Genomic DNA, 72,089 nt, shown 5'->3' on the forward strand with positions numbered 1-72,089 from the left:
GTGATCCGCCTGCTTCAGCCTCCCAAAGTGCTGGGATTACAGGGGTAAATCACCGCGCCTGGCCTGATGGACATTTTAGTTGTTTCCAGTTTGACTATTACAGAGAATGCTGCTCTGAGCAGCTGTGTTCAGGTCTTTGTGTGGACACGTGCTTTCATTTTTACTGGGTGAATATCTAGGAGTGGACTGGCTGGGTTATATGGTAGGTGTATGTTTTACTCTTTAATAAACTGCCCAACTGTTTCCTAAGGCACCTGTACCATTTTATATTCACACAAGCAGTGTGTGAGCGTTCCGCTTCCTCCACATCAGACTTGAGGCCTAAATTTTGAATTGCTCTTCCTTAGCTGGTCCACTCAGAGGGCTCAGCGCTGGTTTATGACATGGCCAGGAGAGGCAGGGCAGGCAGCTGCTTCCCTCTGGAGCCCTCTCTCATACTCTTAAATGTTGTCATATGAGAATCTTTAGGTTTCTTTTTCTTTTTGTTTTTCCTTACCTGCAGTCCAAAGTCACATGAGAATTGTTTTATGCCTGTGTTAAATGTGCTTTCCAGAAAAATTTAGAATGACAATATATGTATGCTCTGACTTGTCTTTCTTACGTTGCTTTTCCTAATTATTTACTTGCAGACATCCTGGAGAGGGTTTCTGGGCTGTAATGTATTAAAATAAATCTAGGTTCTAAAGTCAGACCGACCCGGATTTGAATTTAGGCTTCACGGCTTAGCTGTGTGGCAAGTCACGTGAGCTGAGCCTCAGTTTTGTCATCTGTTTAAAAACTTTTCTTTGTTTGTTTTAGAGGATGGGGCCTGCTGTGTTGCCCAGGCTGCAGTGCAGTACAGGAGCAATCACAGAGCACTGCAGCCTCCTACTCCTGGCCTCAGGTGATCCTCCTGCCTCCGCCTCCTGAGTAGCATACCACCACCACTCCTGGCCCCTCCTCTGTTTTTAAAAAGTATGTGTGGAGAGGTTGATATTACCTAGCTTGCATGGTTGTTATAAAGCTTAAATATAATGCATTGAAAACATCTTCATTCATTGAATATCTGGGATAATGTATTAATCTTCCAGGGTTATACTTGTAATTACAAGTTGCATTTTCTATTTAACAGTGGTTGACCTACTACCCTCTAAGTGACTAGGAGAGGAAGTGACATTTTCATGGGTGCCACCGTTAGAGGGAGGCCACAGAAAATATAGTGAAATGCAGTGGCTTTGCCAGGACTTACGGTAACCTTGCAATGTTTAACAATGTCTCAGGCTAGGTGCAGTGACTCGTGCCTGTAATCTCAGCACTTTGGGAGGCTGAGGTGGGTGGATCACGAGGTCAGGAGTTCAAGACCAGCCTGGCCAACATGGTGAAAGCCCCGTCTCTACTAAAAATACAAACATTAGCTGGGCATGGTGGCAACTGTCTCTAATCTCAGCTGCTCTGGAGGCTGAGGCAGGAGAATGCTTTGAACCCAGGAGGCAGTAAGCCAAGATCATGCCGTTGTACTCCAGCCTGGGCGACAGCAAGGCTCGATCTCAGAAACAAAAGCAATGTCTCCGTCCTGCTTTGGCCATTTGCACTGTGGTGGGGATGTATTTCGTATGCATATTTATGTACTTCCACCAAGGCAATTGCTGCCTGAATGTAATTCCTCGATGTGGCCTGTTTGGGAATCCCCAGCCTCCTTAGGGACCGCTTAGTCTGTTTTTAGGGAGAACAGGAACACACTTTGGCTCCAAGAGGCACATTTCCCAGGCTTCTGGGATTCTGGCCGGTGTGTGCTGTCTGCCTTTTGCAGCACTTGGGCCCACGGGTGGCAAGGATGCTGCCTCTTGGCCTGCAGAATCCTTTGTCCAGCTGTGTGTTGAAAGTGCATGGAGCCTTCCCTCACATGGAGAAGTGGGGGCGTATTCTTTGATGGCTGGGCCAGACAGCTCACTGATGTTGCTGGAGTTTGAAAGGTTGTCGCAAAACGGACAGTCAGGAGATTGACGTTAGCATGGGCAGGTAGGCTGGCGCTGGAACTGTGAGGGGAGTATGAAGGGTGGGTGTTGGTAGACAGGGGATTTGCTGTGCCAGGTGGGGGTGTCTTGAGGCCTTTTCTGTTCTGCCCGACCGCTGGGTTTCAAAACCCCTGCAGCGTTCCTCCTTAGAGCCGGCTGGCTTTCTTGGCATCATTTGGTTTAGTTGCTAGGAAGCGGAATAGGGCAAATGCAACTTCCTTTTGACTTACTCACTTTGAACCATCTGCTGATTCCTTCTCGTGGCCTTCAAACTTGGCGAGGAGCATCGAGAAGAGGGTCGAGCAGAGCATCTGTGCTTATCCTTTCTGGAAACGGAATGCTTTCTAATAACTCATTAACCCTCTCAGTCCAAATTCATTCAGTTCATCTTGGACAGCTCCTAGTCTCTTTCAGCTAGTGGTTTGGAGTAAGCATTTTATTCTTCGGTTTTGCCCCTTATTTTTGTCTTAGATTTAGAGCTATGTTAACCATATAGCTCTTAAATGAGGAAGATGGTGGCTACGTATGTCAAAATATATTTGGCAAGCAAATATTGATAAAAACGGTCTTACTTGAGGTTGTTTAACACTTGGAATGGATGCACATGGATTGTGTAGGAATTTTCTATCATAAGCTCCATTGTGAAGTCAGTGTCAGATACATTAAAGGTGGCAGATGATCCACAAAAATTTATAGTGCTGTTGAGGGAGCATCTATCAAAGAGACATTTTAAACAAAACCAGTGATGCTTGTTTTTTATAATTGCCAACTACTACCGGCATTTACCTATTTACTTTCAGGTCGAGTTTCGTTCAGCTGGGCAAATCAGGTGCATTGTGTGGAAGCTCTTTTCTGCTGGTGAGTTTCCTGCCTCTCCCTGTGCCAGTGCCGAGCGTTCAGTTGTCAACTCTGCGAAAGTAGTTGAACAAACAAGCTAGGCAGAAATAGAAATAGGCATTACAAAATAGAGTTAGAGCTTCTGGAAAAAAAACCTTGAGAAAGGCCATTGTTTGAGATTTTAAAATCCAGTTTAACTGAGGATTTAATCACCCCTGAGTGTACCAGAACTGTGGAAACTAATGTAGGAACTATGGGAAATAATCTCTTCTGAAGTGTAATTTTGTCTTTTTTTTTTTTTTTTTTTCCCAGTAAGCCATATAAACCTTTGCTGCCAACTTCTTATTCACCCCAAGAGGGCTACTTAAAGGAAGATGAAGACATGCTAAGGTAAAATTTTATTGTTGTGGCGCAATTTGCTAAAAGCATTAGTAGTAATTCAAATGCTTTCTTTCTGTGCAGACTTAGATGTTTGTTAAAATTGATGTCATTAATATTTGCTTTTGGGACATCCCTCAGTTCAAGTTGATCAGATTAAGCCATGCTGCTTTAACTTTTACCTTTCCATAGTCGCTTAGACTTTAGTGGCTAAAATATACCTACAGACTGAAGGACTTAGTCCCCCAGGCCTTTTTGTTCTTCCATTGTCTTGGACTGGGTCATGTGCTTTGTGGGTGATCCATAGCAGACCCTTGAATCCCTTCCTCCACACCCTCACACCTCACCCTCTTGATTTTGCTACCCTCAAACCATCGGTATATGCTCAAAAATGCAAATGTATTCTGTTGTGATACAAATCAGAACTCCAGAGGCAAATATAAGTGACTTAAAACTGTATTTTTTTTTTTAACCCCAGGAATGGGATAGATACATAAGAGCAGGTAATAATAAAAAGTGGGTTATCCATAGCAGACCCTTGAACAAAAAGGGTCTGAACAAAAATGAAAAAGGGAAGATCAAAAGCTAGGCGTCTGAGACCAGTCTGGGCAACATAGTGAGACCCTGTCTCTACAAAAAATAAAAAGATAAAATAAAAATCCCTTTTCAGAACTCTCCCACTCTCCCATTTTTTTCCCTTGTTTTTTTAAACTGAAATGGTTGGCCCTGGCATATTGTCCTGAACTTGTTTCTTTCACTTAACCGTGTATCATGAAGGAGTCTTCATCCTCATTATTTGTAACCACTGCGTAGCATTCTCAGTATGTAAATCACTTTTTTTTTTCTTTTTAAAATTGAGACGGAGTCTCAGTCTATTGCCCAGGCTGGAATGTGTGGTACGATCTTGGCTCACTGCAACCTCCTCCTCCCAGGTTCAAGCTATTCTCCTGCCTCAGACTCTTGAGTAGCTGGGATTACAGGCATGCATCACCACCCCTGGCTAATTTTTGTATTTTAGTAGAGACAGGGTTTCCCCATGTTGGCCAAGCTGGTCTCGAACTCCTGACCTCAAGTGATCTGCCTGCCTTGGCCTCCCAAAGTTCTGGGATTATAGGCATGAGTCACCACGTCCAGCCTCGAGTATGTAAATCACTTTTGAAGGCGACTTTATTTCATTTACTCTGGCTTTTGTATTCAGCAATGAAGTTCCTCTAAGTAACTAAATGGGTAAATCAACATGGCAGTTCAAGATTCTTGCCTTGAATCTTTCTCTGTAGTTTTGGTAAAAGCAGTTTTCCTTGAACTGTATTTGAATTGATTTTTATATATATGAACCTTGACAGGGCCTCTCTCTCGCTTGCATTAAAGATGAGATTTGTGTCAGATTAGATTAATAATTCAGAATTGAAAAATGCTTTTCTCAACTGCGGAAGCGCTTGGAAGTGTAGAATTTAGGAATGACTGTTCGTGGAGGTTAGTTTTTCTCAGTAACATTTCCTAAAGGTGAGACCTGGAATACCTGCACTGTCGGGTGGTCTTCTGAAGGAGATTTTCTTAGCCTTGACCTGAAAGAAACCTAAAGGCAGAGATGGATCACAATGGCCAACACTGACTCAGGGTCCACACTGCATCAGGCACCATTCTGAGGATATCGCCTGTATTAGTTCATTCAATCTCATAACAGCACTAAGAGGTAGGGTCTATTAATAATCTGCATGTTACAGGTGAGGAAAGAGTCACGATGATGTCAAATAACTTAATCAAGGCTACCCAGCTTGTAAGTGACGGAGCTGAGATTCAAACCCCGACAGTTGCATTGTCAACATTAGGCTGCCTTCTCTGGATGACCAGGTACTGGCTTCCCAGGCTCCTCCCAGTCACCTCTAATTATTTGGTGGTGGTGGTGTTTACCTACCACTTCATTAAAAGAAAGTGTCTATGGCCAGGTATGGTAGCTCATGCCTGTAATCCTACCACTTTGGAAGACTGAAGTGTGTGGATCACTTAAAGCCAGGAGTTTGAGACCAGCCTGAGCAACGTAGTGAGACCCTATCTCTACAAAAAATAAAAAGATTAGCTAGGTATGGTGGCGGGCACCCATACTCCCAGCTACTCTGGAGGCAAAGGTGGGAGGATTGCTTGAGCCCAGGAGTTCTGGGCTACAGTGAGCCAGGATCACGCTACTGATGGTGCCCAGGCTGTGGGCAACAGAGCAAGAGCCTGTCTCTAAAAACAACGACGACAACAAAAGAAAGTGTAGAAAGTGTGAGGGAAAGCCAGCAAGAACAAAAGGCAGCAAGGGTTAGGAAAAGCAGGTGGCGTACAGAACGGCTTCTAGAATCAATGGCTGGTGTTGATCAAAGACAAATAGACAAACGAAGCCTGCTCTGGAGAGGGAAGCATTGTGTGCAGCTCAGGGTTCTCAGGGCGGTAGGGGGAGGCATGGACTCAGGCGAGAGCTTTGCTTGGAAACGTCTGTTGGGAGGCTGGCTGTGGACAGCAACCCGAATAAACATTGGAAAGGGGAGAAGCACAGGGACGAAGGCTCGCAGGCAGCTTGCTGAGTAGTCGTGGTTTGCGGAGTGCACTCGCCGTGCAGCCTGATGCCTTTTGTGAGAAAACAGCTAATTGCTGCCCGCTAGCGTGGTTCAGTCCCTGTCAGGACATTCCTTGTGGACAGAAACATTGGTGACTGGATCCTGGGGAGCCACAGTAAAAACGCCTGATTTAGGGTACAGCGTGCATCTACTTCTCCCTTTCTTCTGTTAAATCACAGCAAAAGGGACTATTTAGACGGCTGATAGATGATCCAGCATCTGTGCACTATTTTGCATGCCTTTAGCAAGGAAAAAGGGCTTGCTCACAGGCGCTGTGGAGCGTTTATAAGTAAAGGGGGCAGATCTTGTTCATTCATTCTTTACCCTTATCCATATCCAATGAAGACCTTCCAAGAGGAGCACCCCCAGTTTTAAAGATGAACGCTTCTGATAAAATTATCTCAAACCCTTTGGACTAAACACCTTAAAGTGTGAATATATAGCTCTAGCTATCTTTCTATCTGATCTATAACAAGGATCAATGGCTCCATATAGCCCTTTTCATCCCCGTGGGCAAGAGGAAACAAATGGAAAGGGCAGAAAATCCTAGAAATTTATAAAACACTAAAATGAGAGCAGAGCAGACTATGGAGCGACCTGCAAATAGACACAGGCTTTAGTGACTATAGATTGCACTGGTGATCTAGTATTTGCTTTTTGGCTTTTGGGGGTACATTTAGAGGGGAAAATACATCTGCACAATATTTGAAAAAATATTTTCATGCATCTAACAGCATTGAAGGATTATGGGGGAAATGCGGCAGATTCTTCAAAAGAGAATGAAGACAACCAGGGGTGATAACCCTAGTGCTCTCCCTTCAGTAAGAATCCTGTTGGCCAGGTGCCATGGCTCATACCTGTAATTCCAGCACTTTGGGAGGCTGAGGCAGGTGGATGAGGACTGAGGCAGGTCAGGAGTTCGAAACCAGCCTGACCAATGTGGTGAAACCCTGTCTCTACTAAAAATACAAAAATTAGTTGGGTGTGGTGGTGGGTGCCTGTAATCCAGCTACTTGGGAGGCTGAGACAGGAGAACTGCTTGAACCTGGGAGGCAGAGGTTGCAGTGAGCCGAGATCGCGCCATTGCACCCCAGCCTGGAAGACAGAGTGAGACTCCGTCTCAAAACAAAAACAAAAACAGACAAACTAACAAAATGAATCTTGTCACACTTCTAGTGAGTTCCTTGTCTGTTCTTGGTAGCAGTGTTGTCTTTCATTTACCCTTTTGGAAGGAGACCCTGAGAACCTTCAGCAATTGCTTTTTGGCTGTGCAAAAACACAAATGCATCGATGTTTTTCAGATGATGCCCTCCAGCCCTTTTATCAAGTGATTCAGAAAAAGTGGGAGTGAGAGAGGCCTTTGGATCGTGTTATCGTTTGTATCGACAAACAACCGAGGTGGCGTTATTTCTTTGTAGCGTGTCAAGTGAGATTGTGTACAAACCGCATAATTTAGTGTCCAGCCTTGAGCACACGAGTCACTGAGAGCTGGGCCTCCCGCAGTGCTCTGTCGCTGCTTTAGGAACTGTGAGAATGATGCTCTTGGCGTCACTGGTGGTAGTGTCACTGGTGGTAGTGTCACTGGTGGTAGTGTCACTGGTGGTAGCGTCACTGGTGGTAGTGTCACTGGTGGTAGTGTCACTGGTGGTAGTGTCACTGGTGGTGCTGGAGTGACCTGAGGGTGGGGATGTTTCTGAAGATTACTGTCTTGTGCATCTTTTCTGTATTGCTTGAGGGTTTTTTTTTTCAATGAACATCTATCAATTTTTCAATCAGAAAAAAAAAACCAAAGCTATTTTGGGGGATGGGGAGTAGGTACCATGTGCCAGGCACTATTCTGGGCTCTGGGGATACTTCGGTGAACACAACAGGCAAAACCACTGCCCCTGGGCACTGGCAGCTGCTGAGCTTTCAAAGAAGGGTTCCTCTCTTTTTTGAACTGTTTCTCCAACTCCTTTCTGCCTTTATCTGTGCGGTTTTATCTTTAGTCTGGGCTGCCTGTTCCCTCCTCTCCACCTGCTGAACTCAGGTGGACAACTGAAGCGCAGTGGAAGGCTAGTCCTATGGGAGTCCTGCCTCACTACCCCTGCCCTCTAAGTGTGTTCGGCTTGTCCCCTGGGCCTATGTAGCGTCCTGGTGTCAGGCAGCATTGGCTGGCACTTGCTCTGCTGTGTTAGACATGTTGGTTTGCTTCTGTCCCCTATCTGGAGGACAGACAGACTTAATATGTGATGATAACTATGTCTCTAGGTGATGTCAGGTTTCACTGTGCTTGGCAAACAGCCTGGTCTGTAGACAAATGGCTGGGTGGGGGGATGCACACTTACTCCGAGCTAGCAGCTCAACAAGGGATGCTGACCCAGGCGTGATGAGCACGGACAGTCCCAGCACAGGAGACCAGGCACACACGGGACACAGCTCTGCACTGGGCTTTCTCACCTTTTTAATATGAAAGTCTGCAATCTTAAATTAAGATGACTCGAATGTTTATCGTGATATCCCCTTTGCAGAAATTGACTTTATTTATAGATAGCATCTTTTCTTTAACAGTTTTTGAAAGCGAAAATACAGCTCCATCTCATTCAGAGGGTATTTGGGTTGGACCTTGGGAGACAGTGTACTAGAAGAAATGAGGTCAGTCACAGCATGCGGGTGGAAAGGACAATTCCTTTTACATTCAAAAATGATGGAATTTCTTTTTAATAATTGAAAGACAACCAGACATGCCCAGGATTAATTTGATCATATAGTAATTTAAACCAATTTTGAACCCAGAGGCAGTAAAGACCCAGCGTGCACAGTAGCTTTGTTTCCTGCAAAACTGCAATACTTTGCTACAATACTGTTCATCACCCAGGGTCACTGCATTAATGTTTGACCAGATTCACTTTCTCAAGACTTGTGGCAACCATCACATCTGACTTGTAGCATCTTACGCTTTAAAAAAATTTTGAGACAGAATCTCACTCTGTTACTCAGGCTGGAGTGTGGCGGTGTAATCTCGGCTCACTGCAACCTCTGCCTATGGGGTTCAAGTGATTCTCCTGCCTCAGCTTTCTGAGAAGCTGGGATTACAGGCGTGCCACCACACCCAGCTACTTTGTGTGTGTGTGTGTGTTTAGTAGAGATGGGTTTTCACCATGTTGGCCAGGCTGGTCTTGAACTCGTGACCTCAAGTGATCCACCTGCCTCAGCCTCCCAAAGTGCTGGGATTACAGGCATGAGCTACCGCTCCTGGTCCTTCTTTTACTTATTTTTATTTTTTAAATTTAGAGATTGGGGGGGTCTCACTATGTTGCCCAGGCCAGTCTCGAACTGATGGCCTCCTGCAATCCTCCTGCCTTGGCCTCCCAAAGTGTCGGGATTACAGGTGTGAGCCACCAAGTCTGCCATGGGATTCTTTTAGAATTGTGACTGACACCAGCTGCCATCGGACTTACACAGCCCTGATATTCTTGCCACCTTCCCATCGACAGAGCCGGGCCAACTGGTGTTGATTTGAAGGCCACCTTTTGTAGTGGAGGCGTGGAGGTTGTGTTTCTTCTCCCCCTCCATCTGGAGTGGTATTAGGAAAGGACTCCTCACATGTCACCCAGCCTAGTGATCTGGGTTCTAGCAGTTAGCCATAGATTAGGGGACTGGATGGAAGCAGCTTTGGAACTCTTTGGCCGCCATGTAGACTGCAGCCAGCTGGCAAGCCTTGAGCTGGGGTATGTTGCTGGCTTTGCTGTCACTCTGATGTCAGGAAGGTGTGTGGTGATAAATTAGTTGGCTAATCCATCCCTTTATACTCCAAAACAGTAATTAATTTTCAAATCATGCCATCCAAATGTGACTTATTTTTGTCATCATTTTGAATCATGGGCTGTCATGTCACTCCATAGATATGAACCATGTCGTGTTTTTCTTGCTTTCCTTTCGAATTTATTTTCTGGAACCATCCATCCTTTTCTAAATTATCAGAAAAGCATTTTTCCTATTATCATATTAATTTGTAATTCACAAAACATACATTTAATATGCACCTGTTATATGTAGAGCTCTGTGCTTGCACAGGAAGGAACATAATTAAGTAATAATTCTTATTCATAGGACATGTGGTCTCTTAAGATAAATCATGTACATAAATAACAATAGAAGTCCTGACATGCTAAGAGAGTTTTTCCACTCTAAGAAGACGGTACAATTGAGGAAGAGTGAATTTTCATTGTATGGGGTTCAAGGAGATAAATCAAGGGGGTTTCAGGGAGTAACATCATTTGAATTGAGCCTTTGAGGGAAGGGCTGGTACGTCTCCAACAAACAGACAGGCAGAGAGGACACAGCTGGAAGAAAAGGATGGAGAGAGTCCAAGGATCACAAGAAATTACATTTGGGAAGAGAATAGGATGTTTGGAGCCCAGTAGGTTACAAAGTGTGTGAAGATAGGTTGAAGCCATGTCTTGCCAGGACTGTGAGTGCTAGGGTAAGACATTTAGGATGCCGAGCAGTTACTGTGGCGTTTTTTAAAGTAATACTTTCAACAAGATTACTCAGAGTCTGAAGTGTAGGACGGATTGGAGTGGGAAAAGAAATTGTGGTAGAGGCCTTTACAAGTTTCTAAGCAAGCGTTGGGCAAGAATGGAGGCATGAACTCGGTGGAGAGGCCTAGTATAGGTTCCCTGGGACTAGGGGACTGGGGCTGAGGAAATGAGAGATGAGATGACTTCAGATATTGATCCAGTATTAGTTACAGGATGGGTAATGTTGGCTGAAGTGGCTTCCGTGTCATTCCTTCACTTTTATGTATGGATATGTGTATGGATGAATAAATGAGGTAGGGTCTCACTGTAGCTCACCACAGCCTTGAACTCCTGGCCTAAAGTGATCCTCCTGCCTCAGCCTCCTGACTTTTAGGACTATAGGCATGTGCCACCATACCTGGCTAAATTTTTAAATTTTTTTTTTTTGTAGAGACAGGGTTTCAGTATGTTACCCAGGCTGGTCTCAAACTGCTGGCCTCGAGCGATCTTCCCATCTCGGCCTCCCAAAGTGTTGAGAGGACAGCATGAGCTCATTCTTTTACTCTTTAGCAAGGAATCATCTTGATGGTAATGACCAGAAGTATGGGTCTGTGCTGGGAACTAATTGTGGATGAGCCTTCTCTCATTTTTCTGAATATAATTTTCTCATCTGTTCTTTAAAACAATCTTTAATTTTCTTTTGTGATCTTTCAATTGAAATGACTTCATCAAATAGCACTTGAATGTTTCCATTTTGAAGAAGGACATTTTAAAAATGTTTTCATTTTGAGAAAGAACATTCATGGTGCTTACCCAGTGTATCATGCCAAACAAAAACACATCTCCTGCTTTCTTTGTACAATCATGGACATAGTCAACCCCATGGAGGCACTACATCTTCAAAAAAGTAAGTTTCCTGTTCGCCAGAGTTGCTTCCAGTTCTCTTAACTGATTCCATCAGACAGACTGCATAGCCTTAAGTGTTTCAGTGTGTCTAAGAGTGAAAACAAGTCGTGGGACTTGCGTGAGTTTTTTTTTTTTTTTTTTTTGAGGCAGGGTCTTGCTGTGTCACCCAAGTTGGAGTACAGTGGTGTGATCATAGCTCACCATAGCTTCAACCACCTGGGCTCAATGATCCTCCTGCCTCAGTCTCCAGAGTAGTTGGGACCACAGGCACATACCATCATGCTCGGCTAATTTTTTTTTTAAATTATTTGTAGAGATGGAGGGCTTTTTACTATGTTGCCTAGGCTGGTCTCGAACTCCTGGGCTCAAGTGATTCTCCTGTATTGGCCTCCCAAAGTGCTAGGATTACAGGCGTGAGTCACAGTGCTGAGCCAATGCATGATTAAAAAAAAATGTATAGCATCTTATACCTCACTTACCTAAATACAGTAAAAATATAGGATCTTATCCCTTACTTAAATTTGTGGGTCAAACTATCTATATAACAGCTGCTTGGTGACATTGATTCTTTTCTTTTGTTGACTGACAGTAACCTGCCTTTTTCTTGTGTGTGTGTGTTTAAGGGAATATGCAGCAGTTATAGGTCATCGTTTGTGGGATCATTGCCTCGTGGTAGAAACAATCCACCTTACCTCTGATTGGGTCTTACTTGTGCACTCCAAAGAGTGAAAGATGATGGTTTCCCATTATGTATTCTTGTCGAACAGTCTAACAGAAAACTTTTTTCTTGCACCATGATTGTGCTTCACGAGTCTATCACATCACTTAAGACATATCCTGCTTAAAAAATGTAATGTTTTTTCTTTGTACAACGGTACACTTTGAAGGTTCATGCTGGTCAATAACTAAACTGAATTTAATTGGGGAAAAAAATCACAAAGTACTCTCCTGTATATTACTAATAATTGAAACTTACATCTTCATTGCCTCTTACTTAAGAATCCAAAACATCTCAGCCAATATATTATGTAATTAATTCAGTTCTCTTATCTGGATTTTTCTTTTCTTTTCTTTTCTTTTTTTTTTTTTGAGATGGAGTCTCACTCTGTCGCCCAGGTTGAAGTGCAGTGGTGGGATCTAGGCTCACTGCAACCTCCACCTCTCGGGTTCAAGTGATTCTCCTGCTTCAGCCTCTCAAGTAGCTGGGATTACAGGCACACACCACCACACCTCGCTACTTTTTGGATTTTTAGTAGAGACGAGGTTTCACCATGTTGGCCAGGCTGGTCTCAAACTCCTGAGCTCATGTGATCTGCCTGCCTTGGCCTTCCACAGTGCTGGGATTACAGACTTACACAGAAATTTTGACCAAATTCCACCCCCAGCTTTTCTACCCTTAGCAATTCCCTGCATTCTCTTAGACTTCCTTTTTAATCAGCTTTGCCTTGTCTACAAGATCTCATCCACTCCGTTATTGTTAGGCTCAAAAGAATGCACAAAAATGACCACTCTTCTCCTCCCTAGAATATACAGACTTAGGCGGATGTCTGTATATTCAAGATCACCCTTCGTCTCCTTCTTCCTGGTCACACCTACTGCTTCCATCTCTCTCAGCCCCATCTCCTGCCCTGGACAGTAGATGGACACTGGGAATGGTATTCCTCCCAGCTGCAGGCACTTAAACTGTTGTTCCTCTCCCTTTAAAGAGGGGAGGGGGCTGCCTTGCAGAGAGCCTCCTTTACAGCTCACCTGCAGTCCCATCCCAACAAGCATGGGTTTTCCATTCCTTTCTTCTTTGCAGAAGCTCCCAGTACTGTTCTAGTCAGTTCAGACATATTGAGTGCTTCCTATATGCTAGGCACTGTGAGTGATGTCAGGCCAGTGCTGCTTCTTTTCTCTGCAGGTAAGCAGCCGTCAGGCAGGCTTCTCCAACAGGCCCTGGATCATCCGTCCCGGCTCATGTCTCCTTAGCAGTGTTGGATTTTCATTGCTAGGTTGGGCGAACCTTCCCTTGAGTGTAGAGAGCACCAGTAAGCTAGATTTATATCATGCCTGTAGCTTCCAGAGCCTGCAGAGAAGGGAATGCAGGGTTAGTGTTCTAAATCAAGCCATAATATTGGGTCTGAAGAGTGAAAAGTGAAGGACATTTGTCCCCCATCATCTTAGGGATACCAGGACAACTCTATTCCCACCTTTCTATGTACTGTGCTTCTGTATCTCCACCTGGCCAGCTCTTGCTCCATACTACTCTCAAGAGTGTGAAATCATGGTTTTTCTGAGCTAATAATGGCTAATTTATAAATCTAACCCACATTTATGTCATACATAAGTTCTGGAAATGTAAAAGAACACAGACTTTCACAAAGTGCAGATCCCAGTCTCCTGGGGTGAGGAACAGTTTAATTTGAGCCGGTTGTGAACAGGACTAATTATGTTTAGTTACTTAAGTGTTTACATTCATGCAAGATCATTTAGGAAATTATCACTAAAGTAAGTAGGTTGAATAATTTGTTGACTACTAAAATACTTTAACAAAAACTACGCTACTTCAAAAAAGCATATAATTTACTTTTAACGTATTACAAATTCAGAAAATAGTTTCTTTTTCGTGTCCAGAATAGTTTTGTTAGGGACACATTTCATTTGTCATCCATTAATTTAATTATTGAACTCAAATCATAAATAAAAAGAGTACTGTTTTCTCCAGAAAGCTGCATCTATTTTAGAAAATTACTCTTAGCTGGGTTCTCTTTCACAATGCTTTGTAAAAGGCCAACAGTTCAGTTCATACTTTGCATGCAGCCATTATTCAGAAGCATGTGCCAAGACAAATACTTAAAACAGTCAAACAATGAAACCTCAGAGCCTAAAGGCAAATACGTTTTCCTGTTTCTTCCTGAATGTAACCTTAATAGACACAGTTGAAGATTTAGCCAATGCTGTAATCTCCACTGCAGCTCTGTATGCCTTTTGGGTCCTAAATTTGTTCAGAACTTGATGATCTATGGCAAGCCAGGGTAGGGGGCTACCATCTAAGATTAAACTTTTATGAAGTCTTATTCTCAGCAGATAAACCTGGGAGGGATTACAAGACATCTGTGTGTTGACTACAATCATTAAGTTATGGGAAAGCCACTCTTGGTGTCTCAAGTTTATTTTATATGTAGTATTTAGAGCCTGGAGCATTCCCAACCTGACCTGGAAAGGCCTTTTCATGGCTTAAGATCCCACAGGGCTGAGCTGAAGACAACAGAACTACGCAGAGGAAGTGGGTTACCCTGCACACTGCAGTGAGGGTGCTTGAAGCCCAGCATTAGCACGTCCATCTGTCTGTCTGTCTGTCTGTCTGTTTTATTAATGCATTGCCTGTACAAAGTTAGAAGAAAAATGAGCGGTACAAAGTTCACAATGAAAAACATCGGTCAAGCCGGGCACAGTTGCTCACACATGCTATCCCAGCACCTTGGGAGGCCGAGGTGGGTGGATCACCTGAGGTCAGGAGTTTGAGACTGGCCTAACTAACATGGTGAAATGCCGTCTCTACTAAGAATACAAAATTAGCCATGTGTGGTGGCGCATGCCTGTAATCCCAGCTACTCAGGAGGCTGAGGCAGGAGATTCGCTTGAACCCGGGAGGCGGAGGTTGCAGTGAGCCGAGATCTCACCATTGCACTGCAGTCTGGGCAACAAGAGTGAAACTTCATTTAAAAAAAAAAAAAAAGAAAAAAAGAAGAAGAAAAATAGCGGTGCCTTGTCACACTCTCTCTAGTCCCCACTCCACTCTGGAAAGGCTGTCAGTCCCAGCCCCTGGCTCTTTCTTCTGTGAATCACACGCGTCTCAATTGTGCACCCTGATGCTGGAACCAAATAAAACACCTTCCCTTTTCGAGTTTTTTTTTTTTTTTTTTCCGTCTTTGAGTAGCCAGCAGCGTTCACCGTTTTTTCAGGCCAGGTTTGTTTAGACATAAGAATTCCCACTGACATGCAGCACCTCCATCCCCCCGACCCCACCCCGCCAGCCTAGCCTGGAGGCGTCCACTTGTAAAATGAGGGTTTGTATGGAAGTGGGGAGCCACGCTGCCAGTTGTTATGGTTTTGAAACAGAATGGAATGTTTGATTTTGAAACTCAACAGAGTCCCTGCTGCTGCGGGTCCCAGTCACTCTCATCCATAGACAGTCACAGTTCCACCAAAAAAGCAGAGACAGTTGAAACAACTTGTGGCTAGATTAACTGTGTTTTCGGATTTTTTTTTTTCTCCTTTTTTTGTAAATGTGTTTTTAAAAAATCAGGGTGCCCGTGTGGTAAAACAGGCTCTTCTTGTCCCTGGTACATCGTCCTGAGCCCCTCGAGGATGCACTGGGGCTGGTGGCTGAAGCACTTAGGAGGTTTCTCGCGAACTGGGGGCAGCAGGAATGTGCTGCAGTTTCTCAGAGGGCTGGAGAGCAGGCAGATGACATTCCAGGACGGGAGTGCCGCTGCAGCCACTCTGGCTTCCGTGCACTCGGCCCCTTCTCCTCCTGTTAAATTTGGGGATACATTTGTACAGGGATGAGTTGAGCCTGATCACTGACTGCCTGAAGACCAGAAAAGGACAACTGGGAGGTATTTTGGGCTGTCCCTTTTCCCTCCCATTTCAGATCCCAGAAAGTCCTTTTTCTGCACACCCATGTGTGAAGGAAAACCAAAAAAATTTTCCTTTATGAGAGAGTGTGCCTCTGTAATGTGTATATCATACAGAGGCATTGGATTTGAGTGTGTTTCAGATAGGAATAGACTGTTTCAGTATTTCACTTTTATGGACTAAAATGCTTCTTCCGAAGCTAAATTTTCTTTTGAACCAGATTTTAAATATATAAATAGAATGACCTCTATAGATAGATGGGTATGTAAGAAATAGTTCCAGTTCCCTATCAGTTTGTTTTCCCGATTCTATATTTCAGTTTTTGTTTTTATTTTTATTTTTTTAATAGTTAATTGTTGTTGTTTTGAGATGGAGTCTTGCTCTGTCACCCAGGCTGGAGTGTAGTGGCATGATCTCGGCTCACTAAAATCTCCGCCTCCTAGGTTCAAGCGATTCTTCTGCCTCAGCCTCCCGAGTAGCTGGGATGATTACAGGCACGTGCCACTGTAGCCAACCAATTGTTGTATTTTCAGTAGAGACAGGGTTTTGCCATGTTGGCCAGGCTGGTGTCAAACTCCTGACCTCAAGTGATTCACCCCACCAGCCTTGGCCTCCCAAAGTGCTGGGATTACAGACATGAGACACTGTACCTGGCCTAGATTTCAGTTTTTAATTGAGACATGTGTAAGGTTACTTTTAAGTGCAGGGTAAATGTGAAGAAGCAACTCCTAATCTTGGAAGGTTTTATTTTATTTTTTGAGACGGGGTCTTGCTGTGTTACCCAGGCTGGTCTTGAACTCCTGGGCTAAAGTGATCCTCCTGCTTCAGCCTCCGGAATAGCTGCGACTACAGGCATCAGCCACCACTTCTGTGTAATCTTAAAGACTTTAAAGAGCATTCCAATTACAAGCTAAACCCTTGAAGTAGTGACTTTTTCATTTGCTTGTTTTGAGTTAAGTGGGTGAGAAGAAAATAATAATCACTTGTCCCTTTTAGGAAAAAAGCAGCAGGCTGTGTTATAGGACCATGTTAAAGCTGTAAAGAAATTGTTCGTCTTACAAAACACAGAATGTGATTGATTTTGGCGCAATTTTATTGTACCTACTTTCTCGGGGCAGGTGGAACCCATGAATTTAAAACACAGCAGTCATGTTTCTTTTTGATTATAGAAATCTCAAAGTCAGTAAACGTGAAGATCTTTCTTGAGTAGCCTGAGTTGTTCTTTGTGTGGCTTGCTGGCTAGGACTGCAGGCTTCTGCTAACCATTTGTTTTCTTCCTTTTTCCAGGCTTGGAGATGCTGGATCCTTTAGCCAGCAGTGAGCATTCCTCATTTCAAGGCAGGAACTGCCCCCACTGTGGGCAAGCCGCCTCCACTTCTTCCAACTCCTGGCAGGAAGTCCTTCCTGGGTGCCCCTCCCCCAGTTCCTGTCAAGTCCCCTTTGTGAGGTGATAGGCCTGGGGGACACCTCCTTCCACTGCCAGCTCAGTGCTTCCCCCTAGGGACACAGCAGATGAGTAGCTCTTCTGCTTCTCAGAGAGCTCCCTGGAGACAGCGGGCAGTTTAGAGTGATAGCAGCGTGCGCTGTTATTTATATATATGTATATATATATTTTTAATGGGGTCTCACTCTGTCACCCAGGCTGGCTGGAGTGTGGTGGCACAGTCTCGGCTTTCTGCCGCCTCTGCCTCCCGGGTTCAAGCGATTTTCCTGCCTCAGCCTCCGGAGTAGTTGGGGTTACAGGCATGCACCACCACGCCTGGCTAATTTTTGTATTTTTTGGTAGAGACAGGATTTTGGCATGTTGGCCAGGCTGGACTCAAACTCCTGAGCTCAAGTGATCTGCCTGCCTTGGCCTCCCAAAGTGCTGGGATTACAGGCGTGAGCCACCGTGGCTGCCTGAGAGTGTGTTTTCAATCTGCCATGTTAAAAAGCAAGTTGCAAGTGAAGTCTTTATGGGAAGGTAGCTTTCACCTGGACCCTAAATAAAATTTAGATCTGGGGATATCTTTATAAATAAGAGTCAAATACTGCTTTGACCTTTTATGGGAGCAGGGAATATTTGAGCCAAAAATCTTTCTTATGAGCACAACATTTCAACCTTGGCTGCTGTTGGGGATTCAAATGGAGGGAATATGCCAGCTTGCTTTGGAAGCTGTACATGTGCACGCCTTTGATTGTCAAGGTCAGCCCGTATTGATGATCCTCAGCCCTGTGAGTGAACATTTCTGTGCCCCACCCCCTTTTGACCTGTTGCCTTTGGAGATGAGTGAGAATCCAGTTCTGCCTCCCTACCCCGCCATGCCCTCCTATTTGGGTTTCCTTGCTCTCGTGCCTTTGCTTTTTCCCTTCCTTCCACTGGGCCCCGCCTCACTCCCTGGCCCTCTGGACTCAGCCTCCCAACTCCCGATGGGCTCCAGCCTCCCTGAGACTGGGTGTGTCTCCTGCTTCAGGCCCCTTCTTGGCTCACCCACAGGCCCATTGTGAATATCTGGGCTTTTCCTGTGAGGAGTGAGTGGAGAATGGGGAGAAGGGCTCAAGAAGAAATCTTTCTGCTCTCATTTGCCTCCCATCCTTGCCATTAGTTCAGGAACAAAGCTCTTTCTGACCTTCACAGCGGGCCTGGTTCAGGGCCTTTATGGTAAGCACTTTGAGGAAATGTCTTGTGTAGCAGGGTGAGGGCTGTGCCGGACAGCCTGCCTGTCCAAGAGGGACAAGACTGGGTGCTGAGTGGCATGCCAGGCCAGTGTTCTGGATGGGTGGAGGGAGGCCAGCTTCTGAGGAGCAGAGGATTTCAGCCGTTATGGCGCATCTGGGAACTTTACTGCTTTGAATGTTTAAGAATATGTGTTCCAGGCCGGGCGCGGTGGCTCATGCCTGTAATCCCAGAACTTTAGTAGGCTGAGGTAGGTGGATCATCTGAGGTCAGGAGTTTAAGATCAGCCTGGCCAACATAGTGAAACCCCATCTCTACTAAAAATACAAAAAATTAGCCGGGCATGGTGGTGGCTGCCTGTAATCCCAGCTACTCGGGAGGCTGAAGGCAGCAGAATCGCTTGAACCCAGGAGGCAGAGGTTGCAGTGAGCTGAGATTGCGCCACTGTGCTCCAGCCTGGACAACAAGAGTGAAACTCTGTCTCACACACACACACACACACACACACTATATGTATTCCAGGTGTCCAAAAAAAAAAAAAAAAAAAACGCACAAAAAAATGAAAACCTTCAAAACAGAACATTTAGAACAAAACCCCCTTGTACAAAGGAGAATGGAAGACCAGGACGTCGTGACAGGCTCGGACTAGACCAAAAGTTTGCAAACTCTTTTGTTGTTTGTTGTTAAAGAGACAGAGTCTTGCTCTGTTGCCTAGGCTAGAGTTCAGCCATGCAGTCATAGCTTACTGCAGTGTCAATGGCCATCATGCATGGCTAATTTTTAAATTTTTGTTTTGCAGAGATAGGGGTATCAGCCTGTTGCTCAGACTGGTGTCAAACTCCTGGGCTTATGTGATCCTCCCACCTCGGCCTTCCAAAGTACCGAGATTACAGGCGTGAGCCTCTGTGCCTGGCCACAAACTTCTTTTTATAAAGGGCCAGAGAGTAAATATTTTAGGCTCTGTGGGCCAAGAACCAAAATCAAGGATATTATGTATATACTTATGTAACTGTTTAGAATGTAACCATTTAAAAATAGGAAAACTGGTGGGGGGCAGTGGCTCACACCTGTGATCCCAGCACTTTGGGAGGCCAAGGTGGGGGAATCATTTGAGGTCAGGAGTTTGAGACCAGCCTGGCCAAATGGTGAAACCCCGTCTCTACTAAAAATACAAAAATTAGTTGTGCTGGCGGGCGCCTCTAATCCCAGCTACTCAGGAGGCTGAGGCAGGAGAATCGCTTGAACCCGGAGGGGCAGAATTTGCAGTGAGCCGAGATCGTGCCACTGCACTCCAACCTGGGCGACAGAGCAAGATTCTTTGTTTCAAAAAAGAAAAAAAAAAAAAAAGGTAGGGATAGGGTGGAACCATTCTTAGCTTGAAGGCCTCACCAGGCAGCAGGGCTGATCTGGTCCCAAATTCTGGTTTGCTGACCCCAGTGGCTTTCTCTGGGTCTAAAGAAGACTTGGTGGAGCTTGCAGGGCTAAGACAGAGCCTGGCAGGAGGGGCAGGTTACTCCCTGCTTAGCTCCTCTCTAAAGATGAGGAAAGATCCTTTTGGGGAGGGCAGCCAAAACTGGATTTATCATGTGTACCCCTGTCTATATTTTTGTTTTTGTTCTCTGCAGGACTGGTCAACCCCAAAGGTCTGTTTCCCTCTCCCCTGCTTGTGGCAGGCCTCTTCAAGAGGCATAACCCTTTGGGGTGCCCTGAAGGATACCCTAGCCTTTCCCAAGTCTGCCAAGCACCCAGTACTTGAGGAGAAGCCAGGCCTTTTAGCACTGCCACCAGGTGAGTAGCCAGATGAGCTGTGAGTGGCATTCTAGGCTAGTGCTGTCCAGTTGAACTTTCTGTGATGGTGGAAACACTCTAGGGTTGTGCCATCTGATACAGTAGCCCTTAGCTACATGTAGCTCTTGAACACTTAAAATGTGGAGAGTACAACTGAAGAACTGAATTTTTAATTTTAGTTAATTGAAACGACCATAGTCACATGCGGCCACTGGCTACCATGCTGGACAGCACAGTTCTAGGCTATTGGAAGTCTCAAGAAACTCTAACAATGGGTAGGAATGGTGTGATGTTTTTACCAAGAAATTCGTTACTTAGTTTCTACCCCCTCCTCCTTCTTTCTTTTTTAGAGTTGCAAATGAGCTTTAAAAAGGAAATATATCTCTTTCACAAATGGGTGCAATTGTTAATTGCTATAAAGTAAGAAGGTAACTTAAAGCACAAAACAGTGTTACTAAATTTCTGCCCAATAAGCTTAAGGGTTGCTCTTTGATGGTTAAAAATGGGGGTTACTAAGGGTCAAGGAGGTGTTAGGGCATACCGACACTGCTAGAAACCCTCTCTTTGACTTGTTCAGAAGGCTTGCAAGAGGTTGGCAAAGGGAATATCTTTTTTTTGTTTGTTTTTTTTTTGTTTTGTTTTTTGAGATGGAGTTTCGCTCTTGTCGCCGGGGCTGGAGCGCATTGACGCCATCTCAGCTCACTGTAACCTCTGCCTCCCGGGTTCAAGCGATTCCCCTGCCTCAGCCTCCTGAGTAGCAGGGATTACAGGCACCTACCACCATGCCCATCTAATTTTTGTAATTTTGGTAGAGATGGGGTTTCACCATGTTGGCCAGGCTGGTCTCAAACTCCTGACCTCAGGTGATCCGCCCACCTCTGCCTCCCAAAGTGCTGGGATTACAGGCATGAGCCACCATGCTCGGCTGGCAAAGGGAACATCTTCTAATGATGTTCTGGTGTCTGGATCATGGGCCCGTGAATCCTTAAGTCCTTTGGAGGTGTGGATGCCCCGTATCTGCTGGCTCAGGGAAGCACATAGTTCCTCCCTTGCCTGGGAGGTCGACAGGGGTCTGATCTGCCATGTTTAAGGTACCGACTGGAGCTTGCAGGGGAATCAAGGCTTTTTCTCTATCTTCCTTTTCAGTGCAGACCTGGCGAGTTCTCACCTCCTCAGGTGCTGCCTTTTCTCCTGTGCAGCAGAAAGATGAGGCTAGAGGAACCACCCAAGGCACAGAGGGTATTAACTTGCCCAAGTTCATGCAGTGGTGTCTGGTGGAGCTGAGACTGCACACCGGCCCTGTGACCCCACTGCCTGGGCTCTTCACCACCACACAGTCCCAGTGGCACATACATGTTATCAAGTTGATGTTGCTTTCAAAGAAAATCTTAGATTTTTGCTTGGATTTCAACCACATCCACAACCCACCCACCCTTCTTTCCTTCCTTCCTTCTTTCCTTCCTTCCTTCCTTCCTTCCTTCCTTCCTTCCTTCCTTCCTTCCTTCCTTTGCTCCTTCCTTCCTTTCTTCCTTGCTTCCTTCCTTCCTTCCTTCCTTTCTTCCTTGCTTCCTTTTTTCTTTCTCTTTCTTTTCTTTATTTCTTCCTCTCTGTCTCTTTCTTTCTTTCTTTCTTTCTTTTTTTTTTTTAGACAAGGTCTTACTCTGTTACCCAGACTGGAGTGCAGTGGCTCGATTTCTATCTTGGCTCACTGCAACCTCTGCCTCCTGGGTTCAAGCGATCCTCCCACCTCAGTCTCCCAAATAGCTGGGACTACAGGTGAGCACCACCACACCTGGTTAATTTTTGTGATTTTTGTAGAGAGAGGGGGTTTCACCGTGTTGTACAGGCTGGTCTTGAACCCCTGGGCTAAAGTGGTCTGCCTGTCTCAGGCTCCCAAAGTGCTGGGATTACAGGCATGAGTCACCATGCCTGGCTAGCACAGCCCCCCTTTGACAAAACACCAGAAGTGTTTTCATGTCACTTGTATCTTCTGATTCATCACAGTGTAGAAGTTCAGAGGGAAGGAGCGAAGTTGTTAGTGCGAGTCTGGGTGAAGCCACAGAAGCCTAATGGAAGAGCCAGTCTTAGAGTAAGTCAAGTATTTGGGTGCCTGGAGGGGAGAAGGCACCATGATCTCCTACTTATAGAGGGACCTTCAGGTGACAAGGGTTTAGGACTCACTGAAGGTGGGGCGATGGTAGGGTAGATGTCCCATATTCTTTGGCTGTCACCAGGATTAAATTAGATTGTTTTGTTTTGTTTTGTTTTTGAGACAGATTGTCGCTCTGTTGTCCAGGCTGGAGTGCAGTGGCACAATCTCGGCTCACTGTAACCTCCGCCTCCCAGGTTCAAGCAATTCTCCTGCCTCACTCAGCTTCCCGAGAACCGGGGACTACAGGCACCCGCCACCGACCCGCGCTAATTTTTGTATTTTTATTAGAGATGGGGTTTCATCATGTTGGCCATGTGGATCTTGACCTCCTGGCCTCAGGTGATCTGCCCACCTTGGTCTCTCAAGTGCGGGGATTACTGGTGTGAGCCACCGCGCCTGGCCTAAATGAGATCATATGAATGAAAATCTTCTCGACTCTCCAAGAATTGCACAGATATCTGTCTGTTGGTGCTTGGTTAATCCGATTCTGCCTGCAAAGGCTGGTGGGTGTGGTTGGGCGAACTGGCTCCGGCTGCTGGTTGGATGTGAGCCGATGCTGCGGTTTCCTCCTCTTCGCAGTTCTTTTGCAGCTGGAGCCACAGGAGTGGGCAGCTCAGCCTGTGTCTCTGCTGAACTAAGGGAAGCTCCACTGAGCCTGGAGAACAAGGTGGCTTCTGCCCAGATGGTGGTGTCACCCTCCTTGAAGGCCCCTGCCTGGCCTGCAGCACTGATGTCCAGGTTATGGGTACAAATGTGGCTTCCGTCTGTCTGATACGTGGTCCCATGGAAACTTTTTCACGTTTGGGGTCTGTGCTGAACTAGATATTTGTGGAAAGTCATTTTGTAGAGAGTAGGCCTCGAAGTTGTTCAATTATGTGCATATTAAAATACAACCAAAAATGTCTAACTTTTACATACTGGTTACCCCTGTTTAAAACCTTTTTATTTTAGAATAATTTTATATTTACAGAAAATGTACAGAGATAATACAGGGAGTTCCCTTTATTCAGCTTCCTCCAAATGCTAACATCTTATATAACCATGATACATTTGTCAAAACTAGGAACTTAACATTAGTACAGCAATACTAACTACACTACACATTTTATTTGTATTTCACCAATTTTTCCACTAATGTTTCTGTTTCAGGATCCTATTCTGGGTACCACTTAGATTTAGACCCTTTTTTATTTTATTATGTTCCAGTTTATTTTAACTTTTTTTTTTTTTTTTTTTTGAGAAGTCTCACTTTTACCCAGGCTGGAGTGCAGTGGTATGATCTCGGCTCGCTGCAGCCTCAACCTCCTGGGCCCAAGCGATCCTCTCACCTCAGCCCCTCAAGTAGCTGGGACTACAGGTGCACGCCACCATGCCTGCCTAATTTTTGGTGCTTTTTAGAGAGACGGGGTTTTGCGATGTTGTCCAGGCTGATCTCAAACTCCTGAGCTCAAGCGATCTGCTTACCTTGGCCTCCTAAAGTGCTAAGATTACAGGCATGAGCCACCATGCCTGGCCATTTTTTCTTCTGAAATTTTTTTTTGTAAATTAGAGACTGAGTCTTGTTTATGTTGTTGAAGCTGGTCTTGAACTCCTGGCCTTAAGCCATATTCCTTTCTCAGCCTCTCTAGTAGCTGGGACTATAGGCACACACCACCAAATCTGGCTTGAAACATTTTAAATATAAAGAAATTTGAATAAATAGTACAGTGAACACCCATATATCTTGTATCTAGATTCAAAAGTAAACATGATTTTTTGTAAAAACTTGTACATATGTCTGTGTAAATTTAACTTTTTCCTCAACCATGAAGGTAAGTTGCAGAGTTTATGACCTTTCACTTTTAAATACCTTAGCATGCATCTCCTAAGAATGGGAATATTCTCCTATGTAATTATGATACTATTAGCACACCTTAAAAATTAATGACAATTATATAATCTCTAATATCTAGTTCTAATATTTGAATTTCCCCAGTTATCCCAAGAATGCTTTTATGGCTTCTTTTTAAAACTAGGATTTAATCAAGGTTTGTGCATTACATTTCGTTTTCATATGTCTTCAGTTTCTTTTCGTCTAAAACAGCCTTCTTACCTCTCTTTGTTTTCTCATGATACTGATTTGAGTCCACACCGTTTCCTTGTTTTGTAGAATCTACTGCACCTGTTATGTGTCTGATGGCTTCCTCCTGGTGTCACTTAACTGTTCCTCTGTTCCCTGTATTTTCTGTATCCCAGAAGTTTGGCCTACAGGCTTGATTAGTCAGGCTATACATTTTTGGCAAGGGGATTTCACAGATGGTGCTGCCTGTTTATATGGCTTCATATCAAAACATACATGACTGTTGTCCTGCTGGGAGGGCTCCTATGCTTGGTCACTTGGGTAAGGTGGTGACTGCCTGGTGCAGGTAGGTTTTTTTCCTGGCATCAAGCAAATATCCTGTTCCCCACCAACCAATACCCACCCTGTTTTGATTTTTTTTAAACAAGGTCTCACTCTGTCACCCAGGCTGGAGTGCAGTGGCATGATTTCAGCTCACTGCAATCTCTACCTCCTGGGCTCCGGTGATCCTCCTGCCTCAGCCTCCTGAGTGCCTGGGACTGCGGGTACATGCCATCATGCCTGGCTAACTTTTGTTTTTTTTGTTTTTTTTTTTGTAGAGATGGGGATTCCCCATGTTGCCCAGGCTGGGCTTGAACCCCATGTTGGCCTCCCAAAGTGCTGGGATTATAGGAGTGAGCCACTGCTTCTAGCCCCCCACCAGCTTTTACCTAACTGTGTCCATTGATTTTCACCTGACTCAATTGTTGTCTTGGACCTGCCCTCTTCCTGCTTTTATTTTTTTTAAAGGCAGTGTTTCACTCTGTCACCCAGGCTGGAGTGCAATGGTGTGATCTCAGCTCACTGTAACCTCTGCTTCCCAGGTTCAGGCGATTCTTGTGCCTCAGCCTCCCAAGTAGCTGGGACTACAGGTGTTTGCCACCAACCTGACTAATTTCTGCCCTCCCTTTTAATTGAGGTGTTTTTTTTGTTTTGTTTTGTTTTGTTTGTTTTGACAGAGCCTTGTTGCCCAGGGAAGAGTGCAATGGTGTGATCTCAGCTCACTGCAACCTCCGCCCCCCAGGTTCAAATGATTCTCCTGCCTCAGCCTCCCGAGTAGCTGGGATTACAGGTGCCCACCACCATGCCTGGCTAATTTTTGTCTTTTTAGTAGAGATGGGGTTTCACCACATTGGCCAGGGTGATCTCAAACTCCTGACCTCAGATGATCCACCTGCCTTGGCCTCCAAAAGTGCTGAGATTACAGATGTGAACCACTGCACTCAGCCAGAGGTATGCTATCTTAAACGTTCAGTTTAGTGAGGTTTGAAAATTATACCCGTATAACTTGCACCCAAAACGAGGTATAGATGTTTGACTCACTTCATAATGTCCTATTGTGTCCCTTTCCAAGCATGCACCATCTCCTGCAAACCTTTTTTGACTCCCATCACCTTGGTTTTGTCTGTTCTTATATTTTATATAAGTGGAATCATGCAATATGCATTTCATTGAGACTAGTTTCTTTTAATAGAATGCTTTTGAGGTTCATCCATCTTGTCACATGAGCCCGTAGACCGTTACTTTTTGTTGTTAAGCAGGAGGTTATTGTATGGTTGTGCCAACCTGTTTGTCTTTTCATGTGATGGCGGACTTTGGAGTTGTTTACACTTTTTGACTATTATAATTATGAACACTCTTGTACATGTCCTTTTGTGGACATATATTGTCATTTTGCTTGATAAATACCTAGGAGTGGAATTGCTGAGTCATAGGAGAGATGGATGCTTAGTGTAATGAGATTCACCCAACTGGTTCTACCATTTTCGCTGCCACCGGTAATATCTGTGGCTCCATATCCTCACCCACTTCTGTGCTGTCAGTGTTTGATTTTAGCCTTTGAATGGGGATGAGACATTTGTCATGGTTTTCATTTGCATCTCTCTGATGATTAATGATGCTGAGCACCTTTTTCATTTTCATTGTTTTTCTGTTTAGGAAATGGCCTGGGGAAGACTTACAAAGACGCCTTTGTCAGTGTGTTAGTTTCCTAGGGCTGCTGTAATTGAGTGCTACAAATTGGGTGGCTTAAAACAACAGAAATGTATTGCCTCACAGTTCTGGGGGCTGGGCAGTCCAAGGTCAAGGCATGGGCCAGGCAGATAATCCATCTGTGGCTTTTCCAGCTCCAGGTGTTGCCAGCAGTCCTTGGTGTTCCTGGGCTTGTAGATGCACCACTCCCATCTCTGCCTCTGTATCCCATGGCCATCCTCCTTGTGTGACCTCATGGCATCATTCTTCTGTGCATGTGTTCTTGTCCACATTTCCCTCTGCTTTTAAGGACATTCGTGGTTGTATAGGAGGCCCCATCCTCATCCTAACTAGTTACATCTGCAGTGACCCTATTTCCAAATGAGGTCATATTTTGACTTAATAGGGATTAGGACTTCAACATGTCTTTTGGGGGGCACAATTCAACCCATAGCAGTCAGTAATAAGGACACAGATTCATTCATTTCTAATTTGGAGATTAGGGAGGATTGGTAAGAATATATTGTAGAGGCCAGGCATGGTGGCTCACACCTGTATTCCCCAAATGTTTGGAGGTTGAGACAGGAGGATCTCTTGAGGCCAGCCTGGGCAACATGGTGAGACTCCATTTCTACAAGAAAAAAAAAAAAAAATCAAGCATAGTGGCACTTGCCTATAGTTCTAGCTACTTGGGAAGCTGAGGCATGAGGATTGTTTGAGCCCAGGAATTTGAGGCTGTAGGAAGCTATGATTGTGCCACTGAACTCCAGCCTAGGTGACAGAGCAAGATCCTGTCTCTACAAATATATACATTTAGGCCAGGTGCAGTGGCTCACCCCTGTAATCCCAGCACTTTGGGAGGCCGAGGTGGGCAGATCATTTGAGGTCAGGAGTTCGAGACCAGCCTGACTAACATGGTGAAACCCTGTCTCTACTAAAAATACAACAAAAAATTAGTTGGGCATGGTGGCACTAGCCTGTAATCCCAGCTACTTGGGAGGCTGAGGCAGGAGAATCGCTTGAACCCGGGAGGCAGAGGTTGCAGTCAGCTGAGATCACACCTCTGTACTCCAGCCTGGGTGACAGAGCAAGACTCTGTCTCAAAAAAATGTATAAAGTAATAAAAATAATATATATATAATTTTAAAGATAAGGATTAGGAGCTTGGGATGGATGCCTTTCTACAACTTTTGAAAGAAATGTTCTTTCCTTTGGCTCAAGGCATCTCCTGAGATTACGTGAACCAAGGTCTTTCCTTCACATAGTGAAGTCTTTCCATTGGCCTGAGAGTGCTTCAGCTTATTCTGTTGATGTTTCATTATGTGTCCTATCATCCTACAAAATGGGTGACGTGGTAGGATGGAGTCTCTAGTCAGGTGTCACAAACCAGGTGATGGAGGGACAGGATGGTAAGAAACTCATCCTAGTGAAGTCCTTGCAACCTGTCCTGAGGTCCTGTCACAAGCCAGGTGATAGAGGGACAGGATGGTGAGAAACTCATCCTGATGAAGTCCTTGCGTCCTGTCCTGAGGTCCTGTCACAAACCAGGTGATAGAGGGACAGGATGGTGAGAAACTCCAGCCCTGGTGAAGTCCTTGTGTCCTGTCCTGAGGTCCTGTCACAAACCAGGTGATAGAGGGACAGGATGGAGAGAAACTCATCCTGGTGAAGTCCTTGCGTCCTGTCCTGAGGTCCTGTCACAAACCAGGTGATAGAGGGACAGGATGGTGAGAAACTCATCCTGGTGAAGTCCTTGTGTCCTGTTCTGAGGTCCTGTCACAAACCAGGTGATAGAGGGACAGGATGGTGAGAAACTCATCCTGGTGAAGTCCTTGTGTCCTGTCCTGAGGTCCTGTCTTCAGGTGCTGGTGTTTCCTAGGTGTTAGTCACCCAGCCCTTCTCCTGTCTTACAGAGATTTCCTCAGGGACTCTTGAGCCCTCCCTTGCACATAAATATTTAGAAACTTTCTAGGGGCTTTCAGAGTTGGATGGATCATAACATCTATAGGGGGAAAGACTTTTTTTTTTTTCTTTTTCTTTTCTTTTTTTTTCCTTTTAAGACAAGTCTCACTCTGTTGCCCAGGCAGGCTGGAGTGTGGCAGCACGATCTTGTCTCACTGCAACCTCTGCCTCCCAGGTTTAAGCAATTCTCCTGCCTCAGGCTCCCAAGTAACTGGGATTACAGGTGGACTCCACCTCGCCCAACTAATTTTTGTCTTTTTAGTAGAGACAGGGTTTCACCATGTTGGCCAGGCTGGTTCAAACTTCTGATCTCGGGTGATCCTCCTCCCAAAGGAGGCCTCCCAAAGTGCTGGGATTACAGGTGTGAGGTGTGAGCCACTGCACTTGGCTGAAAAACTTTTTTTTTTTTTTAAATAGTCATCGAAATAATTTCGTAGAACAAGATCAGTACAGTAACTTGAGTTAAGGATTTGAAGACAGTTTGTGTGTGCGTGTGTGTGTGTGTGTGTATATATATATATATTTATTTTTATTTTTATTTTATTTATTCGTTTTTGAGATGGAGTCTTACTCTGTTGCCCAGGCTAAAGTGTAATGGCATGATCTCGGCTCACTGCAGTCTCTGCCTCCTGGGTTCAAGCGATTCTCCTGCCTCAGCCTCCTGAGTAGCTGGGATTACAGGCGCCTGCCACTATGCCTGGCTAATTTTTGTATTTTTAGTAGAGACGGGGTTTCACTATGTTAGTCAGGCTGGTCTCGAACTCCTGACCTCAGGTGATCCACTCACCTCGGCCTTCCAAAGTGCTGGGATTACAGGTGTGAGCCACCACGCCTGGCTAGTCTGTGTGTGTGTGTGTGTGTGTGTGTGTGTGTATATATATATATATATATTTTTTTTTTTTTTTTGAGATGGAGTCTTGCTGTGTCACCCAGGCTGGGGTGCAGTGGCCGGATCTCAGCTCACTGCAAGCTCCGCCTCCCAGGTTTATGCCATTCTCCTGCCTCAGCCTCCCAAGTAGCTGGGACTACAGGCACCCGCCACCTCACCCGGTTAGTTTTTTGTATTTTTTAGTAGAGACGGGGTTTCACCGTTTTAGCCAGGATGATCTCGATCTCCTGACCTCATGATCCACCCATCTCGGCCTCCCAAAGTGCTGGGATTACAGGCTTGAGCCACCGCGCCTGGCCTAGTTTGTATATTTTTAAAAGCACAGATTTCTGTGATGATGGCTTGTTTCCTTGTTTTTTGAAAAGTTGTCTTTTAAAAAATAAGTGATACATACACATGATACAACATTCAAAAGAAACAAAAGGTAAACAGCAAAAAGTAGTTATTCCACCTCTGTTTTGTAGCTTAACAGTCTGTGTGTCCTTCTAGAGATATTTATCCACAGGCAGGTGTATGTGAACTCATACATAAATGGTAACATATTATAAACGCTATTCTACCCCTTTATTGTTCCCATTATATCTTGGAAATTATTGTATGTCAGATATGCTATTGCCTCTTTCTAATGATTGCAAATTATTCCCTAGTATTAGATGTGCCATAATTTACCTCATTTGGTTTTTAAACATTTTGTTTTACATGTATTAATTTCTTTATATATTTTTTTGCTTTGTATTGCTTGATTTACCAAGGAAGCCAATTAGGTCTTTATTGATAGATATTTTAGGTCATTTCTAATCTTGCTGTTTAAGCAAAAGGGAGTTTTATTTTGATGTAAGTTGGTTTTGTTTTTCAGTTATAGAGCTACAAAGTTTAGAGCCAATTTCATCATTCCCATTACCCAATAAGAAATAACACAATTGGGTTTCTGCTATTAGATGGGAATAAAATGAAAACTCATGGTGTGAATTTTACAAATAAAACTATTTTGTAACTTGGCTAAACACTCATGCTTGTCTTCAAGCTATACATTAGAAGATGAGGCTAACATTTGGAAAGTAAGTCCAATGAGATGCTTTCTTGCCTAGAAAATTTGGGGTGTCATTATAGACACTGATTTGGATAAGAAAGAATTTACTGGATTTCTCTAGCCTACTACTTACATTTTCACTTTCTGCCTTAGCAGATTTTTTTCAAATCTCTTTGAGCACAAAGCAGGCTTGAGCTGCTGTGTAAGCCTTGACAAGAACCTGGCCAGGACCTCTGTCCAGATCATTCAGAGTCCTTTGATATGCAGATGTTTTAGTTTCCTATTGCTGTGTAGCAGATGACCACAAGCTTAGCAGCCTAAAGCAACCCAAATTTATTATCTCAAGGTGTCCATGGATCAGGAGTCTGGGTACAGATTAGCTGAGTCCTCAGTCTCACCAGACTGAAAATCAATGTATCGGCAGGGCCTCTGATACTCCCTGGTTGTCAACAGAATTAATTTCCTGTAGCCAAATGACGGAGGTCCCCATTTTGCTGCTAGCTGTCAGCAGGAAACCCCGCTCAACTCCTAGAGATCGTCCTCACGTCCCTTGCATGTGGACCTGTTCTCTCCCTGTGGCTGTTTGCTTTCTCCCAAGTCAGAAGGACTCTCCTATGCTTCACCTTTTAAAGAGCTTGCCTATGTCACGCTCACCCATGCAGCATTTTTTATATGTGTGTGTATCTAATTAACATGTGTTATCTCACATACTTATTTTTTGTGTAGATACACACACATATATATACACATATATACACACACATATATATTTATACATTTTATATATATATAATTTTACTACTATTTTTTGAGACAGTCTTGCTCTGTTGCCCAGGCTGGAGTGCAGTGGCATGATCTTGGCTTACCGTAGCCTTGACCTCTCAGGCTCAAGCAATCCTCCCACCTCAGCCACCTGAGTAGCTGGGACCACAGGTGTGTGCTACCACACTCACCTAATTTTTGTATTTTTTTTTTTGTGGAGACAGGGTTTCTCCATGTCTCCCAGGCTGGTCTTGAACTCCTGGGCTCAAGCTATCTGCCTGCCTCAACCTCCCAAACTGCTGGGATTACTGGTGTGAGCCACCGCACCTGGCCCTGTTTTTAAAATTACACATATTTATAATGTACAACATGATGTTTTAAAATATGCATATATTGTGGAATGGCTAAATTGAGCTAATTAATGTGTTATTTCACATAGTTATTTTTTGTGGTGAGAACACTTAAAATCTACTCTCAATGATTTTCAAGAATACAATACATTTGTAACTATAGTCACTGTGTTATATAATACATCTCTTAAATATATTGCTCCTAACTGAAATTTTGTGTCGTTGATCAATATCCACCCCTCATTCAAGCCCCTGGTAAGTGATATCCTTTTGTGTGTGTGTGTGTGTGTGTGTGGTTTTTTTTTTTTTTTTTTTTTTTTTTGACGGAGTTTTGCTCTTGTTGCCCAGGCTGGAGTTCAATGGCACAATCTTGGCTCATTGTAACCTCTGCCTCCCAGGTTCAAGCAATTCTGCCTCAGCGTCCCAAGTAGCTGGGATTACAGGCATGTACCACCATGCCTGGCTAATTTTTTTTGTAGTTTTAGAAGAGACGGGGCTTCACTATGTTGGTCAAGTTTGTCTTGAACTCCTGACCTAGGTGATCAACCTACCTCGGCCTCCCAAAGTGCTGGGATTACAGACATGAGCCACTGCGCCCGGCCCTGGTAAGTGATATTCTTTTCTCTGCTTCTATGCTAAGATTCTCCTATTATTCTACTCTTTACTTCTATGAGATCAACTTTTTTGGATTCCACATATGAGTGAGAAGATGTGGCATTTATCTTTCTGTGTCTGGCTTATTTCATTTAACATAAAGTCCTCCAGGCTCATCCATGTTGCTATGAATGACAGGATTTCATTCTTTTTGATGGTTGAATAGTATTCCATCGTGTATATATACCACACAGATATTCCTTTGATATAAAGATTTCCTTTCTTTTGAATAAATGTCCAGCAGTAGGATTGCTGGATCTATGGTAGTTCCAGGTTTAGTTTTTTGAGAAACCTCCATACTGTTTTCCACAATACCTGTACTAATTTACATTCCCACCAGGAGTGTATGAGTTCCCTTTTCTCTACATCCCTCCAGTATTTGTTATTTTTTTGTCTTTTTGATACTAGCCATTCTAACTGGAGTGAGATGATATCTCATTGTGGTTTTGATTCGCATTTTCCTGGTGATTAGTGATGTTGAACATTCTTTCATATGCCTGTTGGCCATTTGTATGTCTTCTTTTGATAAATGATATGTGTTCAGGTGCTCATGTGATATGTGCCCATTTTTTAAGTAGAAATGGGATCTCACTATGTTGTCCAGGCTGGTCTTGAACTCCTGGCCTCCAGTGATCCTCCCACCTCAGCCTCTCAAAGTGCTGGGATTACAGGCATGAGCCACTGTGCCCGGTCTCCTTTGCCCATTTTTAAATTGAGTTAGGTTATTTCCTTGCTGTTGAGCTTATTGAGTTCCTCGTGTCTTTGAATGCTAACCCCTTATCAGATGTGTGGTTTGCAGGTATTTTCTCCCAATCAGCGGGTTGTGTCTTCACTCTGTTGATTGGTTCCTTTGCTGTATAGAAGCTTTTTCGTTTGATGTAATCTCATTTGTTGCTTCACTTTTGTTGCCTGTGCTTTTGGGGTCATATATAAAAAAAAATCATTGCCCAAGTATCGTGGAATTTTTCCTTTATGTTTTCTTCTAGTAGTTTTATAGTGTCGGGTCTTACATTTAAGTCTTTGATCTATTTTGAATTGAATCATCTCTCTTTTGATGAACTGAAAGTGATATCCCATCATACTAATTGATATGACTTACACTCAAAGAGAGAGGAAAGCCCATGAGATTTGGAGGGGCTGCACCTCCAAACCATACCAGCATCTCACAGAGCTGGCAGTTTTGTTTGCTATTGTGATGTAAAATAATGGTGAGTCTCACATTGATCTCAGAAATAAGCCACACCTGGCCTATTTCTAGATTAATGAGTTCTCACTGGTGACAGATCAAGAATTGACAGCAGGCACCTGGATTTCTCCTTGCCAAAGATTCCCCTTGAGAGTGGGAAGAGGCAGGAGCCAGCGTTGACCTTGTCAGGTCTTCCTGCTTGGGTGCTCTCACCTCACTTCATTTTATAATGACAGCTTGATTATGCTCTTCCCCACCAAAGTAGCAATTACTTTTTTTTTTTCCTTCCTAGAGACAAGGCCTTACCCCGTCACCCAGGCTGGAGTGCAGTGGCACGATCATAGCTCACTGCAGCCTTGAACTCCTAGGCTCAAGCAATCCTCCCACCTCAGCCTCCTGAGTAGTTGGGACTATAGGCATGCACCACCATGCCTGACTAATTTTTAATTTTTTGTAGAGATAAGGGTCTCACTATGTTGCCCAGGCTGGCCTCAAACTCCTGGCCTCAAGCGATCTGCCCATCTCAGCCTCTTGAGTTGCTGAGATTACAGGCATAAGCCCCTACACCCGGCCAGCAATTAGTTTTAGTTGGAGTTGAACTTGCTGAGCTTCACACACTATCTTCAGCCACTACCTTGGATTGGAATGTCGGTGTGTGTAAGAAGAAAACAGAAACACCCCTTCACCGCACCCCTGCTATGCTCACCGTCGTGCCTTTGCCACACTCCATTTTCTTGTAGTGCTTTTCATCTCCAGGGGCGGGAGCTCCTGGGGTCTGTTTATCCTATCTTCTTCTTTGGTGGAAGAAGTGGGCGCAGGAACGCCCTTTGTCCTGGAACGGCCCCAAATGATGCTTTTCACCCTTCCCTGTGGCTTGTCTCTGCAAGTGGTTTCTCCAAGCCCCTGTCTCTCGACACAGTGGGTTCCCCAGGTGTGGAGTGTGAACCACTGGTGATTATGTGAGATAATTTTAGGGGGCACACAGACACACATTTTTATTATTACGTTGGTACAGAACTAATTGCGGTTTTTGCCATTGAAAGTAATGGTAAAAACCACAATTACTTTTGCATCAGCCTCACTCAACAGCGAACATTTGCTAAGCGCCTCTCCTGTGCTTGCTGTGGTTGTGGCTCCATTCATAGGTGTGGACACATGTCTTTTGTAATAGCTCTTTTTTTTTTTTGAAACTAACTTTCACTCTGGCACCCAGGCTGGAGTGTAATGGCACAATCTTAGCTCATTGCAATCTCCATCTCCCAGGTTCAAGCGATTCTCCTGCCTCAGCCTCCCGATTAGCTGGGATTACAGGTGCCCACCACCACACCTGCCTAATTTTGTATTTTTAGTAGAGATAGGGTTTCACTGTGTTGGTCAGGCTGGTCTCAAACTCCTGATCACAGGTGATCCACCGGCCTTGGCCTCCCAAAGTGCTGGCATGAGCCACCACACCCAGCTGTAATAGCTCTTATTTTGGAAATTTTCAGCCTACGGAAAAATGCTAACACTGCAGTAAATTCCCGTATAATTTTCACACACATTCACCTATTATTGACATTTTATCTCATTTGTCTTAAGTCTCTGTCACTATTTTACATATATATAAAATAGACATATATATTAAATATATGTATGTAAAATATCTGAATTCTCTTTTGCTTGTTCAGCCACTTCAGAGTAAGTTGCAGTAGTGTCCTTCATGCCTAGATACTTCAGAGGCACTTAAGAAAAAGGGTATTATTCTATTAACCATAGTGCAGTGATCAAAATCAGGAGATTTACTGTTGATATGGTGCTATTATCTATGTATGTGTATTTTACCAATTCTCTCAGTAGCATTCTTTAAAAGCAACCTTTTCCCTACTCCAGGATCCAATTCAGGGTTGCATAATATATTCAATTATTATGTCTCTTTGGGCTCTTTTACTTTTATTTTTTAAATTATCTTTTTTAATTTTTATTTTAATTATTTATTTATTTATTTTTGAGATGGAGTCTCGCTGTCTCACCCAGGCTAGAGTGCAATGACGTGATCTCGGCTCACTGCAATCTCCGTCTCCTGGGTTCAAGTGATTTTCCTGTCTCAGCCTCCCAAGTAGCTGGGATTACAGGCGCTCACCACCACACCCAGCTAATTTTTTGTATTTTTAGTAGAGATGGGGTTTCACTATGTTGGCCAGGCTGGTCTCGAACTCCTGACCTCAGGCGATCCATGTGCCTCGGACTCCCAAAGTGCTGGGATCACAGGCATGAGCCACCACGCCCGGCCCCCAATTACTTTTCTTTTATGACAAGTGCCACCGGTTTTACAACCATGGTCATGCCAAGTTTCATTTTAAAATAGACTTATTTACATTTCAAAAGTGAATCAACTTAAAGAAAAATAGGACATAAATAATACTACAAGAGATGCAAGGATCTGGCAAAAATGGTGAAGGTTGTGTAGGAATGACCTAAATGTGGAAAATCTACTAAAATCTGCAGAACTGGCCTTGCGGAATTCAGGCTGCCATCATCTCTTGGTCCCTGATGGTGAAGGAGGTCAGGCCAGGCCAGGCCACAGTCCTGCTCAGGCCTTGGGTCTGTGAGCTGGGGGTGCCCACGCCAGCTCTAGTGGTGCCTCTGCTCCCACCACTGGCAGCTGGGTACCTCTTGGAGCAGGACTCATTCCTTTGTTTCCACACATCCTCTGTTGCTCCTCTTGCCTCCATCCTTCAATCTTTAAAGTCTTGAAGTCTTCTGATATGGTTTGACTGTGTCCCCACCCAAATCTCATCTTGAATTCCCATGTGTTGTGGGAGGGGCCCGGTGGGAGGTAATTGAATCATGGAGGCAGGTCTTTCCTATGCTATTCTTGTGATAGTGAATAAGTCTCATGACATCTGATAGGTTTATAAAAGGTAGTTTCGCTGCGCAACTCTCCTCTCTTTGCCTGCTGCCATCCACGTAAGATGTGACTTGCTCCTGCTTGCCTTCCACCATGATTGTGAGGCTTCCCCAGCCACCTAGAAAGGTAAGTCCATTAAACCTCTTTCTTTTGTAAATTGCCCGGTCTCGGGTATGTCTTTATCAGCAGTGTGAAAACGGACTGATACATCTTCCCTCTCTTTGAAGGCTTTCTTTCTCACGGGTAGCAGTCTAGACAACTCAGCTACCATCTGCCCTCAATAGAATACTTTCTAGTGGGCTTTTAAAATGATGTATTCAGCCTCTTATTTGGTGAGGCTCATGTCTTAGGTCTCCAAACAGGATCCAGGTTCCAGGAGGGCAGGGTCCCACTCTCTGTTCAGTGTCTGCAGCAGGGAGCTGCTGGCCTTGAACATGGAAAATGTCCAGGAACCGCACTCCAGGCCCCTCCAGACTGCTGTCAGCATCGTTTTTTATACAACTGACTCAGTGTCCTGGAAACATTGGACAGCTAATCCAGTCCCCGCGCCTTCCCCGCCCCCTACACTTAAGCCTTCCATTGCCTATAGAAGTGTTTTCAAATTTCCAGACCCCTGGGGGTCTAGGAACGTGTGTCAAGATGAGTGTGAGTTCTATACGGATCTTTTAATTTCGTGCTTCGGTTTTAATGATCACCTTTAAGACATTTTTAATAAAAGCTTATCCTGAATTGGCCAGGCACGGTGGCTCACGCCTGTAATCCCAGCACTTTGAGAGGCTGAGGTGGGTGGATCACTTGAGGTCAGGAGTTTGAGACCAGCCTGGCCAACGTAGTGAAACCCTGTCTCTACTAAAATTACAAAAACTAACCAGTCATGGTGTCACATGCCTGTAATCCCAGCTACTCGAGAGGCTGAGGCACAAGAATTGTTTGAACCTGGGAGGCAGAAGTTGCAGTGAGCCAAGATGGCGCCACTGCAATTCTAGCCTGGGTGACAGAACAAGATTGCATCTCAAAAAAAAAAAAAAAAAAAAAAGAAGCCTACTCTGGATTATCTGGATCACTACTTGATACTGACACGGTAGTGCAATTTCAGTGTGTGCATTTCTGTTTGGCTTGCTTGGAGGCCAAGAGCACATCCAACATGGTAGGGTTCTAACTGTTCATGCAAAGTTTTTATCACATTTGGTCTATGGACGCATGCACACACACAGCTTTGGGAAGCAGTGGTCCTTGGGCTAAAGCCACGTTCCTAGGTCCAGCTTACAGGGACCTCTGCACTCAGCATCATGTCCACCTCTCCAGCCTGGTCTTGTCCCATCCATGTGGGTACCATGCTGCAGCCTCCTCCCTGCTGCCACTTAAAAAAAAAAATTGTAATTTTCCCCGCTTAGTGCATTCCCCTTCCCATTCCAGACAGTGCGTTCTCCCAGGGCTCCTTAGACTTCCCAGAGGTGGATGTTTCCTCCCAAGTTTGCTTAGTTCCTAGAATGCCCTCGGTGACAGCATCTCTGGGATGCCATCAAGAGTCCACCTGCCCATCTCCCCAGCAGACTGTGAGCTCCCAGGGGACATGACTGCTGTCTGCCTTTTTGTGTTCCCAACACCCAGCACAGTGCCTGGACCTCAAAAGGTGCCTGATACACACTTGTCACATGATTTTTATTTTAGTTTATTTTTATTTTTATTTTTTATTGCTTTTATTGTTATTATTTTTTGAGACGGAGTTTCGTTCTTGTTGCCCAGACTGGAGTTCAATGGTGCAATCTCAGCTCACTGCAACCTCTGTGAACTGGGTTCAAGTGATTCTCCCATCTCAGCCTCCCAAGTAGCTGGGATTACAGGTGCGTGCCACCACGCCCAGCTAATTTTATATTTTCAGTAGAGACAGGGTTTTGCCATGTTGGTCTGACTGGTCTTGAACTCTTGACATCAGGTGATCCACCTGCCTGGGCCTCCCAAAGTGCTAGGATTACAGGCATGAGTCACTGCACCCCGCCTATTTTATTTTATGTTATTTTTTTAGACAGATTCTCACTCTGTTGTTGCCCAGGCTGAAGTGCGGTGATGCAATCATGGATCACTGCAGTCTCCGCCTCTGGGGTTCAAGTGATCCTCTTACCTCAGCCTCCCAAGTAGCTGGGACCACGGGCATGCACCACTATGCCCAGTTAATTTTTGAATTTTTTGTAGAGGCAGGGTTACGCCATGTTGCCCAAGCTGGTCTTGAATTCCTGGGCTCAAGTGATCCACCCTTTTTGACTTTCTGAAGTGCTGGGATTACAGGTGTGACCCACCATGCCCGAACTTCCCATGATTTTTCTAGGCCCAGAAGTCTGTGGTTGCACCAGATGCCCTTTGAGTTCCCTTCCCATGATAGCCCTGACTCCTGTGTCCTCAGGAGCTGGGAGATTTGCTGCTGTGTGTGATTAGCTAACGTTGTCTGACTTCTCTGCTCCAGACTGTCAGATCTGAGAGTAATTTTCTATGGGCAACTGTTTTACAATTTTTTGTTTTAAATCAGAACTGTCCATTAAGATTCTAAAGCAGCATTGCTGGCATGTTATTTTGCAGTTCTTGTTAAGATTTGCCTCACTCGAATATAGCCTTGGAGTGTTCATGAAAATATACTGAATGCGTCACTTGTGGATAATGCTGGACACATTGAGGTTTTTCTTGGATTATTTTCCCAGTGGAGGCCACTCCTGTGTTCAGTTGGCATTTCACTTAACCTTTTTCATGTGACTGTGGTTATACTTATTCCACAGTATTTTTAAAGTCTTTTGATTTTTATTACCCCAAATAGCTTCACTTTTTCAATTTAACTTTCTCTCTGTGCTTGTGCCTTCAATACCTTTTTTTTTTTTTTGAGACAGTCTCGCTCTGTTGCCCAGGCTGGAGTGCAGCGGCATGATCTCAGCTCACTGCAAACTCTGCCTCCTGGGTTCAAGGCTGGGACTACAGACATCTGCCACCACACCTGGCTAATTTTTGTATTTTTAGTAGAGACGCGGTTTCGCCATGTTGGCCAGGCTGGTCTTGAACTCCTGATCTCAAGTGATCTACGTGTCTTGGCCTCCCAAAGTGCTGGGATTACAGGCATGAGCCACCGCGTCCGGGCCTGTGCCTTCAATACTTTTACAAAGATTTTCTGCTTCCTGATAGGGAAAACATGTCGGCTGCTGTCACGAATACCTCTGGCACCCATGGACCCACCATAGGCCTTGCTGACCGGTTTTTGCTTTGGAGGAACTCCTAGGAACTTTGGGTCTCCCAGCAGGAATCCCTCAACATCCGCCTGGGCGCACGCCATGTGTAGATTCAGGTGCCTTCCCAGCTTCGTTGGTGTAGGGATGGATGGTTTTGTTACCAGGAACTCAGGACAGCCTTGTTTTGTTAGCAGCTGCATTGTGGGAAAGCCTACGACGGTGTGTCAAACACAGGGCTGTTCCCGGTGCCTCTAGACAGTGTCGCCAGAAGAGCTCCACAGTATTTTTCACAGCCAATCCACAGAGTCCTGCCAGCCTGCTCCTCGGTTGCTGAAGGGAACCACCCCCAGGGCCTCTGTGGTCGACTCACTGTATGATGCTTGTGTTCCCTGGAGCCGCTGGGCAAATGAGTTGGCTTGAACTTGAACCCTCTTCTCTCTCCTGTGCTTGTTTGTGTATGATAAACTTTCCAAAGATGTTTGAAAAGTAAATGTTTGAATTGCGCATCCTTATTTGATCAATGTTTTGTACCTGTCAGCGCGTCGGACTGGTGCGGAGCTGCCTGGTCCTCTGGACTGTGGCAGGAGGGACAGGGAAGGAACGCGCCTCGGATGGCACCTAAGGGCTCTTTGCATCCTGACCGTTTCCCTCTGGCAGAGGCTGTCCTTTTAGGTAGAAATTAATTTAATTTTTTTTTCTAGTAGAATCTTGCATAGTCTTTCCTGAGAATCACAATGACAAGGACACCATAACCCTCAGAGATTCTAAGATCTTATACTTGAGTAGGGTGATAGCGACAGTCGTTTTATAAGAATGACATCTTTTTGCTATTGGAGGAGTAATATGCACTCAAGGCAGACAACTTGGAAGATTAAAAAATATCTCAAGTGAAAAGGTACAGCCTGAACACCGCAAGGTGGCCGCAGGTCCTCTTTCTTCTGTTTCCCTCCATGCTTTTCCTGCGGATAGATATAGTTTTATTTTTCAACTGTAGCTTACTGTCTCTTTCACTCATCAATAGAGCATAAACATCTCACCATGTCAATATTTATTCTTTTACCATATGTAGATACCACATTTAATCAATCCCTTGTTGAACATCTTGTTTGGCACCAGCGTTTTGTTGCTAGAGTTTTCCTGTGATAAGCATCTTTACTGATCCCATCTTTGCTGACATCTGTTTAATAATTTCCTGAGGAAAAATTCTGAGAGATCAGAGTTTTTGAATCAAAGAGAATGTACATTTTCCCTAAAAACCAAAATAAGAACAGATTTACTGAATCAGTGTCATTCATGTAGAAAATTAAAACTGAATCTGCAGTCCTACAATCTGGAAGCAACGTTAACAGCCGGGTGAGTCGCCTTTCAGTTTCTCATGGATGGGGTTGTGGGGTACATGCTGGGAAGCAGTGGTTAAGAACATAGAACTGAGCTACATGCCTGGACTCTGGGCTCTGCTTCACCACTCACCAGTTACGTGACCTTGGCGAGTCACTTTAATGCCCTTGGCTTCAGTTTCCTCCTCTGCAAAATGGGGACAATAAAGGTACCTACCTCATAAAATTGTAATAAAAATGAAATGGATTACCATACATAAAGAGCTCAGAGGAGGCCCTGGCACATAGCAAGTACCATGTAAGTACTTACTATTATTTTATATCCATTTTTTCACTTAACTCACTTTTTGCTTATCAGTAAATATAGATCCAATTATTCTCTAGTATCCTGTAATAACAGTGTGCCTTAATTTTTTAAACTGATCTTGAGCCTCTTGCTAGTATCTCCCTGCAATACACTCTTAGAGCTGCAATGGATGGGCCCCCTTTTAATGGCCTTTAGATAGACATTTCTAAATCACATCTTCAGAAGGAGGACTTACTGTGCCTGTTTGAAAGTGAGACCACTGTTTTCCTATGACTGTGTCCAAAAGGGTTGTGCTTTGATGGGTGGCTTCATCCTATCACCTGGGCAGAAGTGAAATTGTGAAAACAACTGGGAGCCTAGTCTTTATGGTTAAACTCAGTAACGGAGACTCCTACAGCTGTGAGGAGCTGCCGCTTTGGCCCAGAGGCCAAAATGCACGTCAGCAACCAGGAATTCCAGAACTGTGTCTTACTGTTACCATCTCCGCCTCTCTTTTATAGGACAGAAAACACAGGGACTTTTGAGAAGGAAAATTATCTAACAACTGACAGCTAGTCAGGACCCACAGCAAAGAAGGACTTGTTTAGTTTATTGTTTCTGTCTTAATTTGCCTCATCCTTTAGAATGTTTTAACTGGAAAAATAATTCACGGAAAAACTTACTAACAGTTAACAAAAATTTAGAATGAAAAGTAAATCCCTCTCCTCCCCACGACCCTGGTCTCCCAGAGGCAACCACTGTTATGCGTTTTGTATGTTCTAGAAATTCTACTCCTATACAGCTGTGTCCTTATTGGTTTTCCAGGAATAAGAGTATACTACAACATTGTTCAATCTTTTGCTTCTTTCATGTAACAGTGTAAAATGGCTTTCATTTTTCTTAACCTGTCTGCAGAATGTTTGGTGTTAACATCCGTCAGTGGTGAATGAGCCTGTGACGAAATGATTGAACAGAATGCCTTTCATCACGTGCAGGGGCAATTATTTTCTCTCCAGCTGCCAAACCTCTCTAAAAGGTCTTTCTAAAAGGACCTCTCTAAAAGTTCCTACAAAAGTTAAATGAAACCGCTTCTTCTGCCCATCACCTAATGCAAACCGATCCCCTGCAGAACTTGGTGGAATGTGGCATTTCAAGGCCGAGTTTAGCAGCTTGACTGTGCAGCTGTGCGTCCCCGAAGGGACACAGCCTCCCTTCTTGGGCCGCAGCTTCATTTTTAAAATGAGGAATTCAGGATTTAAGGGGAGACTCACAAGGTCAAGGCCTCTGTCTCAGCCTCCATCATGTCACCCACTTCTGGAACAGCATTCAGGAATGCAGAAGGCCACTGTGACTTACGAGCTCCCTCCCTGTCCCGCATCCCATCCTGTTTCCTCTTTTCTGCCCTACGCAGAGTCCTTCAGCAAGGAGACCTGGGCTCTGCCAGGACAGTGGTCCCTCACTGCATGGCGCTCACAGTCACCGACAGGACCAGGAAGAGGGATGGGACACTGGCCAGCAGGGCCCACGTACTGAGGAGGGGCTTCTAGAACCAGGCCCTCTCCTTTCACAGCCGCAAACCAGCTGGTTTCTGTGTCCACCTCCATTGTAAAATGGGCCATTTCATTGCCAGGAGAGGTGCCCATGTCGGTCATTTTCACCCTGCAACTGACAGACCTCAGTACAGAAGTCTCTTGTGGCAGCATGACAGCTGCTAGTTAAATGTATAAACGTGTAGGTGCTTACGAACATTATTTCATTTAATCCTCACAATGACACTCTGGAGTAGGTACATCTTATGATCTTGGACAAGGCCACCCAGCTAACAAGGAGCAGAACTGAGCCTTGAGCCCAGGTCTGTGTGATGGTAAACCCCAACGTTTAACCCCCGTGCCATGAGCAGGGGGACTTTGAAGGGGAGGGTTTACTTCTCACTTTGGCTTTGTCAATAAACCACGTTGTGTGACCTGGGCAAACCCCTCTCCTCTGGGCCTCAGTTTTCCCATTTGAACAATTAGAAAGGATTCGTGTCATTTCTAAGACTTTCAGAGCTTTGCATGTTCCAATTCTGGGATATTTGAGCTGCCTTGATGTCAGGAGACACATGGCATGGTCAAAGGCTGAGGCAGGAGGATGGCTTGGGGCTGGAAGTTTGAGACCAGCCTGAGCTAACACAGTGAGACCCTATCTCTTAAAAAAAATTAGCTGAGCATGGTGGCATGCAGTTGTAGTCAAGCTACTTGGGAGGCTCTGGTGAGAGGATTGCTTGAGCCCGGGAGTTGGAGGCTGCAGTAAGCAGTGACCCTATCACTGCACTCCAGGCAGGATGGAGACCCTGTCTCAGAAAAATAAAGACAACAGAGGGGGATAGCCACTGCTGGAAGCTGGGAGCGGCTCCTTCTTTCCCATCTGGACCCCATGTGTGTGCTCCTACATTGCACCACCTAGGAATGGAAGCTGGGCAGTGTGTTCATGCCCAGGGCACGGAGCAGACAGAGTAGCACAGATGTTGCTGGGCTTGTGGCTTGTCCTCTGAGGAAGAGAGGCAGTTACGCAGACCAACAGGCACCTGCTGATGGGCACAGAGCAGTGAGAACCCCCCCCCGGCTGCCTGCCACAGGGCCGAGGAACCAGCAGTCACCCCCCATCCAGGCTTTCCTTTACAGGATGGACAGAGAAGCCGGCACACCCAGCCCTGCCCTGATTCATGTGAGCCGTTCTCATGCTTCTAAATCACATTTCCAGCTGGTGTCCCCTCCTTGGTGAGTACCATTGCTTTCAGAATTTCCCTAGAAACGAATGTCCTCACACATTGAGAATTTGTTTAAGGCTCTTGGTTCTTGGGAGAAAAAGATTCTGGATGCCTCCAAAAAGTCGACCAAAAAGAGTTAGTAGAGAAGGAGAAAGACCCATTTTGGGGAGCTGCAGTTTGTGATTGTCCGCAGAGTGATTTGGTAAGAGGCTTCTGGGAGCTATTGCTTCCCAGCCCTACCCAGCCCATGCACCTGCCTTTCAGGTCTCCCTTATTCTACCCATGATGCAGCCATGGCTTCAGGGTCCCCTTGGAAGCAACCTCAGGCTGCTGGAGCCCTTCTCGCCCAGCCCCATGTGCCTGCTGTAAGCTGCACCACCTCCCACGCTGGGCAGCTGGAAGTCTCATTTTTTGCCTGCCCCCGTGGGTCACTGCATTCCAGTGTGGCTGTTTCTGAACATGCAGAGGGCATGCTGGGAGCATCATCCCATGATGCTTGGCAGGGGCTTCTCTCCCTGCTCTGTAGGGGAGGATCGATGGTCAGAGGCTTTCTGGAAAACAAACACTCTATCAGTGCATCGTAGGAGCTTTACAAACATTGTGCTTCAATCCATGATTTCTTCTTTGGGGTCCACCTCTTAAGGAAATGAAGGATCTGAACTGTGGACAGAAATGCTTCTGACAAATCTGTCAAAACTTGAGGGTCAGAAACCCAATGCAAACAGAGACAGGCATAGGAACATATTAGCTAATGTGACCGAGAAATGTCAAGGCGTATCTGGCCTTCGGCACAGCTGGACTCAGGGCTCATGTGCTGCTGTTTGCTCTCCTGGTGGCAGAATGCCTGCCAGCGGCTCGGGGCCTTCCTCTTAACTGAAGGAGCCCCAGTAGATGGGAGGAGAGAAGGGTTCCACACTTGTCCTAGAACAAAAGCACTGGCTCTGATTGGGCCACTTGCTCATCCTGACCTATTGCTGTGTCCAGAGGGATGGAATAAGCCAATTGGTCAGGCTTCAGCCATTCCCTCTCCTGGACCTGAGGAGGCAAGCCATCCCCACGTGGGCCACACTGTGAGGCAGGGATCCTGGAGGGTACTTGGAGTGCTCCTGTCAAAAGAAGGGTGAGACCTTTCGTGGTGGCTTACTCCTATAATCCCAGTACTTTGGGAGGCTGAAACAGGAGGATGGCTTGAAATCAGGAGTTTGAGACCAGCCTGGGCAACATAGTGAGACCCAGTCTCTACAAACAGTCTTAAAAATGAGCCAGGCAGGGTGGCGCATCTGTAGTCCCAGCTACTCAGGAGGCTGAGGCAGGAAGATCACACTTGAGACCATGCGGTCAAGGCTGCAGTGAGCTGTGGTTGCACCACCGAAGTCCACCCTGGGTGACAGAGTGAGACCATGGCTCTTTTGAGGAAAAAAGAAAAAGAAGGATGAATACCAGACAGGCAAATGTTGCTGAAACCCATGATTTCCACATAGCATCATGCAAAAAAGTGAGAAGTGCAACCCACAAGCAGCTCTGGAAGAATGCCTTAAATTGCAGCTTATTCCTAAGGTGGAATATTATGCAGCCATTAAAATATACATTAGAATTAAATTTATGGCGAAAACCTCATGATTGGATTTATGCTAAATGTGTTTAAAAAAATAGGCTACAAAGTACATAAGCAGTATGGGTTCAACAGTGTAAAGTATATTTGTGCTTTGAAAAATGCTGAAAGAAAATATGTAAAAACTTTCATAGTAATTATGGCAACAGGCATGAATTTTATTCTGCAATCTTTTTTCTTTTCTTTTCTTTAAAATGTTAAAGTACCCATTATATGAATGTCTAAGGAACAAACATTAATTTAAAGAATCCAACCTGCAGAATGATTTCCACTTGAGCAGCATGAAGTTAGGCTGCAGCCACGTGGGAACCAGAGTTGGGGAGGGGTGAAGACAGGCGGGGGTGTGGAGAGGGAGGGAAGAAAGCAGCTCTGCCAAGTCTACACATTTCAACGTTAAAGAAAGCTGCAAGCAGGTCTTGGCCCAACTGGAAGCAAATTGTGGGAGGTGTGGCTGGGAATCAGTTCCCTTAGTTTCCCAAGGCTTAACTCATAAGCGCTCACCCACGGGTTTGTTTATTCATTCAGTCAGGCACTCCTTCATGCAGTAGATGAGTGTCCCTGTGTGCTAGAGAATGCAGAAGGAAACAAGGCATGTCCATGTCCTCCAGAAGTTCACAGTGTAGTCTGAGGACACGCATGCACATGATGCTATCATTGGCTTTCCGTGTGTTGTGGGCCTGGTTGGTGTCAGTTGTTGGCAGAGGGGCCTCTGGGAGGATGCCCGGACACTGTGGACACAGTAGCTGATTTTGAGGGAGGGATGGTGGGGCAACCCCTCGTGAGCTTGGCACGAGAGGGACTGGTGGGCAATTGGCCTGACTCTGTCTCCCAGGCCCCGAGCGAGGCACTGTGGTTACCAGGTTCTGGACAGAAACTGACATCTGGCAGGTGGTCAGATGGTGTGGCGTGGGGATGTGGAGGGCCCACGGGAAGAACTGAAGTGGACACATGGGCAGAGGGAAGAGCAAGGGTTCCTTCAGGCAAGGCAGAGAGCAGCACAGCAGGTAGAAGGGAGGTGGCCTCATGCTCAGGGACCCAGCTTTCCTGAGCTCTGAGACCTGCGGAAGCTACAGTGTCTCTCCTAGAAAAGGGGAATGTATCGTACTCTGCTTGGGGAGTCTGATGGGGACCAGGGCTAATAAACGGAGGCACCTGGGCTGGAGTCAGGTAGACAGTGGGAGCGCAGTTCCCAGGGGGAGGGCAGGAGAGAAACCTGTGACCCACTCAGCTGGCACCTTGACCTCAGCCATACCAGAAGGTAGATCAGCGTGACAGATTTTTTTTTTTTTTTTTTTTTTTGAGACGGAGTCTCGCTCTGTCACCCAGGCTGGAGTGCAGTGGCCGGATCTCAGCTCACTGCAAGCTCCCCCTCCCGGGTTTACGCCATTCTCCTGCCTCAGCCTCCCGAGTAGCTGGGACTACAGGCGCCCGCCACCTCGCCCGGCTAAGTTTTTGTATTTTTAGTAGAGACGGGGTTTCACTGTGTTAGCCAGGATGGTCTCGATCTCCTGACCTCGTGATCCGCCCGTCTCGGCCTCCCAAAGTGCTGGGATTACAGGCTTGAGCCACCGCGCCCGGCCCAGATTTTATTTTTTAAAGAGAGCCATGACTGTCTTCTGTCCATCATGTTCTCTTGTAATGTGACCTTGCCACTCTGCACTTCTGAGCATAGGTCATACGCTTCCACCAGCTCCCCACACTCCTCCTCCCACCCCTCCCTCCCTCTCCAGGGATGCTCACCTTTGGAAACTGGCCACCATGCTTCAAGGAAGCCCAGGCCACATGAGGAAGTCATTTGTAGGTTTGCCCATAGGGAGGTCGTGTGTAGACATGTGTATGCGGAGGTTGTGTGTAGACATGTATGGGGAGGTCATGTGTAGACATGTGTATGCAGAGGTTGTGTGTAGACATGTATGGGGAGGTCGTGTGTAGTCATGTGCATTGGGAGGTCACGTGCAGATATATGGGCTGATAGCCCCTGCTGAGGTCCCAGTGAACCTAAGGCATCAAAAGTGAGTGAGGGAAACTTGCAGATGACTCCAGCCTCAGTTGCCACCTGAGTGCAACCATCTATAAGACCCTGAGTGAGAACTGAGCTGAGCCCAGTTAAGCTCCAGAACCATGACAGATAGCAAAAACGACTGTTGTTGTTTTAAGCCACTAAATTTTGGGTGGTTTGCTGTGCTGCAGTAGATAATCAGAACAATTAGCTTTTCTTTTTGCGATAGACTTGTTTTTTTAACAGCAGTTTTAGGTGCACTGGAAAATTAAGCAGAAGGTACAGAGACTTCCCATATATCCCCAGTTTATACACATGCAGAGCCTCCTTCATTATCAACATCCTCCACCAGACGGGTGCATTTGTTACCACTAATGAGCCTACACTGACACATCATTATCACCCAAAACCCATGGTTTACATTAGGGTTCACTCTTGGTGCTGTGCATTCTATGGGTTTGGACAAATACATAATGACATCTATGCGCTATTCTGGTATCATACAGAGTAGTTTCACTGCCCCCCAAATCCTCTGTGCTCTATTTATCCTTTCCTCCCCCAACCCCTGGCAACCACTGATCCTTTTGCTGCCTCCATAGTTTTGCCTTTTCCAGAATGTCATAGAGTCAGAATCATACAGTATGTATATATCCTTTCAGCTTGGTTTCTTTCTCTTAGTAACATGAATATAAGATTCCTTCACATCTTTTCACGGCTTGATAATGCTTTTTTTTTTTTTTTCTTTTTTTTTTTGAGACACAGTCTCACTCCAGGCTGGAGTGTAGTGGTGCCGTCGCAGCTCACTGCATCCTTGACACCCTGGGCTCAAGCGAGCCTCCTGCTTCAGTCTCCCAAGTAGCTGGGACCACAGGTGTGCACCACCATGCTCGATTAATTTATTTTTATATTTTGTAGAAATGGAGTCTCCCTATGTTGCCCAGACTGGTATCAAACTCCTGGCCTCAAGTGATTCTCCTGCCTCAGTCTCCCAAAGTGCTGGGATCACAGGTATGAGCCACTGTGCCTGGCTTTATGTCTTTTTAGTACTGAATAATATTCCATTTTCTGGATGTGTCACAGTTGATTTATCCATTTACCTACTGAAGACCATCTTGGTTGCTTCCAAGTTTTGGCAATTATGAATAAAGTTGCCATAAGCATCCATGAGCAGGCTTTTGTGTGGACACAAATTTTCAATCCGTTTGAGATAGATACCAAGGAGTGTTATTCCTGAATCATATGATTAGAGTATGTTTCATTTTGTAAGAAACCGCCAGACTGCTTTCCAAAGCAGCCGTGCCATTTTGCATTCCCATCAGCAATGAATGGGAGTCTCTGTTGTTGCACATCCTCACCAGCATTTGGTGGTGTCAGTGTTCTGGATTTCGGCCATTCTAATATGTCTGTAGTGGTATCTCATCGTTGTTTTAATTTGCATTTCCCTAATGACAGTGATATTGAGCATCTTTTCATATGCTTATTTGCCATTTGTATATCTTCTTCAGTGAGGTGTCTGTTTTGGCAAAAGATGGTCATTTGCTCATTTTTTAATCAGGTTGTTTGTTTTCTTATTGTTGAGGTTTTAGAGTTCTTTGTCTATTTTGGATAACAGTCCTTCATCACATATGTGTTTTGCAAATACTTTCAGTATGGTATCATACAGAGTCTGTGGCTTGCTCTCCCATTATCTTGACAGTGTCTTTCAGAGAGCCAAAGCTTTTCAATTTTAATGAAATCCAGCTTATCAATTATTTCTTCCATGGATTATGCCTTTGATGTTGCATTTTAAAAGTCATTGCCAAACCCAAGGTCAGCTAAATTTTCTCCTATGTTATCTTCTAGGATTTTTATAGTTTTTCATTTTACATTTAGATTTCTGATCCACTTTGAGTTAATTCTTGTGAAGGGTATAAGGCCTATGTTGAGTTAATTCTCATGAAGGGTGTAAGGTTTGTGTCTAGATTCACCTTTTTGCATGTGGATGTACAGTTGTTCCAGCACCATTTGTTGAAAAGACCATCTTTACTCCCTTGAATTGCCTTTGCTCCTTTGTCAAAGATCAATTGACTATATTTATGTGGGTCTATTTCCATTAATCTAGTTGTCTCTTCTTTCATTAATACCTCAGTCTTCATTACTGTAGCTTTACTGTAAGTCTTGAATTCAGGTAGGGGCAGTCCTCTGACTGTTCTTTGGTATGAGGTTAGCTATTCTGATCTTTTACCTTGTCATATAAACTTTAGAATCAGTTTATTGATATCCATAAAATAACTTGCTGGAGTTTTGTTTGGGGTTGTGTTGAATCTATGGAATTTGGGAAGAACGGACATCTTGATACTATTAAGGCTTCTTATCCATAAACAAATAATCTCTATTATTTAGTTCTTCTTTGATTTCTTTCATCAGAGTTTTTTAGTTCCCCTCGTATAAATATTCTTGCATATTTTGTTAGATTTATGCCTAATTCATTCTTTTGGGTGCTAATGTAAATGGTATTGTGTTTTTTATTTCATATTCTACTTGTTCATTGCTAGTATATAGGGAAGTGACTGACTTTTGTATAATAACCTTATATCCTGCAACCTTGCTATAATTGCTTAATTCCAAGAGGAATTTTTTCTATTCTTTTGGATTTTCTGCAGTCAGAACAGTTTTTTAAAACTTACACCCTACTTCTTTGCTACTAAGATCTCATCTACCTAGTGATAGATTTTGTTGGGGAATGGGTAGGAGCTGAGAGGAGAAAAAGAGCTATCCTGCCATTAAAGGTGCGTAATAATTGTAAAACAGATACTAATTTAAGGAACTTTAAAATATCATGTGAGAAAATATGCATCTTAGATCAGTCTCTTTCCTAGGAGCACAGTGCACCCTGAACCCCTTCTTAGAGTAGAAGATGCATCAGTGTTGGGGCTTCATGGCTCCAGGTTGCCCAGGGGTGGGATGCCAGGAGCTAAGACGCAGGCTGTCTGGGGAGCTATGGGTGTCTGGGCAGCCCAGATCTGCATGGGGCCAAAAGCCTGGTGTTCTGGGCCTTTTCCAAGCAGGGGTCTCAGTCCACAGGTTGCCAAATTGGTGCTTGTACTTTTTTCTGGGTTTGGCATAACATATCAACTTCTAGGCATGAAAGAGCCAAACAAATGCACAAAGAACAACCCAGGGATAACAAAACACCGCTTTTTGCAGTAGACATGTGTGGTTTCCTTCTGCAGGGATTTTCCGCACACAGCCCCTTAGAACATCTCAATCCCAGGGACCGACTTCTCAAACCCAGGGCTACAGAGGCCATCATGTGACTTGGGCCTGGCCAATCAGCATATTCCATTGGCTTGGCCTTGGTGATTGGTTCAGGGATGGTCCCCTGACTCCAGCTAGTCCAATGAGAGCCCTCCTCAGGACTTCCGCCAGGACTTCCCGGGAAACCCGCAGGTGTACCCTTTCTGGTGGGACTGCCAAACCCTTAGGACGTCATCCTCGAGCTGGGATCGGGTAGGGAACAGCCTAAGGGAGGGGATGGCAAACCTGCCTGAGAGTGAAGCCACCACAGAGGACAGCGCAGGCAAGGAGCAGGTTCCTGATATGATTGTCTGAGGCCCTGGGTCCTGGTGCTGGAAGGCAGCCACACCCTGGCATTTTCAAATACTAGAACCAGCAACCCCCTTTCATACTGAATCCTGTTTGACTGGGTGTTTATCACATGACTGACATCCTCTAAGAATTGTGCAGTGGGCCGTGTGCAGCCAGCCACTTCCTTCCGGAAAGACAAACTCTCAACTCTCTCAGAAAACAGGCTGTGTCTGTGCCTCTCCCTCTACTTCCTAGAACCTGAGGACGTCCCTCCTGACTCCCCACACGTGGGGCTGACCTGCATGCCCTCCGAGTCACATTACCCATGCAGCCTTGCCTGGCGATCACGTTGAGCAGCACCTCCCTGGTACGCAGCTGCTTGGGCATCTGTCTTTCTGTCTTCTCTTCCAGAGAATGAGAGTCCTGGCGAGCTGTAGCCCAATCAGTCCTCCCTCCCCTACAGGCCTGGGCACCCTGCCTGGCACTTGCCCGGTTTTCCGTGAACTAAATGGGAAAAGGAAAGCAGACCGTCACCTGGAAAGCAGGCATGGGACGAGGAAAGATCACTGGTCTTGTAATCCAAAAGTAAAGGGCGGCATCGTGGCACTGCAGCTATCTGGCTGTTTGCTTGGGCAAATCCTGACTTTCTTCATCGTCAGCTGCCTCGTCCATGGCAGAAAGATCATGGGCTTAACCCTCGTTGTGTCACAGTGAAAGCATGCTCAGAGCCAGTGTGTGGGGCTCTCACAGAGGTTCATCCTAGTCCCTAGGCACTCGCCCAGAGCTGCGTGCTTTACACTTGCAGTGCCCTCCAAACTTCCCTACTACTGGATCCAGAAGGCTCCATTTTACTGATGAGCAAACTAGACACAGGAGGCTGAGTCAGTTGCTCAATGCCACACAGCTGGTCATCAAAGAAGGCTGCCCTTGAGCCCAGATCTGCTCACCCCCGAGCCCTGGGTCCTAGCTTTTAGGCTCTGGGCTCTCTGAGGCTGGAAGGGCTTCCCTGAGCAGTGACCAAGCCAAGGGGTGCCTCAGGGGAACATTTTTGTTGTGGTTGTAGAGCAGAGTCAGGGTCTCCCTGTGTTGCCCAGGCTGATCTCAAGCTTCTGGGCAAGTGATCCTCCCACCTTGGCCTCTTAAAGTGCTGGGATTACAAGTGTGAGCCACCACACCTGGCTGGCCTAGGAAAACTTAAACCCATCTCACATCTCCCCCAGCCCCTCCAACTCCCGAGTTAAATTTGCAGTTTAGGTAAAGACGGTGTGCCTGTTCTTCAGCTTCAAGACCAGCCCCCAGCCCCTGCTCCTAAGGCAGACTGCCAGTCTCCTAGCTTGTCCAGCCTGCCCCTACTCGGTGAGCTGATGAGACAAGGAGTGGGGCTGGGATCCTCTGAGCCAGACCACACCTGAAGCTTCCGGAGAGCCAACACAGGGAGATCCTGTCCCGGGCTCCAGGCCTTTCTGAGACAAAGCCCCTCCATCTACACATCACAGTTGGTGTCTGGTCCTGGGCGGGGTGCAATGCCAGGCTGTTTCCAGTTTTGAGGCTTCCTATTTGGTAAAAATGAAGAAGCATCAACACAAATTTCCACCGTTGTAGTGTACTTACATAAACAGCTTTCACAGATTAATGCTTCCAACACACAGTGTGATTTAACTATGCCAGGGTACTTAGTATATTATTTTAAAAATTAATTTATAGGTCACTGAAGGGAGCCTGGCCTGGCAAAGGGCCCCAAGATTCAAGGTGGAGAATGTCCCTCGTTTCCATCCTGTTCCTGTGACTTGTTTATGACAGTATTTAGGGAAGGTGGAAGGCATACCTTTGCGGCTCTTGTCCTGGTAAAGTAGGCAACTAATTGCCACAGTCAGGGTTGGGGAGGGGCACGGGGAGGTGGTGGAGCCCTGCACCTTCGCCCCATCACCTGTGCTGGAGTTCCTGCCATCGGAGGCTGCCTGAGAATTTCCAGCCACCAGAAGGGGGCAGACGGTGACTTCTGAAGCTAGGACACAATGGGTCTGTGAGGAGCCAGGGAAGAGGGGGCGGTGGGGCCAGGCTGCAATCACCACCTCCTCCACCTTGGGACAAGCTGGGCCCCCATCAGCTCGGCTTGGCTGTCCGGAAGCTTCAGGTGTGGGCTAGCACAGAGGATCCCAGCCCCACTGCTTGTCTAGTCAGGTCACCGGGTAGGGGAGGGCTTGACAGGCTAGGGCGCTGGCAGTCTGCCTTTAGGAGCAGGGGCTGGGGCTGGTCTTGAAGCTGGAGAACAGGCACACTGTCTTTACCTGGACCATAAATTTAACGGAGGGGGGAGGGGGGCGTTGGAAGTTGCTGGTGGAGATTTGAGGTGGGTTTAAGTTTTCTGAAGTCAGCCAGGTGCAGTGGCTCACACCTGTAATCCCAGCACTTCGGGAGGCTGAGGTGGGAGCATCACTTGAGCCCAGGAGTTTGAGACCAGCCTGGGCAACACAGGGAGACCCTGTCTCTACAACAATACAGATGTTCCCCTAAGCCACCCCTTGGCTTGGCCACTGCTCAGGGAAACCCTTCCAGCCTCAGAAACCCCCTGAACCACTAATCATCCTGCGTAGAAGACAGACACAGATGCAAATGTCTAAATGCCTTTGTGCATCCTGGTTCCAGGTGGGAGGTGCTGGGAGATGGGGGCCTGTCACTTAGAAACTGCCTCCCCTCCCAAACCTGGACACAGGGCCCACTGCTCCACAGGCGCTGCAGGACGCCAAGGGCCCGTGGTATGTCTGGAGCTTCCTCGTGGACAGGCCTTTCAGCAGTATGTCCTGCTGGGCCCGGTCCCTCCTGAAATTGAGTCCTTTGTGGATTCCCTAAGCCACAAAGCAACCCCAGCCCTGGGATAGCTCAAAGAGAATTTTTAAATGACACGAGCTGGACATGCAATCACAAGGTGTCTGCCCAGATTAAGGCGAGCTCCAGCATGGGCCTTTGAAGGGCACTCGATTTCCCAGGGTGAAGATGGATTTCCACAACAGAATTCAGAAAAGCCTCCCCAGCCCACACTCATCCACTGTGTCAGGCCTCACTGTCCCTGGGGGCTGCAGGGGAGGTTCTAGGACAACAGGTATTTTTCACATCCCACCGTACACTGCTGCCCAGGCAGTGGTGCCAGCACCAGAGTCCCCAGACCTGTGTCTGCCCTGAGTGTCCTGATTCCATGCTGTCCCTTCTCAGCACAAGACGCACTGTGTGTCTAGTCCCCAACCCCACTGGTTACATGTCCATGGCTCCTGCAGCCTCAGAGCAAAATCCAGGCCTTTACTATGTTTCTGTGTGGCCTCTGGCCTCTCCACTTCCTCCCTCCACATACTACCAGCCACCTGGACGTCCAGTCTCTGGATCCCTGGGCTTGCCCTGGGACCGTCCCACATTGCCGTGCTCTGTCCAGACTCTCTCACCCCCACTCTATGCAGCTAACTCCTCTTCATCCTTTGAGGGTCAGCTAAAATATGGCCTATTCCAAGAGGACTTCCCTGCCCACCAGGACCCTCAGTCCTGTCCTTCTGCTCGGCGCTGTCACAGATCTCATCATCACTTATTTATGTTACCACAGTCACAAGCCCAGCTAAGTGCCTGGCACATAGTAGGTGCTCAACAAACATGTGTTATGTGAATGCAGGAGCCCATATGTGCCCTCATATGTGTCTGGTCTCTCTGGGAGAGGCATACCTTGAGGGGGCTTTGACACTAAATCGAAGGGTATCCAAGAGGGACATCTGAGCCAACCTTAGGCCTCCACCTGCCCATGACTCCCCTCTTGCCTCCCCTGCAATGCACTTTCTTCATTCACTACAGATCTAGAACTGCCTGCAGGAACTGAGCTGAGCTGGCTAGCTGCAAGCTTCTAGGCGGGGAGCAGACATGGACATTCTGGAGGTTGCCTGAGAGACTGGGGCTTTACTTCTCAGGACTTACCCGCACCACCCTCCTTAGCTCACTTTCTGAAGCCCACCTTCCTGGAAAAGCAGGAGCCCCAGCCCCACCACTCCACTAAGCTCCCACCGCCAGCCTCTTGTTGGAAGCCCCTTGGCTTCCGGAAGGAAAAGTGTCTCTTCCCCTAGACAAGGCCCAGGTCCCTCTCTGAGGGCTTGGCAGATAGCGTTGGGTGCATCAGTTATCATTCAGACTGGTTTTTTGAGCCATGCACAGTGCTCAGACCTGGGGGACACGAGGAGTAAATGTGGACCCTGCTTCCATAGCCCCAAGCCTATCCCAGGAGCTCTCATCCTTTCTGCTCAGGAAAGACTTTTGAATATATTTTAGTGGCTCATGAGAAGGGATTAAAGGACCCTAAGCCAGCAAGAATGACATGTCACTGGCAGAAGAGGATGACGGAGCCTACTAGAAGCCCACTCTTATGCTGTCTGCTCAGGGGATCCTTTGGAAGCAGGACATAGGACAGGCACCCCAGGAGTGGTTGCCAGAGTTAAGGGGGAGTGGGGCACAGCAGGCAAGCAGCACCCTGGCAGATGAGAAGCCCGGTCCCAGCTCCCACCAGCTCCTCTGTGTTCCTAGACAAACCGTTAAATCAAGGTGGTGAGTTATGTGGCCACAGGGGCCAGGTGGCAGCATAAATGAGTCTCACATGTCCAGCAGATAAAGCAAGACCCCCACCTGAAGGGGTGGCTACTCTAGCCTCTGGTGCCTGGCAGAAATATGAGTTGTCAGATTTGATGATGGTTTAAAAAAAAAAAAACTTCCCACTTTATTATTTTGTTTAGAGGCAGAGTCTCATTCTGCCACACAGGCTGAAGTGCAGTGGCGCAATCATAGCTCATTGTAGCCTCGAACTTCCGGGCTCAAGGGATCTTCCTACCTCAGCCTCCCAAGTAGCTGGGACCATAGGCATGAGCCAGCATGCCTGGCTAATTGTTTTATTTTTATTTTTTTGGGGGGAGGGATGGAGTTTCACTCTATCCTTCAGACTGGAGTGCAATGGCGTGATCTCAGCTCACTGCAGTCTCGGCTTCCTGGGTTCAAGTGATTCTCCTGCCTCAGCCTCCTGAGTGGCTGGGATTACAGGTGCACACCACCATGCCCAGCTAATTTTTGTATTTTTAGTAGAAACAGGGTTTCACCACATTGGCCAGGCTGGCCTCAAACTCCTAACCTCAGGTGTTCCACTTGCCTCAGCCTCCCAAAGAGCTGGGATTACAGGCGCGAGCCACTGTGCCTGGCCTATATTTATTTTTTTTGTGGAGAGGAGGTTTCGCTATGTTGCCCCAGCCTAGTCTCAGACTCCTGGGCTCAAGCGATCCTTCTGCCTCGGCTTCCCAAAGTGCTGGGATTATAGACCTGAGCCACCACACCTGGCCTAAATTTCCCATTTGAAATGTTGGCTCAATTATAAAACAGAAAAATAAGCAGAGCAAGGCAGACACTGTTTCTGCAAGCCATACTTGACAGGGCAGTCTCTCAATTAGGCTCTCAGAGGGGCCACCTGTAAAATGAGGGCACTACTGGCGGGTGAGAGCCATCAACAGCCCCTCCTAATGGATCAGCTCTGCCCATAGGCCACAGGACCTCATGGCTACAGCTGATTGGGCCAGGAGTGGGCACCTAGCCCAAGGGCAGCCAATCCCAGGCTAGCAATAGTTTATGCTGTGACTTGGGGCAAATAGTTTCTTCTGTGACTTGGGCCACTGCCGTCCTCACTCTTCTTACTCCAGGTCCTTCCCTGCCTAGCCCCTTAAGTCATTCAGAGCTGAGCTCAGATGGTACCTCCATGCCAAGGCCATCTCTGATCACGTCTGTTTAAAGTGCCGCCCGCTGCAGGGCAGATTTTTTTTTTCTTTTGCATTTTGTTCTGTGATGTATCTACAGGACCCAGAACGATGTCTAACACATCACAGACCCTCACCAAATATTTGTTGAAGCAACTAGTAATGTCTTGTGCTAGCTTCAGCGAGACTTCTGGCAACCAGAAGAAGTAGATTGGGCCTGGCATGGTGGTTCACGCTGGTAATCCCAGCACTTTGAGAGGCTGAGGTGGGAGGATCGCTTGAGCTCAGAAGTTGGAGACCAGCTTGGCCAACATCACTAGACCCTGCCTCTACAAAAACTTTTTTAAAAATTAGCTGGTTTTGGCCAGGTGCAGTGGCTCACACCTGTAATCCCAGCACTTTGGGAGGCCGAGGTAGATGGATCACTTGAAGTCAGGAGTTCGAGACCAGCCTGGCCAACATCGTCTCTACTAAAAATAGAAAAATTAACTGAGTGTGGTGGTGCGTGCCTGTAATCCCACCTACTTAGGAGGCTGAGGCAGGAGAATCACTTGAACCCGGGAGGCAGAGGTTGCAGTGAGCCAATATCAGGTCACTGTACTCCAGCCTGGGTGACATAGCAAGACCCCATCTCAAAAATATAAAAAATAAAAATAAAAATAAAAATTAGCTGGTTGTGGTGGTATGTACCTATAGTCCCAGCTACTCAGGAGGCCACAGCAGGAGGATGGCTTGAATTTGGAGGCTGCAGTGAGCTATGATCATGCCACTGCACTCCAGCCTGGGTGACAGAGACCCCGTCTCGAAAAGAAATAATAAATGCGGCTAAATTTAAAAAATAAAATAAAACAAGAAGTAGATTAACATACTTCCTCACTGGCTATTATGCAGAGTAAATGAGAAGGGTCAGCAACAGTGCCAAGCACAGACCTGGCTCATAGTAGCTCCTCAGTACACATGTGGAGGTTTTCCTTCAGGTCTTTGCTCTCTTTCAGTTGTAGTGAAGATGTCTCAGTGTGGACCTTTCCATGGCCTCCACAGGCAGATAGGAGCCCTGTCAGTCATTTGGGAAAGTCCCTGGTCAGTCCCAGCCCCACACACTCACTGGGCCCCTCACACTCACTGGGCCCCTCACACTCACAGCCTTTCTGGAATCCTGCATCTGGGTCCATTCCAGGCCTGCTCAAAGAGCATCCAGACATGGGTGGTGAGCATCATGCTGGAGTCTATGGCTGATAAAGAGATCACTGAGCAGCCCATTCACATTGTGTGTCATCCAAAGGAAAATCAACTTTAAACATCAGATAAAATATGACAGGCATTTTAAGAATGTATTTTCCAAGCAATGCACTGTGATGGGAACAGGGCTGGTCGGCAGGTTGAGGCTGCGCTGCTGAGACGTGCAGTGAGGCCTGTTGCAGACACTTTAGTGGGTCCACTCTCTCTGGCTCAGCATTGCAGCCTTCTGGATGCCTAGACTGGAGGGGTCCTTCAGGCCAGGCTGCTGGCAGCTGGGGAAACCAGCCAGTGGGGGTGTCACACTTGAGGGTAACTGTCACGCTGATGCTGGAACCCCTTCCTGATGGAGAACCAGGAGGCTGCTGGCCAGTCCTGGCTAGAATCTTCCTGGGGACCCTGGGTCTGTCACTCTGCTTCTCTGGGACTCAGTCTCCTTTTCTTTGAAATGGGGATAACCATACCCGCTGTATTAGGTCGTTCTTACATTGCTTGAAAGCAATACCTGGGGCTGGGTCATTTATAAAGAAAAGTGGTTTACTTGGCTCATGCTTCTGCAGCTTATATAGGAAGCATGGCACTGGCATCTGCTCGGCTTCCGGGAGGGCCTTGGGCAGCTTCTACTCATAGTAGAAGGCGAAGCGGGGGCAGGCTGTCACATGGCAGAGTGGGAACAAGGAGGGTAGGGAGGTGCCATTCACTTTTGAACAACCAGACCTTGTGAAAACTCATGATGGCAAGGACAGCACCAAGCCACAAGGGATTCACCCCCATGACCCAAACACCTCCCACCAGGCCCCACCTCCAACATTGGGGGTTACATTTCAACATGAGGTTCAGGTGGGACAAATATCCAAACCCTGTCACTCACCCACAGGGAGGGATAAACAATATTAGGAGGGGTTAAAACACTTGGGATTTTTTTAGAGGCAGGATCTCACTCTCTTGTCCAGGTTGGAGTGCAGTGGTGCAATCATAGCTCACTGCAGCCTCAAACTCCTGGGCATAAGCAATCCTCCTGCTTCAGCCTCCTGAGTAGCTGGGACTACAGTCAGGCACCACCATGTGTGGCGACTTTTTAAACTTTTTTTTTTTTTTTTGGTAGAGTTAGGGTCTGACTATATTGCGCAGGCTGGTCTTGAACTTCTGGCCTCAAGTGATCCTCTTCCCTTGACCTCCCAAAGTGCTGGGATTCCAGACCTGAGCCACTCTGCCCAGCCTTAAAACACTTTGAAAATGAGTTTATTATTTAAACAGGCAAAAGTCCCAAAAGAAAAAAATTTTCAAGCCATGCAAAAGCCTCTAAGATACAGAGTAAGTTTCTCTGCTGCCCTTGGACACTGGCTTCTTCCTCCCGTCCAGAGCGTGTCCCTCCAGAAATGTTGCTCCCATGCACACACACACGTGTACACACTGTCCTGGACTTGGCTTTTTCACGAGAGCCTATATATACCTTGGAGCTTTCCACGTTGGTTTAGAGAGCGTGGCCTCATCCTTTTCAGTGGCTGCCGTGGATTCTGCCATGTGGCTGTCCCATGCTCTGTTAGCAGTCACTCACCTACGGGCATTTGAGTGCTGAAATCTAAGCTGCGGTGAATAGCCTGGTTCGTGTGTGCAAAAGCTTTGGAGAGTGGGAAGCACCCTGTAACTTAAGAGGTTTTGTTGGGGACCTGAACAAAGGGTGGGGAAAAGGCTGGGACTCGAAGCCAGTAGGTTCAGGATTTGGCTTTGCTGACTATTCACAAATCTTCCTCAACCCAAACCTGATTTTGTACCTGTCCATGATGTGAGCTGAACCACATACAAAGATGAGTTTTACAGGCATCCAGCCCTTCGTTACCCTGGAGGAACATCTGTAAGGACGCTGCCATCATGCTGAGTGAAGAGACTTCTGAACTCCCAGGGGTCTACCTGAGGGAGAGCAGGTGGGGCGTACAAGACCCTAAAGAGCCTCCCATGCCTTGAGATTCTTGTGCATTTGGAAACTCTTGATGTCATAGATACCCTAGGAGGCTGTCCAGTTTGTAAAGCTCCCCCACGGGCTCTGCCCTACCACTCCCTCCTCTGCTGGGACAGATGCTGCACCTCAGGCTACAGACCTGCCCCTATAAGCCAAAGCCAGACAGTTCCTGTTTCCTCCCTGGCCCCGCCTCTTCTGCAGATGATTGACAGTGAGGTGTTCAGCTCCTCAAAGGAGACCTGCTTCACTGGTGGAGTGTGGCCTCACCCATGGCCCCTGTTGGATAAACTGCAGCAGGGCTCCACCAGATCACCATGCCGAGCCCTCCCCACTAGGCACTGGGAGAAAGTTGGGAAAATATTCTAGTATGGTTTCTACTCCCCATGAAGAACTAGTAGAGTCCTCTTTCAAGGGATAAGACTAATATTTGATGGACTTACAGGCCAGCTAAATGCTAGTCACATAATCACAGGATCTGCTATGCTGTTTTCACGTCTATTTTCTCATTTCACACAGGGAAGTAGGTAGAGCAGGTGTTATTTCCATTTGACAGATGGGGGAACTGAGTCTCCAAGATACTATGTGGGGGACAGGCTGTTGGTTGCCTGTCCCACAGCCATTCTTCCACCCCTCACACACAGACCCTTCTTCATCCCCATTTTGCTTGTCGTCTTCTTCCCAGGGGCCTGTTCTTTCCAGGGAGAGTGGGCCACTCCACAGACCAGAAAGTGATTTTTGACTGATCAAGCCCTGTTGACCTCTTCTTCTTGCCAAGGATGGATAAACAGGGCATGAGATCTGGTACTGGCTGAGAAGCCGGTTGGGTGCTGGCGGGGAGGTTTCCCTCGCTCTGATAAAAAGACCCAAGTTAAGAATACTCCCTTTCATTTTTTGCCTTTGATCGTCGTCAGCTACATGTGATTTCTAGAACTACTGTAGCCATCTTGGAGTCAGGAGGAGAGTTAGTCCAAGGTGCAAGTTGTTGTACTAAGGATGTGTATCTGTTATCTATGGCCATGATAATACTGTGTAACAAGCAACCTCAGAATCGAATGGCATTCAGCAAGAAGTGTTTATTGCCCATGTGACCGGAGTCAGCTGATCTATTAGGTTGGTGCAAAAGTCATTGCGGTTTTGGCCACTACTTTTTTGCCAACCAAATAGGTTGCCTCAGATGTGCCCTTTGTGTCTCTCATCCTGCAGCGGGTTCTCAGGGAAATGGCAGAGGTGCAAAGGACAAGCCCCAGCATACATCATGCCCATTTCAAGCCTCTACCTGTGTCTGTGTGCTAGAATGCATGGGTCAAAGTCAGTCCTATGACTGAGCCCCGTGTCAAGAGATTGGGGCTAATGGGTACCCAGGGATGTGGTTACTGCATGAATTTGGGGGTAGGGATGAAAAGTGGGGGCCATTGTTCTAACCTACCACAGATGGCAGGACAGAAAGATCAAAGGAACCTGCTCCCTGATAATGTGGTTGACTTGCTGAATTAATCAAGCCTGGAGCTGCCCTACCTTGAAGCCATTGGTTATTCAAGAATAAAGCTGGGTGCAATGGCTCATGCTTGTAATCCTAAAATTTTGGGAGGCCAAGGCAGGAGGATCGTTTGAGGATTCACAAGTCTGACACCAGCCTGGGCAACAAGCAAGACCCTGTCTCTATAAAAAAAATAAAATAAAACAATTAGCCAGGTGTGGTGGCACATGTCTGTAGTCCAGCTACTGGCGAGGCTGAGGCAGGAGGATGGCTTGAGCCTAGGAGTTTGAGGCTACAGGGAGCCATGACTGCGCCACTGCACTCCAGCTTGGGTGACAGAGTGAGACTCCGTCTCTACAAAAAAAGAAAGACAAAATAAGATTTATTTTTGGTACCAAAGATATCAAAAGAAGAAAAAACAGTTCTTATTTTTTTAAAGTCATTTAGTGGTTAGTCTTCTGTATTCGCCCCCTGAATTGCTAACATGCCCAAGATCCCCTGGCTGGAAATGGGTAGAGCTGAGGCTGGATCTGAGCCTCTTGCAGTGCCTTGGTGTCCTGAGCCTTGGTTATGTTTCAGAGGATGTGACTGGACCTCCTGCTCTGCAACCCCAGACCACAGGAAGCTTTGTCATGCACAGGGCTGGCCTGGCCAGGGATGCAGAGAGAGACTCCTGCTCTGTGCTATGGCCTCACACATCTGAAGTGCTACCCACAGCCCTGGGTGTGGTCTTGGGGAAAGGCTCAGACCCTGAGGAGCTGGGCTGGTTTCCTCTGGGGAGACTGATACCTCACTGGGGAAAGGGGCCCATCCAGTGGCTTTTGTCTTGGGCTTTGAGGGCCACTGCATATGAAGGAGTCTGCCGGACCAGTCTCTCCACTCTTACAGAATGGTTCCATCCAGAGCCATCTGGTCCATCTCCCAACCCATGCAGGCACATACCTAAGCCATGCCAGGCTGATCAGTCAAAGTCATGACTGGATTCCTACCGGAGACAGCAGCTTCCCTGGGCATCCTGTGAACAGAGGACCCAGAAGGATCCCAGAAGGTCTGCAAACCATCTTTAGTCTCCTCTTCAGCCCATTCATGGGATTTGCTTGCAAAGGGGACATCTACTGGATTGGATTCTCCCCATCTTTCTCCAGGTTCTGAATGGTGGAAGTGGAACTGAGCAGTCACCCTTTGGAAAAGGTTATATAGGCTAGGAACAGGTCAGCTGCACATAATAGAAAACTCAAAATAATAGTGCCTTAAAGAAGGTAAAGTTTATCTCTCGCCTATAAAACAAGCCCAGATATAGGCAGTTGAGGGTGGTAAAATAGCTCTACCATCAGTGACATGCTTCTCCTCTTCTGTCCCACCAAACACAGCACTGGTGTTCATCCCCAAGGTCACTGCATGGCCCAAGATGGCTGCCAGAGCTCCAGCCATCATGACCAGGATCACGGGAAAGTCATAGGTACAGGAAAAGCAGAAGAGCAAAAAGAGGCCCCTCCCAGCTCTGGCAGTTCCCTTTCAACACCCTTCCCAGAAGTCCTGCTCAACAGTTATGCTCGCTTCTCATTGGCTGGGACTATCTTTGGCTGCAAGGGAAGTAGAGAAATATGCAGGCTAAACATCAGCATTTGATAACCTCAAGGAGGAAAGGAAAACTTGTGGTGGGGAAGGCCAAGAACAGCTTCTGCCACAAGGATTTCAACCTACCTCTTAGGCCACCACAGATCTATTGGTCACCTAGTGTATGCCAGGCACAGGTCTGGGCTGTGCCACACAGAGATAATCAAGACATGGTCCCTACTCTCAAGGAGCCAGCAATCAAGGGCGATGGCGGACCACAGGTAAAGTGGCTCTCATAGTTATGAGTTTGTTTGGGAGACAGAGTGTTTTTTGTTTGTTTGTTTTGGTTTTGGTTTACGTAGCCATCTTTGAAACCTGGGAGAATTCACACATGCTCTGGAATTTTGGAGTCTCTTCTAACATTTGAAGCTCTGGCAACACAAGGCCTGCATTCTTTCATCATGGCAGCAGTTGACTGGAGAAGTGGCTGCCCTTTCTAGGAAGGCCCCTCTCCTGTTGACCACAGTCCCCACCCAACTCTGTTGCCTCACACCACTGAGGATACCTATGTGGCCATGGTGGGGACACGGGTGGGTGGCTGGACAGTGAGCTGCGAAAACCACCCTTGCAGATGAGAACTCACTGGAATTTGTGCCTCTCAGGGAGGAAAATGGCTCTGGAAATAAAAAAGCAAACCAAATCCACTCACCTTCCCAAAGTCCCATGTTCTTCTCTAACAGAGAGGGAGGATGTGAAAAAAATCCTTTTTCACCTTCTCTTTTCTTTGAGAAGGCATCTCCGGCATGTGGAGACAGGGAGGGCTGACAAGAGGCATTTCCCTCTTCCTAACAGGTGACCCCTGTGTCAGGCCAAAGGCAGCCCTAACTCGCTGAAGGGGGAGCAGCTGTCGGGAGCTCCTCTGAATTCAGCAGGGACCCCGGCTCCCCACTCAGCTCACCTTGGAGCAGAGGCCCCTCATTAGTGCTCGGCGCCTTCTTCGCAGGCTGCCCCCTGGAAACCTTTCTCCCAGGCCCAGGGCTGGCGGATCTTGCTGGAACCACCCTCTGTCTCGCTTCAGCGCGTCCGCCTGGCAGCCCCAGAGCCCGTGCAAGCCACGGGGAGCTGCGGCCCATTCTGGGTGGCCTCCCCTCTTGCCCAGCCCAAGGGCGTCTTGCAGCTATAAATTGAGTAAATTGAAAATGTTACTGAGAGTTGGAGATAAAAGAGAGAGCTGGGTATCTCCATGAATAAAACATGGGAGGGAGGCCATTTCTTGGAAAAATAGAGAGAATAAATTGCGGTGGATCAATTTTATCTAATTTCTTGGCCGAGCTTCTGACATGCAAATGAATGTACTCATAATTTATGAGTGGGCTATGGAGATTACCAGAGGGAAGGGATGCCTGGAGTTCTGCTGCAGGAGCGGGGAGCGGGGCACATGCCCGAGGATTTAGCAAAAGTCCATTAGGCATTTTTTCCTTAAAACCTAAAGATTTAGAAATCCTCCCAGGGAAGGTAAAAGCCAGGCAGAGGAAATGCTAGATTCCTGGGCCTGTCTTTGGGGCCAGTTCCTCTGATCACCTCTGTTCTGTCCTAAGCTCACCGCAGGCCAGTCCTGATCACAGCAGATGTGGTTGTTAGGCCACCAGGCCTTTGCTCAGTGGGTCTCCACCTCCCTACACCAGTTTTGCCTTCTGGATTCACCCCTGACCTTTGGTTTCCAGCCTGAGACTTGCCTGATAGGTCCCATCTGAACTCAAGCTTCCTTCTGAACGCCAAAACCCTCTGGAGGAAAGATGCACCTGTCTCTTTTCCTTAGAGATGGCACATTGGCCCAATCCTGCCTACTGCCATGTTTTCTTTGGCCTGAGAAATGGCCACAAAAGGTCTGAATTCGTTGGCAACATTGAAAAAATTCATAGATGCTTCACACATTTTAAGATGTCTGGCTTCTACTGAAAGATCAGGACATCTGGTTACATAGGCTTTTGTTTTCAGTGGTAACAATGGTCTAGAATCAAGGTAGCCCCTGGCCTTTTGAGGCAGAGGCTGCAGGCCCCAATTTGCTTCAGACCTTACCCCTTCCTATTGCCTCTCTGCCTGAAGTCAAATGGCAGTTGCTATTGATGACTGGATTTGCACTGTTGTTTTTCTGACAGTGAAGTTAGTGGGAAAGTGAACTCTCTCCTTTCCTCATGACTCCAAAAACATGGGAGAGTTACAGGGACAGAGAGAGAGCAAGTTTCAAGAGGGAGAGGGTACACTTTGTGGGGTTTTTGGTGGGAGTGATGGATGACATTTATGGTAGGTATGGTGGGATCTCACTGTGTTGTCCAGGCTGGTCTTGAACTCCTGTCCTCAAGCAATCCTCTTGCCTCAGCTTCCAGAGTAGCTGGGAACACAGGTGGGTGCCACCATGCCCAGCTCATCCCTTCTTTTAATAATTATTGAGCACCGACTATGTGTAGACTATGAGGGTATAGTGGCATAAAATTAGATCTCTGCCCTCAGGGAGCTTAGTTTCCAGGGATGAAAGAGAGAGAATATACACAAAAGCAAATAAATAAGCAAGGAAGATTCCAGACTGACATGAGTGCTATGAAGACCGGGTCACATGTGACCAAGGAGGCTACTTGGAAGAGGTGACCAAGCCCCTGGTGATAAGAGGGAAGCAGGACTGTGAAGATCTGGGGGAGAAACAGCAGTGCAGAGGCCCAGAAGCAGGGTTGCTGAGTTTCTGGCAAAGCTCTGCAGGGGTTTGAGCTCAGAGCCCCTGCTTCTCGGTGGTGATGGGGAAGGAGTGTACCAGGCTGCATGGTCACTGAGCTCCCAGCAAGGCCCTGCACAGGCTTGAGTTTGTAGCCTCCGTCTTGTCATTCCAATTCTCTGTTCCTAGCACATGGTGACTCAGGGCTGGAGGAGCTTGAAGAAGGAGTGAAAGTGGCCCAGGGCAGTCTCTGGGGGCTGCTCAAATTCTCTGGGTGGGGAGTACTCTTAGTGAGAGCCTGTTATGGACAGAGTATGTCTCCATTAAATTCCCGTGTTGAAGAGTAACCCTCAATGTGATGGTATTTGGAGGTGGGATCTTTGGATGGTGATTAGGGTTAGATGAGGTCATGGAGTGGGGCCTTCATGATGGGATTAGTGCCCTTCATGGGAAAATGAGGAGACACCAGCTTCCTCTGTCCACTGTGTGAGGACACAGTGAGAAGGTGGCCATCTGCCAACAAGGAAGGGAGCCCTCACCAGAACCTGACCATGCACCCTGATCTCAGACTTGCCAGCCTCCAGAACTGTGAAAAATTGATACCTGTTTAAGCAGCCTTCCAGTCTATAGTGTTTTGTTATAGCAGTCTTAGCTGATAAAGATGGAACCCATGAGACAGGCTCCACTCCCACTCTATATATCAGGACACTGAGGCACAGAGGGTTTGGTAGGTTGTGCAACACAGGTGATTAACTGGAAGAGACCAGCTTTGAACCCATGTCTAGCTGGCTCCAATGCCCAACCTCACTAGTGCCCTTTGGCCCTTTCCAGTTGTTCCTTTCTTGGTCTCCTAGGATGACAAGTTTTGTAGTCAAAATAACTTACTGACCACTCCCTGTCTAAAACCTTGGATGGGCCAGGTGCAGTGGCTCACATCTGTAATCCCAGCACTTTGAGAGGTAGAAGCAGGAGGATTGCTTGAGGCCAGGAGTTTGAGACCAGCCTGGGCAAGATAGTGAGACCCTGTCTCTACAAAAAATTTTAAAAATTTTCCCAGCACTTTGGGAGGCCGAGGCAGGTGGAACACGAGGTCAGAAGATCAAGACCATCCTGGCCAACATGGTGAAACCCAGTCTCTACTAAAAATACAAAAGTTAGCTGGGCATGATGGCGTGCACCTGTAGTCCCAGCTGCTTGGGAGGCTGAGGCAGGAGAATCAATTGAACCTGGGAGGTGGAGTTGCAGTGAGTCAAGAGATTGTACCACCGCACTCCAGCCTGGTGACAGAGCAAGACTCCGTCTCAAAAAAAAAAAAAAAATTAAAAAATTAGCCTGGCATCATGGCATGCACCTGTAGTCCCAGCCACTCCAGAGGCTGAGGCAGGAGGACCACTTGAGCTCAGGAGTTCAAGGCTGCAGTGAGCTATGATTACGCCACTGATCTCCAGCTTGGATGATGGAGTGAGACCAAATCTCAAAACAAACAAACAAACAAAACCAAACAAAAAAACCCAAAAACTTGTACAAGCTGCATACAAGGCACCACATGATCTGATATTCTCTCCTTTCCCACATAATGCTCCTTTCTGTCCCTCAACCTCCTCCAAGAAGCAGGGCCTCTGAGCTCAGTCCCCTGCAGAGCTTTGCCAGAAGCTCAGCCACACTGCCTCTGGGCTTCTGTGCTGCTGTTTCTCCCCCAGATCTTCATGGTCCTGCTTTCCTCTTATCACCGGGGGCTTGGTCACATGTGACCCGGTCTTCACAGCCTCATGTTCCTCTGGAATCATCTTGTTTATTTATTGCTTTTGTGTGTATTCTCTCTCTTTCATCCCTGGGAACTAAGCTCCCTGAGGGCAGAGACCTAATTTTATGCCACTATACCCTCATAGTTTGCACATAGTAGGTGTTCAATAATTATTAAAAGAAGGGATGAGCTGGGCATGGTGGTTCCCGCCTGTGTTCCCAGCTACTCTGGAAGCTGAGGCAGGAGGATTGCTTGAGACCAGGAGTTCAAGACCAGCTTGGGCAATGTAATGAGATTCCATCTGTATAAAACATATTTTAATGAGCCGGGCACAATGGCACGTGCCTGTAGTCCCAGTTACTTGGGAGGCTGAGGTGGGAGGATCACTTGTGCCCAGGAGTTCAACATCAGTCTGAATAATAGAACAAGAATAAAATAAAATAAAATAAAATAAAATAAAATACATGATGAATGAAAAATGGCATATCCGGGTATCTGATCCTTAGGAACTCACAGAGGAGGGGTGATGAGAAGGAGGTTCTATGATAGTGAGGTGAGGCAGAAGGGGAAGGGGTGCTGGCACAGCTGCCCTCTGGAGTCCCAGGTCGGAGGAAGTCTCACGGCTCACCCTGAAGGGAATCCATATGTACAATGATTTGCAAGGCCATCAGTACAGGGAGGAGAGGCTGCGTGCTGGCAAGAGGGTGTCATTGGCGGAGTGGGCTCAGGGTAGGGCCTGCGGTGTGTCTTTCACCACTCCCAGAGCATCTTCGTGGTAGCAGTGAGAATCAAGGTGTCCTGGAATGTTGCAGCTGAGAGTGAAACTGATGCTCAGAGAAGGGACACCTGGCCCAGGTCACAGCAAGTCCACGTGGACACAGGAGTCTTCTCGGGTTTAGAGCCTGCACCTTGGGGCCTCTGAGAGTCCAGAGAGATGTAGGCACTGTCATTTCTGAGTCTCTAGATAGATGAAAACAAACAGACAAATGCCCAAACAGGGTTTCAGAAATTGGGGTAAATTTTAAATATTTGCACTGAACAAACTAACATTTTAATACATTAAAACATTATCAGGCAATGTCATCATGTTCTTCAGAAGTTAATCATAATTTTTAGGAAAAATGATCAACTCATATGTCCTGCAGGGGTGATCTGGGAGCAAATGGATGTTGCTGTAAGATAAACATTGTCTTTTTTTTTGAGATGGAGTCTCGCTCTGTAGCTTAGGCTGGGGTGCAGAGGTGCGGTCTTGGCTCACTGCAACCTCCGCCTCCCAGTTCAAGCAATTCTCCTGCTTCGGTCTCCCGAGCAGCTGGGACTACAGGTGCACGCCACCACACCCAGCTAATTTTTGTATTTTTAGTAGAGATGGAGTTTCACCATGTTGGTCAGGATGGTCTTGATCTCCTGACCTCGTGATCCACTGGCCTCGGCCTCCCAAAGTGCTGGGATTACAGGCGTGAGCCACCGCGCCCGGCCAAACATTGTCTTTTCTATTTATTCATGAAGTGGGTCCCTATGACTATATGTGGCAGTCCAGTGGGAGACTCTTCAAAGCCTGAAGTTGTGGCAAAGTCCATTTTTCCTTGAAACAGGCCAAGGTTAGATGGTCCAGGGTGTGGGTCCCACTTGGGGAGCGTTTATGAACTAAGTTTTCTGATCTAGAAATGGGCACACTTTGTATTTCACAGAGCTGATTTCAGGATGGATGGGTGTGAAATGCTTTGCACTGACTAAATACTGGCTGCCAGGTTCACCTGCAGAGCTGGAGTCCAACCCCAAAGCTCCTGCTCTTTGTATACCACTCCTCTGCCCCCATAAGCTCATCTCTTGGAAAGGTTTCAGAACTCTTTACTGAGAGACCTATCCCTTGAAAGCAGAAATGGGATTTTTTCCTCCCAAATCCGTTCCTTGGGGGAAGTCTTCAAAGCGAATTCTTGTAATTTCCCATTATAACATTTTATGTGCAATTACAAACAATGAACTGTGAGCATTAATTGGGCAGACTGGGAGATTTTCTGTTTTTAAATCACAGTCTATTTTAAATCCTTCCAGACCACAAGAAAATGACCTGAGAAAATGAGTTGCTCAAGGGCATCCCAGGCAGCCAGTCATCTCTGCAGTTCTCCTTGCTGCATCTTGGATTCTCCAGGGAAGGTGGCCACTGTGCACAGAAGAGCAATGGGGCAATAGGCTTCCCAGTTCTCTCAGCACACATGTGTGTTTGTGTGTTTAAATAACGGCTTTCTACCAAGTCATTCAGCCTGATCAGCACATAGTAGATCTGCATCCATCTATTCATTTAACCATCCACCTATCTAACCATCATCCATCCATCCATCCATCCATTCATCCATCCACCCAACCACCCAACCACCCAGCCATCTATCCCTATCCATTCAACCATACATCCATCTGTCTATTCACTCATTCAGCAATCCATCCATTCACCCATTTAACCCTCCATCCATCTATGCCTCCACCCATTCATTCATCCATCAACCATCCATCCACCCTTCCAACTATTCACCCATCCTACCATCTATCCATCCATCCATCCATCCATCCATATATCAATTCATGCAGTCACCAATCCATCCACCAATCATCCATCCACCCACCCATTCATCCATCCACCCATCCAACTATCCATCCATCCAACCATCGATGCATCCAACCATCCATCCATTCACCCAACCAAGCAATATTTGTTGAGTACCTACTATGTGCCAAGCACTGGGCATACAGAAATGAACAAACAAAAATCCCTTCCCTTCCAGAGCCAACATTTAAACAATAGAGACAAAGACAGTAAAGACAATACATAAGAACATTATACATTATATTAGAAAGCATTAAGTGCTTTGGAGAGAAACTAATTGGGATGGAGAGGGATAAAGTAGAGGGGAGGTGCAGGTTAAACAGTGTGGCCCAAGCAGCCCTCCCTGAGAATGTGACATGTGAGCAAAGATTTGAAGGAGGCCAGGAAGCAAGCCAGGAGGAACCTGGAGTGGGAATGTTCCAGGCAGAGGGAAAGAGCAAATGCAAGGGCTCTGTGGGAGGCAGACGGGAAGAGGGCAGCATGGGAGCTGGTTCACCCTTGTCAGGACTTTGACTGTTACTCTGAGAAAAATGGGGAGACTTTGCAGGTTCCAAGCAGAGAAGTGACATGCACTGATACACTTTTTTTTTTTTTTTTTTTGAGACAGGGTCTCGCTCTGTCTCCCAGGCTGGAGTGCAGTGGTGTGATCTCAGCTCACTGCAGCCTTGATCTCCTGGGCTCAAGCAATCCTCCTGCCCCAGCCTCCTGAGCAGCCAAGACCATAGGCACATGCCACCACACCCAGCTAACTTTTGTATTTTTTGTAGAGACAGGGTTTTGCCATGTTGCCAGGCTGGTCTGAAACTCCTGAATTCAAGCGATCAGTCAGCATCAGCCTCCCACAAGTGCTGGGCTTACAGGCACGAGCCACCGTGCCTGACTGGTCCACTTTTTAAAAGAACTGCTCTGGCTGCTGTGATGGGAATAGAGCTACTCTTGTTCGTTGTCAAAACCACTGGCCACGTGTGGCTGTTGAGTGCTTAAAATGTGGCTTGTCTGAATACAGCTGCACTGTATGTATACATATGGTCTGGGTGTTGAAGACTTACCATGAAAAAAAGGAAAACTAATTAGCAATGTAAAAACATTGATTATACATTGAAATGATAATCTTGCGGATATATTTGGTTAAAAATACATTATTAAAATTAATTTTATCCATTTCTTTTTACTTTTTTGGGTGTGGCTACTAGAAAATTTCTTACGTGGCTTATATTATGTTTCTAGTTGACGGCACTGCTGTAGACAGGACAGGCCAAGGGCAGAAGCTAAAGACAGTTAGGAGGCCGTGGTCAGACAGCTGAAGAGGATGGCAGCTGTGCCAGGTGCCAGACATGGTTGAATTCTAGGAGTGTTGGAAGCTGTTTGTGATGGGCGTGGGGCATTCATAGATGTGTGTGGATTGGGTACTCGGGGCAGGCACTATCTGTTGAGCTGGGATGGCGAGGTGTGTGGACTGAGAGATGAGGGGCAGAGTCGGAGGCCTCTGACACCCTCTGCCTGTGACCCAGGGAGGCTGGAGGGAAGCTGAGTGTCAGTAAGGTGCAGTGTAAGCTGAGGTCTCAGATGACAGGTGATTGAGTGAATTCAGGGCCTTTACTTCCTCATCTGTAAAACAGAGGCAGTAGGACCCAAGCTCTCAGAGCTGTGAAAACTAAATCAGTGAGGATATGAAAGGCCTGGCAAAGGCGAAGTGTGTAATTGATGAAGCCACTGCCATTATTCCAGGTACAGGGACCATGGGCAGGAGGAACAGGGATTGGGGAGCACCTGTCCCCCTTTGTTCTACTTCTTCAAGAAGTCCCACAAGCTGGGTACAGTGGCTCATGTCTGTGACCCCAGCACTTTGGGAAGCCAAAGCAGAAGGATCACTTGAGGCCAGGAGTTCCAGACCAGCCTGGGCAACGTGGCAAGATCTCATGTCTACAAAAAATTTTTAAATTAGCCAGGTGCAGTGGCACAAGCTCGCAGTCCCAGCTACCTGGGAGGCTAAGGCAAGAGGATTGCTTGAGCCTGGGAATTTGAGGCTGCAGTGAGCCATGATCATGCCATTGCACTCCAGTCTG

General features: G+C 46.5%; 1 long non-coding RNA gene across 1 annotated transcript; it reads left to right on the plus strand.

Annotated features, from left to right (window-relative positions):
- Nucleotides 1–17,658: 17,658 nt before the first annotated feature.
- On the plus strand, nucleotides 17,659–20,944 carry LOC116271241. The gene is made up of 3 exons (XR_004179680.1): nucleotides 17,659–18,051; nucleotides 18,314–18,478; nucleotides 20,119–20,944. It is a non-coding gene; the product is annotated as an uncharacterized LOC116271241 (long non-coding RNA).
- The last annotated feature ends 51,145 nt before the right edge of the window (nucleotides 20,945–72,089 follow it).

Source organism: Papio anubis, chromosome 18 (genome assembly GCF_008728515.1).
Source record: "Papio anubis isolate 15944 chromosome 18, Panubis1.0, whole genome shotgun sequence".
Taxonomy (NCBI): Eukaryota; Metazoa; Chordata; class Mammalia; order Primates; family Cercopithecidae; genus Papio; species Papio anubis.